Raw genomic sequence first — 72,089 nt, 5'->3', positions numbered from 1 at the left:
TAGTTTTTTAATTATTTTAATGGATTCAGATAAAACTCATAGATGTTAAACACCAATAAAGGGCCACCTGTGTTACCTACGCTTACAGGCTCTCACTTCTAGAGCAGGTTGTACACGTTGCTACCTGTTACTTCAGGCTAGGAGAACTTAGCAAATATTTGTCCTAAGCATTCAAAAACATTTTCCTAAAGCTGAGTGGTACAGCTCAAGATAAAAATAAATGGATCCTTAACTCAATTTGTCCAACTATTAACTTGAAAATGTTTCAGAACTTTTTCCAGATTTCTGAGGCTGCTTCATTCACATTCATGGCTGCAGTTTAGAATCAGCTGAGGTTATACACTCTCTTACCAAGGCATCTGTACACCTGAATGAAAATGAACATATACTTATGTATTTCTGTCTTTCTGTTTGGACTTTGTCAATGGTTTGAATGAGCACAAAAGTCTATCAGAGCTTACATGCACAAAACAGAAGTCATAAACATGCCATGGGTAAGATGCCCAACATGGTAGACAATCTTGAGCACACAGTTTTAGATCTTCATATTTAAGGTTTTTTTAAGTCTAAGAAGTCAAAAAGATTTGTACTTGCATACCACATTTTCCTTCTATTGTACAGCAATACAGACTTTGCAAAATGAAGTAAAATCTTAAAGCAGATACAAAAATCAGGAGAACAGTGAAGTTCTGAGTTAGAACAATGAATTCATTAAACCAAAACAAACAAACAAAAATCTAAAGTGTTAAAACAAGACATTTGAATAGTAACAACTGTTAAAATGAGCTCTGAAATCTCCATGCAACATGAGATTTTTATTGGCAAACAATTAAATCTCTCTTTAAGTGCACTTTCTCTGTAGAACCTAATTTATAATCTTATCAGGCATGTCTCTCAGAAGAATTTGCTACTAGTCTAAGTCTTTATCTGCACAATGCAGAATACTAACAATTGTCTTCTATGTTTGTTTCCAATGTCAAAGACTGAAATTCCAATTTAAGGTTCTGACTGCTTTCAGAATTTGATATTATTTTTAAAGTGCTGTCACTTTTGTTCACATTGTGTGTCAGAAAAAGAAAATGTAAGAATAAAAAAACCTGTGTTGATGGTAAGAAAGAAGGAGAAAGGTGATGTACTCTGGAATCAGTTTGCTATAGCTCATTTGCTGTTTTATCATTTTCCTGTTACCCTCCAGGGCCCTATTTTGTTTCAGCCCTACTCATTAGAATTTAAGTTTTACAATAAGCATTAAGGTAAAGGAAGTTAGAGGCAAAGTGGAATTAACAGTGTGCACTTTATGTATATTGCATCCAACGATGAATTTTTGAAACCTGTAGTAGGTATGCCAACACATACAACTCTGGCTGCTGTATATATTTTGCACTGCCTAGTTCTCATATCTCACTGCCTTTGGTTTTTCTAGAAATCTGTAGTCGCTTAGTCTTTCCTAGTCATAGACCTATACCACAGTGTACATTTCCAACTATAATAATAGATAATAATAATTTCAAGCAAATAATTCATTCTAAGAACTGCTAACCTACCTCTTTTTTCACTTCAGCAGAATTCACAAGAGAACAAAGAGATTTTTTTTTAGCAAGCAAATCATACAACTCTACATTATTATTTCCTTCCATTCCCCCAGTTCAAGCTCTGAAATTCTTTAAGAAGTGGAGCCACAGCAGTCATACATAGTACTAGCCTAGAGAGCATTTGTTTTATTTAACTTTTCTTTTTAATCCCACATAAAATCCTGCTAATTCTTTTAACATAAATAGGACACATTACTATTCCAAACTTCCCCTCCCCTTTTATTTGGCTCAGAACACCTGATGGTTAATTCCCAGTTGAGATAATTAGTCCTTGGTTATCACCAGTTACTGTCACCTGTTCAACTTGCAAATGTCTACAAATTTGAGTTTTCCAATTAGCATCATAATATCCCTATAGCATACAACTAGAGTGTATTTTTTTTCCACAAGGCAAATCACTGTTCACTTACACACTCTGTCTATAGAATCTCATTTGGTAATAGTGCTTTAAAAATTACAGTGTTTTTCACAGAATAGACTTGTCATTGCCCTACCTCCTATCAAGCCCAGATGGCTGCTTCTCTGAAAGAGAGAAAAACAGAAAAGGGAATTAAATGAAACCCTCTCCTTAATAAGTATCCAAGTCAATTTAAATAGTTCCATTTCATTTTTACATCAGAGTCATGCCCTAGTATTAAGGCATGAAGAACATTCTCAGTGTGCTAATAAGCCCCATGACACGTTGAACTGACATTTCAGTAAGTGAAATAGGCTGTATTTTATTTTAAACTTCTGTGGTACAAAGCTGTAGGTAAACTATGTTAGAGACAGTGGCCCAGTGTATTAGATCTGGGTTGACTTCCAGCTGAACATAATGAGGTGGCCTTCTGACTAAAACCAACACAAAATGATACTTGAAATTTGAAGGAGGCACTTCTGGAAGCACCATTTAAAATCCTCAAAGCACGTGATACAAGATCATCCAATATCTCAGTAATTACTTTGCTTCATTCTCTGAAATACCTGCAGTGGACTTATGGGCCTTCAAGGGAGAAGATTAGTATACCTCCTAAGTCCGAAGTTCTCCAATAAAAATGAGCTCTAGCACTTTTTTGTGAGAGTATATCATAGAAACTCTGATAATATCTTTCAATCTTTCCCTCACTGTTTCCTCTGAAAATATGAGAGGAGTTCCCAGATACAAAAAGTGGAAACTGCTGGCCTTGAAAGGTGGAAAAGGTTGAGCTGTTTGGGAGCTAAGCTCCTCCACTTCATAGAATAGTTTGGGTTGGAAGGGACCTTTAAGTGTCGTATCTAGTTCAACCCCACTGCAATAGGCAGCGACATGTTCAACTAGATCAAGTTGCTCAGAGCCCTGTCTAACCTGACCATGAAAGTTTCCAGGGATGTGGCATCTACGACCTCTCTGGGCAACCTGTTCCAGTGTTTCACCACCCTCATCATAAAAATTTTCTTCCTTATACCTTCCTCTGGATGGACTGAGAATGGGCCAATGCAATCACTGAATCCCGATCAGATATGTTAAGAAAGAATCTCGGAGGTCTGTGCAGTTTTTTATTAAGGATGAAACCTTTTCTGTAACTCACCAGTTCTGACTGACTCATTATTTTATGTTTGCACATTCCTCCCATGAGGATGTTAGTGAGGATTTTCTTGTACTGTAGCTGGAGTTTTAAGACAGGTTTAGTGACAAAGACAACCATCTCTAAAAACACTGGTGCCTCTAAACAGAATTATTTTCAAGACAGCCATATAGCTATATATAGCTGTGTAAGTTAGGTTTAGGATGAATCTAGTAGCGTTAACAATGCTATAGACAGACAGACATGTACTGAAAGGTAAAAATGCTATCTGCTGAGCCTAAATAATCCAGCAAAAGATTTTATGAAAAATACTAGAAAACAAATGGTTTCATTGCAGAATTCTAGGGAAAAAACTGTTTCTTCCTAGCCTATAATAATGACAAATCACAATACTCTGCTGGCTAGAACAGATGTTAACAAACTCACCTGCACTTCTGTCTTGCCCCCACTTATCTACCTTGGGGCAGGGAGTAGAGCTCAGACTCTCAGATCCATCTGGGCATCAAATTCCCTTTGAAATTGAGTTGTTAGATTCCTAACTGTTTTTGAGAATCTGGGTTTAAATGGGGATACAGTGTCTGCTTATTGCTTTGTGTCTGGAGCCTATGAATCAGATAGACTCACACACAGTGGAATAGGATTATTACTTCATGGCATTGGCAGGCAGTAGCAGTCACGATCTAGCCCTTTGAGATCAAGACAGCAAGAAATTCATGAAGATTTAAAGTAGTTAAAGGAGTTTATTTTCCAGGTGGGAAATCCAGGTGTCAGAAGGAAAGTAACTATAAATTTTCAACCCAGCTTTCCACATAAAATGTAAAGCCATTTGGAGCACATAGAAAGCTCAGTATGAACTATGGCCAATAGCTGGTGCAAGGTATGGTCAGTGGTTTTAAATGATTGATGGAGCTATCTCTGCACTAAAGTACTAAGGCTGGAATAGAAGAAAAAAATTGAGATCTGTTATAATGGTACTTTATACCTTTTTTTCTTCCTTTGATGGTCAAATAGAGTTCAGTTGAACAGAATGATTGTTACTTTGTACCAGTGATACATATGGTAGCTCTCCATATAGAGAACTACATTCCAATAAACAGGATAATACAGCATGTGGTGATGATTTTTAAAAAATCTCCTAATTTATTACTGTCTCTTGAGAAAGTAAAGCATATTCAAATGGCTTTAGTATTTTAGTTGAAGATGAAGAAAAGTATGTGTGAATAAATATTTAATGTGCTTTATTCCTATTTAAATACTCGAAAGGGCTTTAAGGTATGTCAATGAGGCATAGCTAAATAAATTTATTACCTTTCACTTGTAAAAATTTGGGGTTTTCCCCTACAACATCATGTAAAATAGTCTGGTACAGCTAGGAAACTCAAACCCAAGCTGAAATAACAGCATAGTGCAGATACTTGAGACAACACCAGACAGACACTCCTTTCTTTTTCTTTTCAAATACCAGAACCATGTCAGTTTTCAGTGACATATCAGATACTTTAATATAATTTTCCTAAAATCAGTGACACTGCTCAAGGACTATTCTACATGAAAGAGACAGATGAACAAGGGCTGAAGGAACAGACTACCAAATACCCTCTAAGAAAGAGTACGAGACACTGACTCTATTTATACTCAACTCTGAGATCAGTGTATTAGCTGACTGGCATTTCTCTTGCTGAGAAAAGATCAATGAAGAAAAGATCAGCTGAAAAAAGATCGATGGTGACCAGACAAACCATTAATTCATAAGAAAAGAGATTTTGCTTGGAGAAATAGGACATTACCCTGAGGCTCAAGCTCAGACTTGATCATTCCTCTGTCTTACATGTTGACCTGAATTTTCACTCCAATAAACAGCAAGTCCTGCAAGAACAGGGTGAAAATGAGCTCTACGCTGGACAGAGCTGCAGATAGACATAGCAACAGTGAAGCAAAACAAGAGAGAATAAGATCATAAATACTCATGCCACACGTGAAAAGGTAGCCCTCTATTTCCACAAGTGGAGATTTCTCACACGCTTTTGTAACAAAATGGGATTATTCCTGAGAACCTAGAATTTGGTATTCCTTCTATTCCAAGGTCTGCAGGTTCTCCTGTAGTTGTAATATCTTCAGTTGTAATATTCGAATAACATCTAGTTTCTCTTTAAATATTGACAGAACCACTCACAGTGTCACAAGCATCTTACTCCTTTCTGTAGGGAGAGAATTGTATTACATTATGCTCAACTGTTGTATTGTTAAGAGAAAGGGTGAGGTTTTCTTGTTATGTTATCTTCCACTTGGAGTACTGAAACGCTACATGGTCACTATTCTCAGATTGCCTGGGAAAAAAGATCTCTTTCAGTGATAAACTTTTGCAAAACCCAAAAGATAAGGAAAAACTCAGATAAATAAGAATATATGACAGAATGTGTATGTATATACTTACAAAAGCATTCTGCAGTAATAGAGAAATAAGGTGCTCAGAGAAAAGTGCTGGGTGCTGAGAAAAAGGCTTTGATGTTTTTGAGACATTAAAGGAGTTGTTAAAGAGCAGTTCACCTGTGGATACTGCCAAGGAGAAACAGCACTACTGTACTGATCATGTTTTAAAGTGCTGCTCTGTGTTAAGTATAAACAGCACAGCAGCTTTAACCAGTGTCCTACTGTTTCAACAGTAGAAAATAGCTGGAGATGACAGCATAAGCTTCATTTGGAGCAAAGTTCCAGCTTTTCCAGAATAAAGGAGGAGTAATTATTCTATTTGTTTGCGTCTAATGTTACTCCACCATCTCTTTGACGTTGCACAGGATCACACACCTGTCACCGGATGCTAACTTGCTGCACTGCTGACAGGGGGATGCTAACTGCATGAGGGGAGGGTAACAGTGGGTCATTTGGGGTAAAAGCCCCCCAAAGGCAGTTGAAGCTATGTTTTGATTAAAAAAAAATGAATTCTGAAAGAAAAACAAAAAACCCCAAGTGGTAGTAGAGATGTTAATTTAGCAATGAGTAGTAAGAATTTTCCAGAGCAAAAGGGTAATTCCAAAATAATGCCTGAGTGTTTCTAGGATTTCAAACACCAGATCAAGTTCTGGGAACACTGAGTTCTACCTGATGGATTTAATAAAAAAAAAAACCAAAACATACAATGCAAGTCATGGTGTACTCTCCCAGGTTAAGTCACTATCCCTTGCTGTTTGTGCTAGGAACCAGATATAAAATCTTAACCTGTCTAACATTTATTTAAGATAGCATGCTACTAATTATGGTAAAGTAATTTTTGGAAACATACTTAATATATACCTGGAGCCAATACACACTGTCATAATGGACTGCCACATGCACCTGATGAAACTATTAATTAAATCAAGCCTTACTCTCTTCTGTGGTTAAAAGGAAAGTAATCTGGTTTAAAAATCTAATAAAATCTACAAATCTATAATCTCATATCACTAGGTAATAGCTATTTCTTGCTTATTAAATTTTTGCTATGGTTATCAAAAGAAAAATGTCACATAAAATTTGAAGTATTGCTTTAACAATATGTTTTAAGGATGCTTTTAGAATATCTGTACCTTCCCTATTGTGTCTTTCCATTGTGAAGTTTCATGGGAAAAATGGAGAGAAATAATTCCATATTATAGGAAGACAACTCAGAAAGAATATAATATAAATAAAAGTATTTTCCCTGATTCTCTTCCTATTGCTACCCATTTCCTTGGAAAGGTGGGGTGAAAAATTTTGCTATAGCAAGAATTTCCTAAACAAAAAATATTTTAAGAGTACACATATTTTTATGTGATACATGTTTAAACATACAATATAAGTACCTTTATAAGGAGACAATGAAGAATTATGCAAAATTAATTTGAACCCATTTTTGGTAAAAAGCCAAGACCCACATTTTTCAGAAAACCCCACCCAAAACTCCATTCACACAGTGAAGCTCTGCTCGGTTCTGTTTGTCTGGCTGCACATGTAGCTAACCTCCACTGCACTTCCAGCAGGTAGTCACAGAGCCCGTGGCTGGGCTCCAGCTGGTCATTGAACTTCATGAGATTTTGTTATTTGATAAGTGTAGCAGTGTCCCAGATAGTCCAGACAGACACTAGGAATAATCTTGAAGAAGAAAAGAGCAACAGGATGGTAGCTATAAGACAGTCTGATTACTTCAGCTAACAATGTACACTACTAACAGTTTCTGATTTCTTTAATATATTATTTTTGCATTTTTTGGGCACTGTTCTTCAGTACCCATTATGGGAACAGGTCTTGCTGGTGAATTTGAAGGAGGAGAATACACAGCTTCACATCCCATGAACTGTGAGAGTCTTTTTTGCTTTTGTTCAGATTTCAGCACAACTTAGTGGGTGAAATCCAAACCTCTTTCAAGTCAGTGGGAGTTTTGTCATGGATTCAAAGAGGCAGAGCTTCTTTGTGAGGATAAGCTGGAGCTCCATTTTGCCAAACTCCACATGACCAAAATGCATTGTTCATTTATAGCTGCCTTGATCATAAATATGTCTCATTTTACTTTATTCTGAGTCACTCCCCTGAAGTTTTAACTTACATATTTATTGTTGATTCAGAAATATCTAGCTAACAATGAGAATCTGACTTAATGGCCAATACAACTGAGACATTTGTCACTGTTAAGCGGAACTTTAGGAAAAGAAGCATTTAATAAAGTTCACATTCTTTTGGGATAAAACTACACACTATCTAATCAACAGTCCTATGGCTTTACCTTTATTGCAGTAAATTATTTCCATACTTTCTTGTCAGTGGTTTATCAGTGAACTAATGCAAGAAAACACTCCTTGATTTGGCTCCTGTTAGAGTTCACAGGCAGGTAGCTAGCTCAAGAAAACTGCACCCCATTCAATTTTGGGGGGAGTTCTAGCTCTGCTGACGGTTAACCTCAAAAGCTAAATTTATAGAAGAAACTTCACAGTGCATTTTAATACACCATTCAGTTTAATTAGCACTTGGGCAATTCCTTTTGTTCTCGGTAAACAACAGTAAGATGTGACAAGGCAGAGAAGAGAGTGTATTTGTTGCTTTCATATGTCACTCAAACTAGCCCATCACCATTCCCAAACTAATACTTCTTTACATGAACTTCTGCTAAATAGTGTTAGATTTTTAAGTCTAAAACTGGCAGGTTTTCCCAGGGTTGCATCTGATATCAAAATCAAGGTTTATTAACATTACAAAGAGCACTGCTGTCCTGTAGTGCCCCTTTTATCATTCTAAGCAGCTGCCTTGAGGCAATGCGTTTAACCTTGGGAAATGGGAGAGGAATTCTGGGAAGCCAGAAATCTTTGACAGCTCAAGCCTTTTACCTCATCCAAAATCTGCTCTACGGCTTCAGCTCCCACACTGAAAATAAAGAGACCCTTATTTTCATTTGATGTTTGTCTGTTCTATTCATTGCACTTAAAATCGAAAGATAGGACAGCATTTACTTACAGTGATCTTCCATTTGTGCTTCAAGCACACCAGTGAAAGAAATTTTCCTTTTCTCTACTGAGACTCCTATTAAAAAGATAGTACTGGGAGGTGTGTGTGCGTGTGTGTCTGCGTGTGTCGGGAGGACACCGAAAAAAAACACAAACCATTTTTAAAAACAGTTGTATACGTTATCTTATTCCTACCTGGTTTATGTTTTATGATAAATTTCACATTACATTTGGCTATTTCATCAGCTGTTGCAACAGTGAAAGAACTGTCACTGGTTCAGTTATAAGATCTTATTTGTCAGGGTTTAGGGCTTAGCTGTAAAAATAGAATTCATTTTGATGTTGTGCGTATCAATTCTCACTTTATATATACAGTTTTTTCTTTCAGAAGGTCCCAAAGTATTTCCTAGTTATATATGACTGAAATGCAGCTAATTTTACAGTTTCTAGCTGGCCCATGGCATATCACAAAGCACCAAAGCAGTGTGGATACAAATTAACCATCAAATTAAACAAACATCTACAGATTTGAATTTTTGTATAGCATCTCTCAAGCAAATAAAAAACAAACGTGTGTTGTTTTTTTTTTTTTTCCCCTGAAGTTCCTGATGAAAATGAATACAATGAGCTATGCCATTCAGGGCCAAATTCAGAGGAGATAATCTGCAGATCATCTATGGGAGAGAGAGAATTAGGCTTTATCTTAGAGGAAAATTAAGACTTCTCTGCTTTCCTAGGGTATATTTACATGGCATGGTATAATGCTTTTCCCCCTTCTCAGCAGGAAACATTAGCCTAGGCAGAAGTCAGCGTTAGCATACCTATGTTACTTTTGCAGCCATTTGTAGCCTGCTACTCTGTCTGAAGTCAGGTATCTTAGTGCAAAGCAAGAGTGAGCCCACAGATCAAAACTGGCATTTCAGCCCTCTAAGCCCAAGGGACATGGTCTGTGCTCCCTCTATCTCTATCTAATGAGATTTTGCTCTTATTCAGGTGAATTGCTCAGCTGCTCTGACCATAAGCAGCTTATTGTTTTACTTCAGCAGTATGAAAATGTTTCATCCAGCCAATTCCATTTTGACACATGTTATTTGCTGTGCAGTGTGTCTGGATTCTGACAAGTCACAGTGTAATTCCAACTGTATAAGGATCCTTTTCACTGAAGTATTTTACAGGGCAGCAAGTCCATTTCAAAATCACATGTGAAAGATTGTCTTCACAATGCAGAAAGTGTGAAACCTATTTATATGCCTGCATCTAAAACTGGAGTTCTTAGTCAATGCTCAGACAATAAATCAATCTTTAGGTCTCTTCTAGCAGAGTACTTGTGCTCGCAGGCTGTTATTCTGACTACCCTATCCACAGTCTATGCCTTCTCTGATGATGAGGAAGCAAACTACTACAAACCAGGAAAACTGCCCTATGTAAGCAGTGTGAGAGCTCACCTTCTCTTACCACAGTATGGTCCAGTCACATTTAACCATCATATTTATATCCCCATTTCCTTTTGTTTCAGCCATTTCGCTTGAAATCAACTTGAATGGATGATTAGTGCCACCTCTTCAATTTCCTTCTCCATCTATGACGTGCAAGACTTCTACTTAAGAAGTGAGACCACTGTTCAAGATGGAGAAATTTCTCTCTGACCAGCTTAGCATTTCTATGGACTATCAACAAGCACTGACCCACTGGCAAGGTAATGTTTCTGGTAAAACTGAAGTCCCAACAGCTCCAATGTATTAAATATAAGTTGAGTATTTTTGCAAGCAGCAGGTTACTTTCCAGTAGCCTGGTAAATCATTCCACACTCCTCTCTGTAGTCTCAACTAGCTAAGTTATGGTTTTTTCATTACCTCTCTTAAAATCAGGTCTGCCTCATGTTTGCACATCAAAAGTGATGTATGTATGCATAAACACTCCACATCCATAAGAATTACTTCTTATCACTGTTGTAAAATTGTATCACTGATTTATATAGCCTCAGTGCATTATAATAAATATTTTACTATTTTATATACATACTCATATAGCATATAAACAAAATATATTTAAGGAAAGCTGAGGCCATGAAATCAAACATCTGAAAGTTGTTACTCTTTCTTTCAATTGTCCTTTCAACCTTACTTCAGCCCTTTTCATGGTATAATACAGCTTTTACTTACATAACTGTAAAGTACTTATTCCTGATTCACACAAAGAGTCTCTGGGAGTCCTTAAGAATACATGTTTCTTCTATAGTAGACATGTAAGGTACAGTTATCACTGCACAGGGGACAGTTGCAGCTTGAGGACAGAGGCGAGTTTTACATCAATTATCCTGATAAACAAAAGTATTACATCGTTTCTTGCCATATGTACTGCAGTGGCCTCAACACTCTGCTTTGGGACCTATATGAGTATCTGCTGCTTTGTCATAGTTCGAAGCATTTTGCTCGGAACAGTCATTGCTAGGAGAAAGATAAGTAATATAGTTGCCCATGCCAGCAGCTTTCATGTTAGCATTTTCTAAGAAAGTAAATGACTGTAGGGGCTTCAATTAGGGATGTCCTTTAACTCTCATAGATTTAATTTTGATGAGTCTGATGTCCTTCTGCTTAGCTCTCACCACCTGCTCAGAAATGCTTCTCACATTGCCATCTCAATTGGTGGCACTTATCTGCTTGGTCAAACACCTAGATGTACTGCTCAATGAGGAACGGAGCTTTGAGGCTGACATTTGACACATTATCGAGCTATCTTATTACCACTTTAGGGATGTGACCAGATTAAAATGTGTGCTCTCACACGCATATGCCAAGATTCTTGTTCATGCTGTCATTATGTCCAGACTTGAGTAGTGCAATTCACTTTTCTCTTTCCTAAGGAACAAAGCTTTCTATGTCATATCCTTCTAAACTTGTATTTTACAGAGATTTATGGCTATATCCTATTTGATAGCCCATACGTTCCAGAAATATCAGTTACATGGGTCTGGAATATTGTGAAATAATTGAATATGTAACACTGTAGTACAGACCAATTTTTCTTCTTTTTTCTTTTCTTTTCTTTTCTTTTCTTTTCTTTTCTTTTCTTTTCTTTTCTTTTCTTTTCTTTTCTTTTCTTTTCTTTTCTTTTCTTTTCTTTTCTTTTCTTTTCTTTTCTTTTCTTTTCTTTTCCTTTTTCTCCCTTCCCTTCCCTTCCCTTCCCTTCCCTTCCCTTCCCTTCCCTTCCCTTCCCTTCCCTTCCCTTCCCTTCCCTTCCCTTCCCTTCCCTTCCCTTCCCTTCCCTTCCTTTCCCTTCCCTCCCCTTCCCCTTCCACTTTCCCACCATAGGCCAAATACAACCTTATTTTAAATCAATTGTCTTAATGGCATTTTACTAAGACTAGGGTTGAAACAAATGCATTTATCATATATGCATTTCATATATACTTCATGTGCTTTCATGATAGAAACTGTCTCTTAGGATTAAGCCTTCATTTTCATAGCGTCTTATCAACAAAAGAACTTGAAAATTTTAAAAATAAAAATAAAATAAAATTTTCACATTCCTCAATAAATTCTAAACCAGATTGGATGCATGGTTCTTGAATTTAGAGAAAAGTTTCAGTTTTGGGAAAAGTAATTAATTTTGTTGCCTCTAACCTTGTCCTCTCCTGATGCGAGATGTAAGATTCCACTGTTTTAATTCCTTGGCAAACTTTTCCTTTGACTAATCTCTTATTTGGAAGATACAGAGCTTACATTTTCCTTTGTTAAATCTCACCTCATTAATCCTAGTTATATACCTTCAGACAGTGGTAAACAATTGCTTTCCTTTCTGAAGTTTACAGCTATGTAATACTAGAAGATAATCAGTATATCCCCCTTAGTCATTCTTTGACCAAGCAATGTATATTTAGTACTCATAATCTTTCTTTGTTAATCCCCTTACAGCTTCTGTTACTCATCCTCAAAACCTCTCAAGTTTGTTAGCAGCCTCCTAGCACTAGGCAATAGAAATCAAAGCCATTTTTCTAATGGCAATATTTACTAGTGCTGTGGACAAAGGGTCTGTTACCACAAACTGTTCTGCTTCAGCTGGACACACACTGCATCTCATAAAACTGGATTTGGGTGTCTCCACTCCCAGAACTAGATCCCAACATTATGGAAGTTGATGAAATGCTCTTGAAAGAGAGCTCTGGTCCAATTTAAACTTCCTCTTTGCTGTGTTTAATATAGAGTCTGTCAATCCAGACAAAAGTTATTCCCCCAAGGAAATCCTTTTCTTCGTGAAGTTCTACATTTTCAGCCAGATCACTGTGACAAAGTGAAAAAACACTTTTCTGAGTAAGGGCAGATTCTCACAAAAAGGAGAAACTCCGAACAGAAAAACAAAGTTAGAATTTAAACTTTTAGGAGCGATGGGAAAGAGGGGAAATGAAAGTCATTCATCATTACCGTTTAAGCATAAGTAACATTAGCAATAGGAGAAGTCATATACATACTGATTATTAAACATTAGCTTAGATGGAAGGAAGGTAAACTTAAAAGCTGGCATTCACTGAAAATAGAGTATTGTACAGTGCTGCCATGTTCCATTATTCTAAAGAATTTATTTAGTAATTTTTGTCTTGTCATGTATTTTGGTATGAACTGGACTAACTGACTTTAGATTGATTGAAAACTGGCTGGACTGCTGGGCTCAAAGGATAATAATCAGTTGTAGATGATGCTAAATTGGAGGAGTTGGGTAGCATGTGAAACATCAGACTTTCAATTTAGAGTGACCTTAAGAAAACCGAGGATGAAGCCAACGGAAACCTCATGAAGTTCAAGAAGTGCAAAATTCTGCACCTGGGAAATCATCTAATTTTGCATCTGCTTCATTAGAGGCTGGGAACCAACTGGCTGAGGATCAGCCCTGCTAAAAGGACCAGGGTCCCAGTGCCAGACTGAATGCAAACCAGCAGTGTGCTCTCATTGCAGATAAGACAAACTGCATACAAGGCTGTATGAACAGGAGCATGGCCAGCAGAACGAGGGAAGTTGTTATTCCCTTCTGCTTGGCACTGGTATGACCACACCTGGAACAGTGTCCAGTTGTGGCAGGATGGATTTTGGAAGGCTGCCCAGTTCAAGAAGGATGTTGAGAAACAGGAGAAACACACAGAAAATCACCAAAATTATCTCTATGACCTAGAATGAGAGACTCAGGCAGGTAAACTTGTTTAGTCCAGTGAAGAGGAGGCTAGAGGGCAATCTAACAGCAGCCTACAACTACGTTGAAGGAAATTACCAAGACAATGGATTCACAGATGATAAAACAAGGGGCAACAGCCACAAACTGCAGACTAGGAGGCTCCAGCTGGAGACTAGGAGAAATTTCTTCACTTTGAGGGTATTGCAGCACTGGAACAAGTTATCCAGAGATAAAGGAGAATCATCATCCGTGGAGGCTTTCAAGGCTTGGCCAGAAAAATCTGCAGCTGTCCTGACCCGTATTAGCAGTAGCCCTGTGCCAGGCAGGAGGTTGGAACAGATAACCTCCAGAGATCTCTTCCAATGCACATTTTTCTGATTCTGTGAGTCTATGTTTTGTTCAGAGTCTTACTGGTAAGCTCCTTTAATGTTCCCTTTTATGGCTTTATACAAAAGAAAGATTAAAATCACAACAAAAGGATTCTGCCACAGAAAACTGAACTGCTGTGGCAGTTCAGGCAGTGGCCAGATGTGTCTGTTTCAGATAGAGCATACCCCAGTCATCATCTCCTGCTGCTAATCATCCTCATCTACCACCTATACTCTTCACTCTCTCTTGGAAAATGGCACCCTTCATATTGGATGATTTTAATACATAAACAGTTTCCCTAACCCACTTGTGTGGAAATTAAACAGGTTTAAAAACTTGCTGTTAGGTGTGGTTAATTAGCCCAGATTATTTTAATGAAACTGGGCAAGTGAGCAACCACACATGCAATTATGCCATCAGTGCCAAAGGGAATATAACCTCTGGAAGGAAAGGGAGAGCAGTAGTGAGCAGCTGCATGCAGTAACTGCTTAACCACACTAAGCTGCAGTGAGAGCACCACCTCCAACTGCACGCATAGATCCCTATCAAGGAATCCATTGGCAGGACATAAGGCTTATTGTAGAAAACATGATTGTGAAGCCACTGTACCATGCGAAGCAGCACAAACAGCTTTTTGTACCTTCCATAACCTCTCTTACACGTAAAGAATTTCAAATGCATAACGTACAAAAGGAATAAAAGAGGTAATATGTATAATTCATAAGACATGTAAGTTATTTCTACTCATTTACTGATTAAAAAGTGTGTGGGTGTTTGTGTGAGGAGGGAAACCCACGACCATCCTGAAGAAAGGTAAGTAGTGAATCTAAAGCAAAGAAGAGGTTATAAAGAAGGGATGGGGATCACTGTTCCAACAAACTGGACTAACTGGTCCTATTCAGACATCTTTTTTCTATGCAGAGCAGGAGCCACGAGCCTTATAGTAGTTCTTTGTTAGAATCTTAAATCTTATGCCTGTCATCAGCTCTGAATCACCCCCTCAATTGCAACCTACTGAAGCAAAGCACAAGTCCAAATAGAAGATCTGCCTAGAAGATTTTACTGCCCGTGTGCAGTAGGGGCCATCTCAGGGTCCCAGTTTTCATATATTTTATTTTATTTTATTTATACAGAAAAGGCTGTATCATGAGCATAGTATGAATGTAATATACCCATTTATGTAGATTTCTCCATTTGTTGATGATGACATGTTTTCATAGTTTTTCAAGAAACAGGATGACAAAATAATGTGGATCCTATTTGTGATGAAAATTAAATTATGCAGAAAAGGGAGAGGCATTTGCTTACATGCATTATAGGTATGGCACCTTTTCAGCAGCTGAGTCAAAGCTTACCAAAGATACCTAGCTCAAGATGGGGGACTAGGAACATGGCACTTGTGATGGGAATGCTTATTCATAAGTAAAAGGTATAATCTGAACTGAACTATGGTCAACAAAGCAGCACGATAAAGAAAGGAGCCCATGGTATCTGTGGATCACTAGACAGAAAGATGTCTGTTTTGGCAATAAACTACTTTGAAGTAAAACTCTAGATCTGCTCATGGCTGGGTTCTCTACAGAGCAGAAAATCTAGCATGCTTTCTGGACCTGTTTCCTCCTACCAGATGTAATATAGATTTTCTAAAGCATGGAGATCATAAAAACAAGGATTACAGAAGAAACTAGACTGTATTATTTGGGGATTTTCTGGCATATGTGCAAGGTGGCTAAGAGAAGTATATTCTGACTGACTACTGAAAGAAAAAAGAAGTCCATGGCATTTACAAGCCTATTACCAGTTCAAACAAACTCAGTGATAATGGATGAGTGCTCCCTTCATGAGAATTTCCCATTGGAATGAGAAGTATTGCCAAGGCTTCTGGTCCACTGCCAGTGAGGATATAGCCAGGGTTTCTTTTTTTTTCCTCTGGTAGAAGGAGCTGTAGTACAGCCAATTCAGTCTCTTATACCATGGGGGTTACAACACTGGTAGTACACGTACAGTTCTTGTAGATCTCTCCGGAGATGGTAAAGTTTCAGAGATAAATTTCTGGAACTAAGCAGAAATTCAGACTTTAAGGAGACAGTAAGGAATTAAAACACTCCAGGGAAGCATATTGCTGGAGAGTCATAAGAGTAAAGACCCAAAGAGCAAAGGTATTAAATTAAGCATGTTGTCTCAGACTCCTGACGTACTAACATATGCCATCAAAGGCTTTTCAGGATAAGACAGAGAGGCTCTGACTCTTTATAAGGCAAGGGTAGCAGCAGCTAAAAAGACCCTTGTTTACTTTTGGCCACAGGACAGAATTCCAAGTTAGGCTAATTGCAAATGCTGTTGACTGAATATAGATTGAATATAAACAGAGAAAATTGAGGGTTTTTTTTTAAAAAAAAGAACATCACACTTTCAATGTATTTTCACTTCCCCAGCACTTTTTCAGATTCCTCTTCTGACCATGTGTCAGGAGTTCCACACATTCTTTAACTTACATAAAGAATAACATCTTCCAGGACATGTTAGCATTTGCAAGATTTTAATTCTTCCTAATTGGCCCAACTAATTCAGTTCCATTTTTTCTTGTGGCACTGGTTGTTTAAGGCTGGATTTATTGTGGTACAGCAATTTCTGTTTCCCTCTTCTTTCCTTTAACCTCTGAGACTGTGCTTCTGCTGCTTTCTACCTTTCTTGGTACCTTGCTCTGTACCTTTCACTGGGTTTTCTCCACCTTTTCCCTACCATATCTGGTGTCACTGCAGCATAATCACTCTGGTGTAACTCATTGTTTCTTTCATTTTACCTGGGGTATTACATTTCTTTTTTTTTTTTCATTTTCAGGTTCAGAAACACAGTTATAATAAAGATCTAGCATTCTAGTACTACACTATACTGTGTTTAGGAACATAAGGCCATCCCTATGCTCTGCCAGTTCTCTTTAGAATCTATGATACATGCTATTTCTTTTAGTATCTCATTATATGTGTCATCGATATCTTGTTTGGCCTAAAGCCACATGGCAGCCTGACAAGATTGTGCTGCAGTTTGGCAGTTTCTGTACAGGGCACAGCTGTCAGCATCTCTTATCCTCCATTTCAGAAAATCAGCTGGTACTGGCAAGAGATCATAAGCTAAGACTAAGCAGTAACTGTGCATCCTTTTTAGCAAAGCAGAAATGGAAAAATCATTCCAGAGATCGTTTTCTGTCCCAGTCTTTTTGGCAGTGCTTTCTTACTGATGGCAAATCTGATAGTTACTTCTTTTGTGTTTCAGCACTTCAAATCATATAGAATGGGTTTTCCCATCCTCCTTCTACTACTTGTTGCAAATGCAAAGCACAATGCTAGAGGAAATATAAAAGGAAGGCTGCTCATTACATATAGGAGCATATGCTCTGCCTGTTAAGAACATATACTCCAGCTGCTTCTGCAGGCCACTGTCAGGAACACAGGGAATTAGCTTACTGAAAGAGAAATCGAAGGCTGTCTGCCATGCTGACTAATGTCCCACTTTATTATTTTATGTCAGAAACTGTGATGTGAAATATAATATCAAAGCACAGGACACGAAGCAAAAAGGGGAGAAAGGAGCAGCAGAGAAGAGAAAAAAAAGCAAACAGTAGCAAAGCAAAAAAGAAAAGCAAATCAAGAAGAAATGATTTACGGAGAATACCAAACAATACCACATCTAGCTCTTTCCAGAACACCATGTTGATTTTAGGGATGATTTTTTTACCTCCATTATTTGATACACTGATACATTGAGAAATAAACTTGCTCCATAGGCAAAGAGGAAATATGATAATTATGCAAGAGAAGGAGATACATAGGATAAATTCTAGACAACGAAAATGAAGAAAAGTGGAAGTTGCAAGGCTGGTGTGCCTGTAGTTGAGACTACTATTCCACTTTCCTTAGAGAAGCAGAGACACTGAAAAGAGTCCTTGATGATAAGTCAGCTGAGAACCATCTATGTCAAAGTGATGTTAATAAATTTAAGTAGGGCTACTGAGGAAATCTGGGGCAGGGTGAGAATGCAGAAAGGACATGGATCTGTGAAGCCACCAAGGAAGCCCACAGGTGGTGGTTGCCAGACTTAGAGATGTTATGTTGGTACAGTTAGGACCTCTAGACAACAGAATTACTCACACAAATAATTGCTCATCAGTACCAGTGAGGGAATTGCAATGTGGCCCATTACTGTGAGGCACAGGTGGCACATCTGAGTGCCTCTTACCCTACTAGTGAGCACATGATCTCCTTCAACTGAAACCCTATACACTGAAGTAGTCCTGGAACATTCATCATTGTATTTAAAGTAGATTCTGAGACATATATCCAAAGCTAGGTGTATATGAGTATATACCTGATAAATAGCATACATAATCAAAGTGTGAATACAGCCCTTAAAAGAGAAAGTAAGTGCTCATCCACTAAGACAAAGAGAAGCTGTATAATCAGGCCTATACTGTCCAGCTTCTAAGCTGTCACAGCTCTTCTTGCAGCCAACTAAATGAACAGAGTATCTATCCCTATATGGGGAGGAGCTGGGGGGGGGGGGGGCCTGCAGAGTACATAGATAAAAAGTCACCTCTGCTGGGGTTGCAAAGTAAATCACCTGCTTTGCGAGAAGCATGTTAAATATTTATCAATCAAAGTAAAATTGTGATGTTGGGTATATTTCTCACCTTGATTATTTCATACTTGAATTGAACCCACATTGCACAGTGTCATGCTAGCACAATGGAATTAAATTCCCCATGTCACCCTGTAGGCAAAATTGACACTAGTAGTCAGAAAAAACCCTTTTAATAGATATTTTCTTTATTTTATCAAATAAGGTTTTAGACACATGAACTAATATGCCTTATTTTCTCCAGTATAGCTTTGTCTCATGTCCTTGCCTGTGCTCTGCTGCCTTTTCTTCCGTTAGTTTTCAACCTGTGTTTTGTTCAGAAGTCTTGTCTGCAAACTGCAGGGTCATCTGCGAAAGAAAAAAAAAAGAAAGGACTGGATCAAGGACAGAGTAACAAATCCACATGGTAAATGATCTACCCTAATGCCTGGCAGGAGCACTGCAGATCATAGATGTGAGGACTTAGCTGGAAGAGCTAATGCTGTCTGGAGTTATCTTCTCTAGCTGAAGCCATGAAAAAGGCTGTTCCAGAGTGGATACATGACCAGTGTATATATACACACAGCCAAGACACATGTGAATTGATTGCTTGGCAATGCTGTGCTTCACAGAACTCAAGATGTTACTTCTTGAAAGCTGCTGACTCTGTTAGAACCTCCTAGTTTTTCCCGTGACACAAATTAAAGCAGGAGAAAGCATATACGGGTGACTTTCAGGAGTTCTGTTGTTTCTTTAAGACATTATGACAAAGAATCACAAGAAACAGGAGTCAAGATCACAGATATTAAGTGTTTGATTTAGCTGGCAAGGTTTTCTCTCTGACCCCTCAAATCCATGTACATCTTTATACTAACTTTTGAACTTATTATTTACTGACATGTGTAGATTCACTCACACACACGCAAATGCAGTAAATACATGCTGACTGCAGATGTGCAAATGTCCAGGGCCTTTCAGCCTTCATTTTGTGAAAATCAGTGCCAAAAGGTCAGAACTACAAAGATGTTGAAACAAAACAGCCACTGTAGGCATAACATTCATTCGATCTCAAAAGGGAAAAGGACAGAGACCTGAAATCTTTCTGTGCCTCAGTGAAAAAAACAAGTGACACAGGGAAACCCCAAAAGCAGATTCTTTAGAATTGGTATGAGCCAGCAAGATCTTGTGGGAGCCACAGGTAGCAAGTGGAGGAAGCAAGATCATACATTCAGTCTGCATCTCAAAAAGCCTGTGTACTCCTAGATCTCTTTCAAAAGATCTATTTTTATCGCTTTGATATTTCACTTGCAATGAAGGGAAAAAACTTCAAAATGATTATAAATCTAGTTGGATTTGGGAAAGAACATTAAAGTCTGAGATCATAATCGAGCTATTTTAACTCAACAGAACTCCCTTGAAACCTTATTTCTGCAAGATACTTAAGCATGTGCTTAATGGTAATCACCGGTTGAAATCGGTGGGACTACTAGAATGCTTACAATTAGAATGAGTGCTTAAGCACCTTGCATAAATCGAGACCTATTAATCTCAGTACATATTGGGAGCCCATCAGGAGATGAGTTTCTTGTGGTACTCAGCTTTTCCTACTTTCCAGCTGTTATAATATATACTTGTAAGTTCACAGATTCAAAAAAACTATTAGTATTATATTTGTAGCTGCAGCAAAAAACGAGCTGGAGATTTAGAGTCTGTTACTTGTCAATATGATTATTGTCTGCCTTAGCAGACAATTGTCTCCCAATTTTTAAAATTATTTCCACCTCTTACAATGAAAGTTAGGCTTATAACTTATTGTCCCACAAAAATAAAATATTTCCTTGTGTTTTGGGTGGTAGATGTATTCATGAATATAGGAGGCTCTTTCTTCAATTAATAGCAAAACCTAGGGATTGTTCACTGCCTCCGTTATGATATCCAGTAGTGTGATAAGCAGATTGTCTATCATTTCTATCACTCCTAAGCACACTTTCTGCCCTGACAAGCAGAACTGCCATGGCTCAATCCTGCCACTACTCTTACTTGACATCTCCGTAGAACCATCAAGGGATACTCTGAAAGGAACTGCCAACATGTTTTTGACAGGCCACTCATGTTATTTTTGGTTTTTTTCTTATCCAGCTCTGACTGTGCCATCTCAATGAAGACTAGACATCAGTCTGAGTAATAAATAAGTAAAATGAAAAACATCAGGAAAAACCAAATGAATCAAAGCCTGACAGAAATAATGTATTTTAAAGAACCTGTGCATAATATCACCATTCATCCAGTCTGCATATTGCAAGCAAAGCAGCAATTGGTACTGGTTACTGGGCATCATACTGACTTTTGTAGTGTCAAAATCATCAGAAGAAAATTCTTCATCTTCAGCCAACAGAAAGGCGCTTCTTCATCTTCTCAGATGATGGCCTGGCTTGTCTTTGTTCCAGGCTGATATACTCTAATTCAGTCTGTTTGGGTCTAATCCAAAGTTCTTAGGAAAACTGCAGATAAATCAGAGTTCAGTGGGCTATTTCTGATGCAGCAAGAGTGAAAGACAGTATAACGTTCCAGATCTTCCCATCTGCCAATGTCTCCCCATTCACTAGGCTCACTTAAAAGTTCTGTCCCTTTACTGAGGTAGGCAGTATCTGAAGAGATTGGTACCTTTTAGAAGTTTGTTATGTTGTCAGGAACTGCGTGATTGAAGGAGCATGGCCACAAACATGCAGAGCTAAAGGAACAGCCCTCTGAGTACTAAGTGTCCAAAGCTAAAAGAAAACAGACAATGTATAACTAAAGACAGACCTATAGCAGAAAGCATTTTTTTTTCTGCACCTCACAGCTACTAATTCCAGGAAGTGTAGAGATGACTGCAGATGAAATGAACTATTTTTTAATGTCCATTCTGGATAACACATAGTGTTGAATTCTGGAGTGAAAGCACACATTCACACTGCATAAACTAGATCAGCACACTTGGAGATCTTATTACACTCCAGCCAGCTTCCTGGTACCTATATTCCTTTGTAGCCCCTGATCCTTGGAGTAGGTAGGGTTGCTTTGGGTTTTGCAAGAGAAGGCAGTTTGAAGGCTGCTTTAATTTATTCAGGCAATAAGTCATCAGTGAAGTGATTCCATAATCAGTGCAAGCCGAGGTACAACATGTGTTGCACTTGTTAGCTAACATGTGTCTTGTATCTCTCCTAAACTGGGAGAAGATATGATCAGCAACAGAAAAAATGTACATAGGCAACTCTAATGCCTTTGTATGCAGCCTTGGCTATGCAAGGGGAATTCTTACCTGGCTACCTAACAGCAGCCAAGGGAACACACCAGGACTGAAAGTCTGTCCCCCGTTTTAAAGTTAGCAAAGCCTATGCAAGGAAAAGAGCTGTGTTTCATACTGTGACATGTTACAGCAGAGTATTCAAATCCACTGTGAATTTAAATGATTAGTATATGCTACATCTCCAGGTATCTCCAGCAAATCCTAGAACACAAAAGTATATCCAACTGTTTCTGCTCTGCCAAAGTTAACTATTATTACAGCACAGAGATATAATATTAATTTTGTTCCAATGAAATTGGCTGGCATATGTGTTTCTGTGAGCCAGGCAACAGGTCATTACTGAAATAGCAAAACAAACCTGTTCACCATTCTTGTTCCAGCACACTGCATTTAGATTTTAAGATCATAACTGTTGGATACCTCTCCTGCAATGATGTACAAGACCCACTCTGCCAGAAGCTATATTCTTTCATAAAATGACTTTGCTGTATCTTCCTTTTCCAGACCCATCTCAATATAACAAAATTTAACAGTCCTGCAGACAATGCCAAATATCCTTCATTCATAATTAAGGTGAAGGCAAGTGGTACAAATCTCTAATTATCTTTTATGTCATATTTATTTTCTAGTGAATTATTAAGTAATGATTTATAGCCCAAATTCCATATGTGTACCTGCTAATTCAGGGGGAAAAATATCAGCCCTTCATATTCATTCAGCTAATGGGCATCGCTAATTGAAAAAATGTTCTTTGCACATATCACTAACTTTCCAATCATTTACTTGCAGAGAAGTTTGAAAACTAAAAAAAAGAAAAAAAAAAAAAAAGAGATTCAGTGGAACTTTGTAAGCTGGGTATGATGCTATGCTGAGTTCTCCCTCCTCTGTGCAGGCAGCAGGCAGAAATCAGTGACAGAAATATCCTGTTGCCTCATAGTAGTTTCTGCCAAAGTGGGAGGTTGTCAAGAACAACAACTGAAGTTTGAAACCAGAGTTTATATCCCATGCATTCTTTTTAATGCTCACTGTGCTTCCTGCAGGCAGGTTGATTTCTGCAGTGGCACATCTTGATGATCTTACACTGAAATGCACTAATCTCTTAGGACCAGAATTTCAATAAACTTCTTAATCAAGCCTATAAAAATGTGTCTGAACCTGAAAATGTCTGGATTCTTTCACTGAATTGGATTTTTCCTGCAAAAGAGGTTTCCCTCACAGAACTAAGACTGCCTCCTGTGCTGGATAAAAGTCCTTGCAAGAATCCTCGTTCCATCCTGAGCTACTGCTTTTGTGTAAGGACTGGTCCTTTGATAGCAGCAAAGAAAATCCCCAAGCACCACGAAGGCAGAAAAAGCAGAATCAGAGACTACCTACTGCAAGAGCTGAAGTACCAAACCCTATAACCTTTCTTCCCTACTTTTCTTTTCTTTTTTTTTTTTTCATTTCTATTGTTTTCTTTCTAGGTCCAAGTAACTTCTCTTCCCAGTGCAGGTTTTGCTGTGTGGACTGTGAAGTCAGAAAGCTTGGCTCTCTCTGAAATGCATTTTTGTATGTACTTCTGTATGCCCTTAAAATCAATTGTTTGGGTTGAAATTACCACATATTTTGATATGCTGACAAAGTAGAGAGGAGTCTGAAAATCTGAAAACATTCTGTCTTTCTTTTTTCTAATTCTCACAATCTATTTGGAGCTGATGTATAATTTTCGACCTGTTGTAGCTGGCAATACTGCTAAGCAGTCCTAAGCAGCCTACCTACTCTCTTCTCCACTCCCTAGAGCATCTGTGTAGACATGAGGAAGAATGGCTGCTTTGCACACATGCGCCCTTCTGTACCTATCCTTGAATATTAACTAGCATCTGACAACACGTGCTCTTTATAAAGCAGCTGTAAGGAGTGCTACAAAGATTGCTGCTCTCTGGTTCCCCTGAGGTATTTTGGCCTCTTCTCAGGAAACCTCCTGCAGTGGTATAACGCCAATCCATCCACCACTAGAATAGAGAAGCAAAACAGGAATTTGTCCCACAGTGTACATATGTATACCGTGACTTTGACTTCAAAGCTGTTAACCAGATGCTTTCCTCCATTACATGTATTTTCACAATGCATTTGGCTGCCATATCCACATGCCTAACCTTGGCATCACAGCCACCACAGATCTGTGATTGTGACCTAAATGAAGCCTACAAACACATTCTAGACTTGGAGGAAAAAGTAGAGCATCAAGTATTCATTTACCAACGCCTTCATTGATATTAAAAACCAAGACTATTTAGTACATAATATTCTTCTGAGCCTAAACTTTATAATAATCTAAACTCCACTGTTAACACTTTACAAGTGACTCAGAATAATTTTCAGAAAGGAAGATTAAAGAACAAAAGTTTTTAATGGAATTTAAAGAAGAGAATTAATCAGTTCATAAAGTACCATATATTAACCTCATTGTCTGCTTCAGGAGTCTAACCTCTAAAGTTGATACAAAGGTAACCCAAATCCCCCCTGCGAGGACTATTCATATCCATTAATTGTTGCAATACAAGATACTGTAGGTTTGAGCTGGTTGCCAGTTCTTCAGTATCATGAAATGTACTCTCAGCAGAGTGGAGGACACCACTGGGACTCATTTAACTCTGACTTTCACATTAATTTTGCTGTGCTGTGAAGAGCAAAGACAAAATCAATGTCCATCAGTGATTATTCAAGGTAAAATATCTAGTGATATTGAATACCAATGGTAGTAGTGAGCATTAAACTTACTTAAGGATTGTGGAGTTGACAAAGCCATTTATTCCAGTTTCACTTCATTTTCAATGAGGCATATGACTTTAGAAAAAGATAACAATTACAATGAAAATACTGGATTGCAGTTTCTGGCAAGCTAGATTTTCAATCAACAAAATGTATTGTACATATAAACTTTTTGTGGTGCACCGTTCAGAGAAGGTTTGAATCACACAAGGACATGCTAAATCTCTGCAAAGAAAATTTCATGACCAAGGGAGCTAGCCTTTGTAAGAGCTGTACTAATTTCAGCATTGAATCACTTCTTTGTGGCTTTAGTGCTCAGAGTATAGGAAAAAAAATGCAATTTATGTTACAGCTCCCCCACACCAGTCCTGTTCACTCTCTTCTCTTATTTTCCTCAATAAACCAGCTGTGAAATCCTCACTGAGTTAATGGGAGTTTATCAGCTTTAATCATATAACTTGTAACTTTGTAAATATAGTAACAAGAAACTGAACGAGCGTAAGTATTTCTATTGACAGTTGTTATGAACAATTCTCAAATTTTCCCCTGAAATTCTCATAAAACCATTTTTATTTCTTCCCTCAAATTTCCCTACTATTATTCCAACGTTATTGGTTATGTCCCACATTCATCAGAGCTCTGAAAGCACAGTATTTATCTTGGCAAAACGATAACTGATAGACTGGATGACTATTTAGTCTTGTTTATCCATAGAAAATAATTTATCTTACATGGAAGGTGAGAAGCTTTCAGACATAAATTCATATCATAAAATCAAACTTGTTACAAATAGTTTTGACAAAAATGTTTAACCAGCCCTCATTAGTAAAGACCATGTTTTGGAATAACATCAAGACAGGAGAATTAAATCAGTCAGTTTTGATTGTCTCTAGGCAAACACTAGCAGAGATGCTGAGAACCATCTTGCAAAACTGCTTTTTACTGGATTCTTCTAGCAGTATCCAGAAGGTGACTGATACTCAAGTGGTGAAACATTGTCAGTTAAGCCAAATATTGTCATTTCAGATTTGGAATAGCTTTGCAAAGATGGTATTTTGAGATGCTCTTGGTTTACAGCAAAGTAAGGGATAAAGTGAACATACTCAGTACCTGTTAAAATGGAGTTTCTTTAAAAGACAGTGTACATAGTGTGGTCAACTGAATTTTTTTTTTCACTGTAAAGAAATCCAGTGTATTAAAAGGGCACAAAGAAACCCTGAGGAAGGAAATAACTCCTTCCCAAAACAAAGACTAAGCTCACAACAATAGTGAATGCAAACAGAGCAAACAGCCAAATGAGAAATGTCAGTAAAAGGGTCTAATAAATGATTATGTCTTTGATTTTCTTGTTTCTCGAGCTGTAAGCACTATTCACTGGCTTTCACCTATAGCAAAATCTTGTTCATAAGACACAGAGGAAAATGAAATAGGATTTAAACAAACAAAATCTTCTTAAAAACAGAAGCCACAGGGGGGATGGAATTTTTCTCCTATCTTCAGTTTACACTTTGTCCTTTATTCTGGCATCAAAATTGTTAACTAATGAAATTCTTTCTTCTAAGTAAAATTCCCACTGAATATTTATTTCTATTGTACTGATGCTTTTTTTTTTTTTTTTTGCATCTAGCCATAAAAAGACTAGCAGTATTTGAACACATTAATCTCTTCAGTTAAGCAGACAATAAAACCCCTACAGAACCTCTTTCGTACCACAACTGTTTCATTGTTTGAGGTAACATCATTTTTCAATGCACTGCGTGTGCAGTACAAAGTATGGCCCTAATCCTATACTGTGATCTGCCCTAGCAGAAAATGTATCTGCCTGGTTGTCCCAATCACAGCCAAGACCAGAATGTCTTCAAAGTCTTACAAGGTTTAGTGTACAGATCTACTCGAAAAATTTTAATAGAAGCTGAGTCAGAACCTCCAAGTACAGCTAGAAAATGACAAAGCCAATGAAAGTAAAAAGGAGAAGAGGCAGAGTCTGACACTGGGATAATAATTAGCTATATTCAGGGAATGATACATCTACATTGAAATTACTGGCCACAGTTATTTGATGTTAATACTTTTTAATTGCTCATTTATAGGTAAAGCACATTGATATTACTGTCTCTAGTTCAGACACTCAACCACAAAGTGCCTTTCCCGAAGTGACAGTTAGTCTCAGAATCAGAACTAAGACCAGCTCTCCTGCCTCCAAATGCCATGCCCAATTAACTAAACCATAGTTCCCCACAGGAACAGAATCTGTGCTCATACAGGAAAATCTGTGTGCACGCTACTCAAGGAAATTAAAGTGCAGCTATAAATCTCAGCTACTAGCTGCTGTCTGGCCAGCTGCCCAAATTAAGGCCAGAGGTGTCCTCACTATGAAGGAAAATATTTGCTGCTTGTAAATTGATTTTTGTTTCTTCTTCCAAAGGAAAAAAAAATAAATCAGCTATGCATATCCAGCCTGCTCAATTTAAAATGTCACACAATACAGCCTAGCAATCATTCAGGTGACACTCTAAGTTTATCTCATGCAATGCATTGCAAGTTCAAGGGACACATCAAGGACAGTTCAGTGACATGTTAATTATATCTCCAGCAAAAACATCCACTTTAAAAAAAAATGTATGTAGGTATATGTATCCCTTCAGAAGGACAAGAGACTAAGGTGACTGTTCTTTTGTTCTTAGTTGAGAAGAACCTTTACACACCTCTCAGTAACCAAAAAAAGGCAACAACCTTGACAATATAAACTTAGATTATATCCATTTGCTGAAAAAAGCCTGTAGAGTGTCAATAGAAAAATATATACAATAATTATATTGATGGTCCTATCCTGTTTGGCTAGGAACTATTGAAATGGAGATTAGTGGCTGAAGGTGATAATGTTCAGGTTCAGGATGTGGCTTTTCAAAAAGTAGTTTTGAAAATGAATGCAATGTAAAGCTGGTCCATTGGTTCAGATAATTTTGAATTATGTATCTTCTGCGGAGGGAGCAATTGGACTCAACTTCTGTTATTATTAGTCAGAGTATTTATGCCTCTGCTGCTGACGAAAAGTTCATAAACTTAGGTTTACCCAAGATGGATGAGCTATAATATGCTTATCAGAAGTTACCTAGTGTTTTATCTTTCATTACACATTTTCAGTGTTTCATTTTTCCATTGCCATACCAGGTTGTTAATGAAGATGGCCAAATGGATCATGTCAAATTGTATCTCCATATATATAAAAATGCAATATGTCACCATATAAGAAAAACAATTTTCATGCCAGTTTATCATCACTGTTACTATCATCTGCATGGGTTTCTTCAAGTGTCCTTATCAAAAAGGTTTAAAATGGTTCTTCTGGCATCATCTGGAGCACTATATTCTCTCAGAAGCATATTTCTGTCCCTTCCAAAATGATGACAGATTTTAAACTACTGGCAACAATAAAACAAATTTCTTTCCAGCACAAGATCTCCACTGAAAAAACCTTCCCAAGCATAGAGTTTCTCTAATGTTTGACAGTCATTCCTGCATCATAATGTAGAGTGAAATGTACTGTATCATAATATATACATACCTGAGATGATAGTTTTAAACTCAAATGTCTGGGGGTCAATCACAGTTTAGTAATGGCGGCAGAGAATTTGGTGTGCACTGTGAAACCTGCATGAGTATTTTGGTACATACTTGAACAGTTTTCCTGTCCTGAGCTCTGTGTTGCTCCTCAGGCCAGCTAAAGGGATCCTAGCTCCAAGATAAACAAGCTATATACCTACAGCAACATCTGCAGTACAGATACACTAAAGCCATGACAGATACACTAAACTCATGGTGAACAGAGAATGTGGCCTTGAGCCCCATTACTAAATCTTGTATCACATTAGGGAGTTATTCAAGAGAGAGCAGCTGATGCAATTAGTTGGTATTATTAATTTAACAAACTGTCCCTCAACTGTTAATCTTTGGCAGGACTGTGATTTGCCAACCAATAAACCATTTATTTTTAGGCTGTCCCACCAATACTACTGTAGTCTTTGTAATGCACATCTTTAAAAATCCATTTGTTTCATTATGGTGTCCCCCTAGCGAAAAGAGCAATAATGCTAAAAGGGTTTTTGTATTGGTACTTATCTTAAACTACTATATATTTTGCTGAATGAATGGGAAGTGATTTGGCTGTGACTTTGGAAATTAGTTTTAATAAATTGCCAGTCCCTCATTTCAGTGAAATGTTTGCCAGAGATGAATATTTGCTATCATCAGTGCTTGCACCACATCTCAAGGGCAGAATTAAAACATACTTCTAACTTAAGCTGACATAAATTGCAGGAAGAATCCTTTCAAAAATAAAGGGCTGAAGGCCATGTCATAAAATGCCTCCCCTACTTCCTCTTCTCTGTTTTTTATCTTCCTGGCAAGGTGAGCTTTCTGTCAAAAAAAGTCTTTTGAGCGCAGCCAGGAATGCAAAAGTGAGAAGTAAAAGGGAGAGTCATCATGACACTGATACTGCTACCAGCTGATGCAGTTAAAGTGGGTAGATGCCCAGCCACACACTATGTTTAAGAATAATGCAGCCCCCAGAATACTTTATCCTTTTCTTAGTACAAGAATTGAATACCTGATGTTCTGAAACATGAGCCCAGAGAAAATTACCAAATTATGCCATATGCCTGGCTATTTCTCTGGTACTTTAAATACCAGGTTAAGTCAGGTGTCAGTGAATCACAATGTTAACAGTATATATATACATGTCTCCTTCTTTGTCAGAAAAAAATGGATGCTCATTATTTCTGAGGGTCCACAAAGTACAGCTTCTAGACAGCTAACATATATTTTATTTTATTCACTAATTATTTGCATATAGATGTTCCAACACAGATAATTTGCTTTTAACCATTAGAAGGTAGCAGAGCTGGCCCCTGAAGGGTATTGGTTTGAGACCCTTAAATACCCCCAAGATACATTATCGGATACTATACTTTCTCTTCACTTCCTGTTTATTATTCCACTAATTTTAACCCTGGCAGACAGTGTTCCAGAACAGCTGATCCCAGTTTAACATTCCGCTCAACCAGTTTTATTTCTGCTATTCATACAACTGGACCAGACAGTTACAAGCTGCATATATGAGATTTTTCCATATGCTACAACACCTAGAAAACTCTTTTGTTTAGTGAAGATCTTGCATATGCCCTTTACCTCTGACTTTAGTATTGGATTTTTTGAAAATTACCATTTTGTTAGTATTGTAATGAATGGAAAAATTTCAGGATTTAAACAGAAAGGAGTATGGATTCTTTATTGGAACCCTAGAAAACAGCTGTGCAGACACACTTGGTTTTTAACTTTGTAATTTTAATGGTGGCTGTATTAATATGCATAAGCAGAGATCCAACCAGTTATTTACAGAAAGTAATTTTATTTTAAAATTAAATGTTGAGGACAAGTTTTCTGTTAATCTGTTATGCTATGACCTTAGCATCAGGGAGCAGCTCTGGAAAGGAAGAAGTGGAAGCATGTCTTTCAAGGCAGGACTGCTACCCAGAGAGAACCCTTTCATTACAGCCACTGCCTTGCCGTTTGCCATTCAGCTTCAGAAAGCAGGGCTCGAAGGCCACAAGTACTATTTGAGTACCACAGATGTGATTCTTTTCTGGAGGGTCTTTGTTTCCACAGCTACAAGTGGATGTTGGCTCTGGTAGTACCTAGAAGAATTATCTTGAACCTCTGAAAAGTAATACTGCTACAGGTTCAATCAGTCCTGGCATACAACACTAAGACCATATCGCCAGCTTTATTTACAGTGAGTTATATCTGCACAGGAAGGCTCTGACATCAGCACCTCACAGCTCCTGTTCTTCTATCCCTGAAGAGAAATTTGCTCTTCTACCTCAGTAGCAAAGTACATAGGTGAGCTGAACAATGCCTGTTCTTCACAGGAATATTACAAAAATATTCAAATACTCAAACATTTATATAGTATTTGAGTAATACTTTCACTCCTTTATATCAAGAATGAAATCCTGGCCTACAGGAAGATGCCAGCAGGTCTATAGTTGTGTGTGTAGCAATAACATTCCAGCACTAAGACTAGCGATATAATCAATGGCTTTGCCAAGGAAACGTCAGTGGTGATGTCCAAGAAGCACCAATACTTTCTATGGGAATGGCTTCTACCTTCAGGCACAGGCAGTTGCCATGACGGACTTCAGGCCAGGGCTCAGCCTCATTGCCAGATGAACATCTGAGAAGCTCTTGGGTTTTTCAGACTTGTATTTTGCACTCACTCTGCAATCTAATTTCATGCTGTGTTATGCCATTCTACAAACTTCTAATTCATATAATGAATTACAGTGTTTGTAAGCACTTCTTTTCCTGCAGACAAGTATCAGTGTTTGGTTTTATTTTTATAATTGCCACAAACACCAGGTTGAATGAGCATCTGCAGGGGTATTTTCAATCCAGGGACTCTCCTCTTTCCATTTTGAAGAGGTTTTCTGTATGTCATCCATTGTGGAGAGGCAGCACAAACTCTGGGTACTTTTTAAGCATACTTAATATCTCACATGGTGTACTAACCTTGAACTAGGTTTTTACACAAATACAAACCCAGCAAAGATGTAATTCACACAGTTATAATGGGCCAGAAGTGGTATAAGAACAAGTAATTTCTCTTATTTTACATAAAAATAAGATACACACAAATATATTATGCATTTCTTAAATCACCTTTAAAATGTATGGTTCTTGTTTGTGCTTAGCATTATCTACCAACAATTTCCTTTCATCATTGGCAGAGTATTTATTCGATACAAAAAGAAATAACAAAATGGCTTCTGAGACTGTATTGTTTGTGAAGCTCCAGAACACAAAGTAACAACAAGGAACTGTTTTAATTTGCAAAGAATTCCTTGAGTGATTACTTTGTTTTCCTGCAATTTAGATCTGCCAGCTTGGAAATGGCTATTTAAAGGTTTGTGAGGGTTGTCAGCATCATTTTAGAATGGCATAGTTTTATATTAGTGGTAGGTGCTTTCACAGTCAGCTTGTATCTTGACTGTTTAAATCTCCTAGTTTTACTAGGCAACACAGATACCTTGGGATATATTTTCCACTTGGCTGAGGCTTGAAATTCTTTTCTGGTGGTGTAAGTTGCCCGGTAAAATGTGTGTCTATTAAATAAATTGCACCCACAGTTCAATGAATGGTGCAAAAATGTATATCCCTCAAGGTTTTAATAATTAAAACCCCCCTTAAATACCAAGCTAGCTTATTGCTTTTGAAATTCATTCAGGTTCCCTCATGGATCACATTTTGACAAAATGGACTTTTTCATGCATATTTTTAAATTTTATTTTGCCAAAGTCACATTTTCTGCTGAAAACATATAAAGGGAAAATGTTCAAACTAGCTCTAGCTAGAATGTTGCGATCTAAATGATAAGGCCAGCAGTCTGTCAGTATCACCTTCAAGGACTAAATTTATTTGTGATGTTAAGGCAGGCTGAATTTAACACTCAAAAAATGTAAGTCAGCATGACTAACATCTATGGAGAAAGGACGTTTCTCATAAAGGCAAAAGGCCATGCCTGTGTTAGGTGGATCCCATAGAGTACTGATGAGCTGGACGTCTTTACAAAATAGTCTTTATGAATATTCCTGCTTCATTTGTTTTTAATGTATGATGAGACACCTCAGAAATATTCCCATGCAATTTCACCTTATAAATGGAGTGACAACTTTTATATACCATAGATCATCTGAGGATATCTGAATATGTCCAAAATGCAGATTTTGCAAGAAGCACTTGCAGGGTTCCTTAAAACTGTAAATTCTTGGACAGTGTCGTCATAGACTATGATACTGCCTATCATTAATACTTCTCCTGCCTTCTTCAAACACTTAAACACTCACTTTTTTTTTACATACTACTTCTACATATTTCCCAACAGGAAGTAGCTCATATGAATTTGTTAAGTTTTCATTTAAAAAAGAAAAAAAAAACAAAACTTTTTCTGCATTGCTGGGGAACATTTTCATAAACTTCAGCAGAATGAACAGATTCCAAAACACTTATGGTATTTGGTAGGCAGCTGAGCTTCCTTGGGTATTCTGAGAAACTGACTGTTTCCCCAATGGACATCACAAATTATTTTTGATCTTCCGAATTTTTTGGTTTAATTACTGTGTCAGCCATCCCCCAACCAATTTATAAAGAAGGGTGGCTGTTATTCATCTGTTTGTTTTTTAATGAAGTCACAGCTCTCTCTTTTGTATAAACAATGCTATGGAACCATTTAACTGGTTAGAGAGAATGTATAAATTATATCATAGTTATCTATAATATAAGAAATGGACTATCTTTATAAAGAAAAAAATTGTAGCCGCGGTGTTCTATCAAAGAAGAGGATTAACATCAATAGGAATTATAATTTACATATGCCATAGTCTTTTGGGTCAGAAGACTTTGGTCTTTCCGCATATAACAGCATCTGAGCTGACTATTGCCCATTTTTCTTGGGAGTACATTTTTTGTCATTAATGCTTCCATTGGATGTCATAAAATACTGCCATGATGCATTTATATCCTTATAGGTTTGCTACTGCCAAAAATAACAAACTTGTAAGATACTAAAACATTGACTTTATCTTCAGCTCTGAATTAAGCTTCAGTCTAGAGGATTTGTCAAGCCTGGCCTCGCTTTGGCCGTATTGAATTATAGGTGGTAATACTATGTGATGTGACTACGTATCTCTGTGGGTGCTACTCTGAGATTTTACAGTACAGATGGCACAGAAACACACATGGAAAACTTGATGTGTTTTAAACCCAAACCTTCAGAGATGAACCCCTGGCTCAGGATGCAATTGAGAATAGATTTATGACACATTGTATTAGATATAAACAGCAGAAAGTTTAACAAAACTGAATAGTGATTGGTTTATGAGGTTGCACAAAACTATGTCAGCTCAGAATCAACATCATGAAAGTCGTTAAGACACAGAGGCACTTTTTTTTCAAGATTCCCATTTACCGAAAGGAAGATGTAGAAGATCCTGCACTAGTTCTTTACAAGGTACAGCAGACATCTGTTTAGGTTTAACTTCTGTTTGACAGAGTGGACCTTGTGGCCAGAATTGTTTCTAAACATTTTGTCTGTTTGACCTTTTTCTGAGCATTTTTATGCACTCCCTAATGTTCTACAACACAGAAGCAAAGGGAGAGTGGAAGTGGGGTCTCATTTCCTGGTTGTGCTACAACAATGAATTTGTTGTTTATGCTAGATAAATTCCTATCATAAAATGTGAATTTAACGATACAAAGGTTTCTAGGGAGAATTATTCCTACAAGATTGCTACAGTGTTTTACTGTAGCTGCTCTACAGATAATTCCTTGTCCAAAGGGAAGGTCAAAATATTTTACTCCACTGTGTTGGTATAAGTGAAATGTTCTAAATAAAAAGAGACAGAAAACCAAAAAACTAATAAAATCCAATCAATGAACAGTAGTAGTCTAAATGGCTTGACACTAGTCACTATTGATGTTTGAGATACATAAAGGCAAGAATATCAATTGTCACGTTGCCCAGCAATGACCAGCACTAGTCTGGTCATAATAACAAAATATCAGAGGTGGCAAAATAAATCCAGGCCAGCTGGGGTTTGAAACAAAAGAAACTAGGCATTTGTTTTGCTTGCTTGGCAGTAGATTACTGAAATGCCTTACACTGTCATTGTCAGACACAGGACTTATACCTGTAGTGGATGCAGCAGTAGAACAAGGAACAGAGAGTATGGCAGGGACTTGCATACCCTTGTAGAGAGATCAGTTTTGGACTTGCTGCAACACCAGCCTCAAAGAAAGGGTGATCACCTACAGTTCCTGGGAGCACACTGGGGGAGTACAAAGAAAAGGGACAGACCATGTCCAATTAATGTAATAAACCTCCCCTGAATTCTGTTCGATTTTAAGTCTGGGTGTGTATTATTTTCCCTTATCAGTCTTTCCTTCAAGCCATTAGAAGGAGTCTGTGTCTTTCTCTCCCCACAAACGGAGATTCTACACAAATGTGGTCCCACAGCAGGAAACTATACAGTACAGTTTGAAAGAACCTTTTATCAAACTTAAAAGGATTAATGTATTTCTTTCAGCAAAAGCTCTGCATGTCTCCCAACTCAAGCAGTTTATAAAAGGACGAAGATTTTTGTTTAAAATGCAAGTAAAGCCCAATTATCCAACATGAAGTCTCAAGGTGTTTGTTTGGGATTGAAACCAAAGGTGGGAGAAGCAGCCATATAGTAACATGTGCTGGAACGTTGGTGCGTGTATTTTGTGGACAAGAAGCCACCAGGAAAGAGAAGGATTTTAGCATTTAACATCTCAACATCTTAACGTTTAACATCTTAAACATCTGTTTTCAGATTTTGGGCGAGGTTAGCTTAACTGCAACAAAGGACCATGTCCAACAGAACCTGTTAGGATTTCAATTTTCATAATGAAAGATGTGAAGAGTTCTTTTTTGAAAATCTTTTACCAGCCATTTTCGCTGTGCTTTTCAGAGCAGTAAAATGAAAATTAGTATTGATTTCTTGTCATTGTTATAGAACTGCAACCCACAAAAGTGTTAGGTGCTACAATGGTGGACATCATGTGGCTGAATGGCTGGATATTCAAGATCTAACAAATCCTGTTATGATGGTTTTAGAAGTTACTTCTGCAGCTGCCCTCTCTACTCCTCTGCCAGTTTACCCCTCCCACAGCAGAAGGAAATGTATGCCCAGCCTTCAGCCATTACAATGCAGAGCCTGACACTTTAGCATAAATCCACCTTTAAGGCTGTACAAATGAATTGTTCTGACTCGGGAGCTTTGGTGATGGTTCTACACTAGTGGTTACTTCATCTTTTGATGCTGAAGGTACCCCCTACAGCAGAAGCAAATATATACTTTCTCCTCAGAAAAGAAGTTCCCAGGCCATTATACTAGCTTAAACTGCCAGTGAAGGTAATATTCTGATTAACACATTGATGTTTTTTAACTTGGCTCTTAATAAAATTGAGGATTATATCATGATTACCATAGAGAATTATATGGATAAAGAACTGTAACCAGAGAGTTAAAATCTTGCATTGACATTGAATCTAAAATTAAAAACAAACAAGACAAAACGTAGCCTGAACAGACTTCTACATAATTTGGAATTTTGATGCATTACTTTGCTGTTAATCAAAGTCCCCTTTCTTTTAACCTTAACTGTTTGAATATCTCTCCTGCCTGAATGTCAATATGAGGCAACAGTGAAGGTCAATGAGAGTGCCTTGCTGTTCACACCGTGTCCTTTATCAACATGTTCTTGTTGGGAGTCAGGCAAGTGAAACACTAAGCGACATCAGCAGAACTTACATTCTTGAAATCACAAGATTTTTTAAAAATATATTTCAATCAAATGTGGAGCTTGTTGACAGACTCCATGAACTAGAGACACCTTGGTAAGTGCAGTGGAAAGGTGGGGAGCTGTGAAATGCCATCACATGCAACTGAGCTGGATAACTGTGACATAGGTAAAAGCAGACCTATTGTCTTTGGGATGAAATAAAGGACATTTGTCCTCAAGAGGCATTTTATTGATAAAGGGACAATACTGTTAATATTTGGAAATTAAATGTCAAATAAACAGAGGCACAGAAGCATTTGTTGCCAGTATTACCAGGGCCAAGTACTGCATTTCCACTGATGTCTGTAAGAACTGGTGATGCTCAGCAGTTGTGCATATCAGCCTCCATTCTGAATCCCAGCCATGATGCTGGCTACAAGGAAGAGACCAAGAGATGGCTCAGTTGCTCCTTCTTTGTTTTTGCCATGGCGTGTGAGGATAATGGATGTGCTGACAACACTAGGCGTTAAAGTGCTGGAGTATCCCAAACCAGTAGGTTTTTCTGGTTTTTAGACTACGAAAGTAATCCTCACCCCAGGAAATTTGAAAGGATACAGAAAAGCCTGCATGAAGGCACAGGCTTTATAACACCATGGGGGGAAAACCAGGGTTAGTATATAAGGATGAAAAATGAACATAGTTTGTGCATATCCTGATACAAATATATTTCAAAATTCTCTCTTCTGTCACCACCAAAGTATCTTGTTAATCAATCACTAATCCTCTTGTTCTGTTACCTGTGTACACATTATTTGAATATCCCCTCAGTTACCATCTTTATTCATTAGCCCCAAATGCTCTACAACCTGACATGCCGAATCATGCACTTTTCTTCTCAGTGTTTAGTCAAGCAACCTCATCACTCAGCACTGAAATGTTTTGTGAGCTAGCAGATTCCCGATTACAGAGATGAGGACTGGAGGGGGTGTGTGTGTGTGTGTGTGTTTGTGTGTGTGCTTAACCAGGGAAAGGATCTCACACAGATTCTATATTACATGACTTGGCCTCTTTAGTGTGACGTGACTAAGAGACTCAGAAGCAACCATCCTTTTTTTTTTTTTTTTTTTTTTACATTTACAATACTGGAGAACTGTAGCATAATATTTGTGCAACAAGCGAATTTACCTACTGTCAAGTATGGTTTAATGATGTCCCTCAGACATCACTGTTTAAAATGCACTTATAACTACATTAAACATACCAAGAAAATACAGGGAGGTCAGATGCTTAGGAGCTCCCATAGAATGATGACTATACTACATCAAAGCAAGTTGACATTCCGTATTGTTCTGAAAGGCATTCAGTGGCTAGCATTACCGTGCCTGAAGCCAATTTTGGATGTTCTTTTGCTAGGATTTCAGAAGTGGTTACAGGGAGTCACTCTCCACCTCCCTGTGCCTTTTAAAAACGCTGGGATTTAATAAGTAACAGCACCATAAAACCAATTAAAAAAACCCTGCCAGACAGTCCAGCAGAATGAGACAGAATTGGGAGGTACTTGTTCACCAGTGTTTTATACATTTATCTTAAAAATCTTTCCAGATCTATAATGAACATGTTGACTGATCTTTCAATGTTTAGATATGCTTTCATTATAATTTTGCCATCTGCCATGAACATAAAAGAAAAGGTAGACACTAAAAACTGTGAAAAGATTTAATTATGGTACTTGTATTTGCTTCATGTGTAAACTATAAAAAATAGGAACAAGCACACCAAGTTTGAAAACCTTATCTGCAGAGAAGGCTTTTATGCAGTGAGATCCCATTATAATTAAACCAACCTCCTTTCGTTCTGCACAGTCTGCATTCATGGCCTCTTGGAAGAAGCATTTAGTCAATTAACTATTTTATTAACCAATTGATTTTTCCTGTTAGTCCTTAACCTCTTTGTACCTGTTAGGAATGGTTATGAAAGCTGAATAAATTGGTTTCTTTCATCTCTAAAAGGCAACAATAAATAATAAAACAGGTTGAACAAGGTTTCAGTGGGGAACCCAAATACGAATAAAAATACCTGCCGTGTATCATATAATATAAAATACTAACTGCTAGGAGCAGCACAGTATTTCAATAAATCACATTGTCACACTGACCTTTATTGATATACTGTTTCTCAACTTAAAGGATTGGCCCTGCTGCTTTAGGAGATCTTTTGTTGTGAACGACCTGCAGATTCATCACGTAACAAAAAGATTATTTGCCCATCATAGGGCTATCTAAGCCTGTATGCTAAGCAGAAGCAAGAAACTCAAAATATTTTAGGGATAGTTTAAATTTAGAGATTTATTTAGCATCACAGGAGAACAAACACGCATTCCTGAAATAAGTACAAAATGTGATTTATATTATCACTTAGTACAAAGTGGGAAAAAAAAAAAGGACAATGACAAAAAGAAAAGCTCTTTCATTTCTAGTAGATAATAGACTGCTTGATTTTATGGAATGTTACACTGTGTTGCAACTATGCAATGACAGTCCAGTATTATAAAATTAAATTCACCACACTGGCTGAAGCTCAGCAATTACTGGTTCCTTTGTACTGATGGTTGAAACAAAAAACTAAGGAGGTGTGCAAAGGACACATTTTTTGCAGTGACAAAAAAAAATCTCACAGTAAAAAAAAAAGTGACCCTCTAAAGTACTATTCCCTGCTTCAATAAAAATGGCAGAAACAATCTGATCCAGATCCAGAACATAACTAAATTTGTACTGCCTAACGAAAAATCCAAATTGCAGTCTAGACATTCTTCCAACATATAGTCAAGAGCTATAGAACACTTTCAGTCATATATACAAGACTTTTGTACAAATCAGTGAAAAGCTTATGAAATCTAATGCTCTTCATGTGGTTCCTTCTGCCCTAAATAACTGGGAACTTTTGTTCCTGTTAATTTTAAGGTTGACTCATGCTGGTTTGAATAAAATTCTGATTCCAGATGCAGCTGCTCAATGAGGAGGGAAGTTGCAGTATTTTGTAAAACAAATAACAACAAAAAAAATGATTTGGTAGTCTCTTCCTCTTACTGACGCCGTAGCTATTAATCTCCTGTTTTTATGTGGCTCTGTAATGAAAAAGGAGTTGAAGACTGAAGGTGAATATATTTAATGAATAGCTCATTTAATCACTGAGCAAAGGTCCATGAAGATAAGTGAGGAACCTGTACCTTGCATGATCCCTTGTTCTGTGACTCCTTTTCTGCCCATGTTTCTGGTGGTCTTACACAGAACAGTTATATGGTAGGGACTGGTTGCTGCTTCTGTATCAGATGCTAGCGTAATATTCCCAGTCTTGCTATAAAATCTCCCTTTACAAATAAAACCCTGTATCTTCATATCTTCAAATATTAGTTATTCGACTTTGAAGCGCCACTATAATGATACTTTTTGACCCCCTTCTTTCTCTAAATCAAAAGTTTTGCTAAATTCCACACAAAAGTATCCATGGCTGGTCTAACCTTCAGGTGATGCTTGGCTGCATTATCTGTTCTTTCTTTTTCCTTGAACAGTGTATATTCTGCACTGCCTCTGCATTGCTAACTATTGGCACAAATGTGTCCTCCCACTTCCCTTTCTTCACTCTCTTTTGATGTTGCACTAACCCAGACTTCTACTTCATCTTTCCCTCTGCTTATCTCCACCTGTTTCTTTAGCAAAAATTCTACCCCATTCTGCTTTCCTTGCATCTCTCCACCTGAGCCTCCCCATTCCAGTTCATCCCATATAACTGCCAAGGCACTTCATCCACCGCCAACTGAGACCGCTGCAAATCAACCCCACCTTCTTTCCTATTTCCAGTCTCCTCTTCACCAACCATACATTCCACAAAGGAGTCTGGATGATGGGGGTGGAGATAAGTGTTGCATTTAAATACAAAATTAAAATGCCACCATATGGCACAATCAGATCAAAATTAAACCCGATGTGCCAGGGTAATGCCTTTGCTTTCCCAGAATATGCCACCAATGATGCAGACATGCCATTCCTTTGTTGGCAATGTCTGTGTTGGGTGGTAACACACAGAAGAGCTGAAGGCAGTTGATTTGCTGACATTTTTGGATATACCTGTCATGCACCCTGCCTTTCTGGCCCCAGAACTCTACAGGAGAAACAGGGCATAATAAAATTGATTGATTTGTGTTTGTCACTCATCCAAGTGGCTTTCATTTTGGTGTCCCTCAATCTTGCTTTTTCATTTTCATTTGGAGCCACTGAAATCTCACCTTCCAGAGAATCCAAACTGTTGGACTTGTCATCTGGTTCAAAATGTCTGCACAGCATGAAGAAAATTTACTGTCCTCTGTGCAAACTGTTTTGGTGGCTCTAATAGAAAACACAGCAATCCCTCTTTTATGCTCTGCTAGGAAACAATCTGCTTTTTTTTTTTTCATGAGGAGGAAAGTTTTTGATAGAATCTTTGCTAGCTTTATATAAACCAGAAAATCCTCAAAAACCAGCATGCAGCCAACAGTACTTACAGTGAATTTGAATCATTGAATGTCCTTACTATAGTTTCCCCTTAGATTTAGTCTTGGTTAAAGCAAAATTTTAGTTTTGCAAGAGCTAAAAAGTGGCAAAACAATTATATGACTCATGAAGCACTGCGCTCTGTTTAAGTGTTAATGTCACCAGCACTAACTTGCTTTTGTCTTTTCTCATCCTAAAGTTCGTTGTCCATTGAAATGTATCACAAGTGTATCATCTTGTGTCTCTTAACCTGCAAAACAATTGCATTTCTTACCAAAGCTTTTCAGCTATGACATGTTTTTCAGAAATTTTAAGGTCCCTGAGTTTTAAACAAGGAAACAGATATTTTCTCCCTCCCCTCTTTTTTTTTTTTTTTTTTTTTTTTGTTGTTACAATTTTTTATATAAACTATGTGGCTTGCTGTTGTCAGCTAGAAAGGCCCCAATGGGAGACCCAGGGTCACTAGCAGCTGAAGAGAGACACTGCACAAGTAGTTAGGATGAAAGAATATCCCACCGGGGTTTTGGACTTACAGTTTCTTGGCTATTGCGACTTGAAATAAATGTATCATCACTGTCTGGAGCCACCAGCCATATTCTCTCACTCATGAAGCTAACATTACAGTCAGATTTAAGCAGGTGAAGAGGATAAAAACCTTCATCATTTATTTTATATATAATGATGCTTTGACTTCTCTCTACTAGGGACAGCATGAAAAATTTTACTGACTTCTACAGAGCCTAGAATTTCACACATATATTTTAGGAAAGGTCTCTGCTCAACAATTTGTTGTAGAGATTTAGGGATATACAAAGTGATATGTAAAGGAATGATGACTCAGCAAAACCCCCAAATTCTCATATATGCTTAACTACTCTTACTCAGAATGTGGTTTACCTTTTATAATCCTTCAAGAAGAATCTGATGTTCTTCTGGGACTCTTCCCCCCCAAATACAGAAGAGAGACTGAAGTGAAGATATCTTGTGCTCAGAGTCTTTATATTAAAGTCTGGGTTACCTTGCAGGTTTTGGTACTGATTTCCCTTGTGATCTTCTGCATGTTGATTAAACCTTTCAGTCCCTATCCTTACAAATGGAATTAAAAAACGCCTGTGCCTTATTTAGATATTACAGTAAAACATCATTGATGAGTGGCTACTGTGCTAGCTTATAAAAAAAGTCACAAGAAGAATATAAACATATCAGCAAAAAGAAACATCCCGAATTCTTGTCACATGGGACACTTGCAGCCGTCTGGGAACTGACCACAAAACTTCACTCTTTCAGAGTAATATAATGAACTGTCTAGTCAGCTCAGTCTCCTATGGTTGAAAGAAATAAACAAAAGCTCTTTACAAAATTTCCAAATAGAATAAACCATGCAGAAAACTAAAATCCGTCTCTGACCTCCTGCACTGCCCATCTGTAAACCAAGCTTGGCTCAAGCACTTTAAAATCTAAAGATATGGAGAAAGAAAAGAAGAGGGACTGTAGATAACCTGCTTAATTCTCTCACTTACAAAACAAAAATGTCCTCTATACCTTGCTTTGACCTTTTATCTTTAACAGATATTCAGCAGGGAATACACTCAATTAAGTTTGACTTAAGCTATTATTAATGGTATCTTGGATAAAATGATTTACCAAGCAACCAAAGAATAACTGAATTTTAGCTCTCTGAATTTTAGTAATAAAAGTAGAAAACCATCATTGAGTTATACTAGTGATACAGGACTGGACAGAACATCTGATGTTCTATTGAGCTGACGGGTCCTGAGCAGCGATACAGTGCTGTATGATGGATCCAACTGAACATGAGATATCACAAGCCACAGTCATCTATTGCAGTACGAGTATAAAGCTTTTCCACTGCACAAATGGGGGTCCTCAGAAGGTAGTCTCAAAGTAAGAAACTGCAAAAGGTTTCTCAACACCAAGACATAATAGTTAGGAGTCAACAGTCTCACAAGGAATTAATTTCTGTTCACTCACTGGATCTGGAAGGAAGAGAAAGTCAAGAAATTCTACCTGTCCTTTGGGTCCTGATGAAAAGTGTGCTTTCTTAACAAAAACCTCAGAACTCTATCTGCTTCAGACAGAAATCTCAGACTGTCTGAAACATCAAGGCAGCAGTCAAAATGAGATCCCTGGGAGAGACAATGCATGAGGTCAGAATGCTGCGGCCTCAGAATTTCCACAGTGGAAATAAACAACATCAAGCTATGTACTACACCAAAAATGGCAGAATTAAAGGCTACATTATGCCCTTTGCCTTCAGAATCATTCACAATTCATCTTAACTAAAGTTGCTTGCATATAGATGGAGAAGAAGATAGAGATAAGTGCCTTGAGGGCTCAATGAAATGACAAAAGGCATGAATTAGTCTTTTACTAGATCACTAAGTGCATCTGCTTCTAAATTGCACAGGGACATCTCTGCCCCCTAAAATAATACTGCATTTTTTCCCACTGGTTTCCTAAAGATCTCAAAGGAGTCTTGACTTTTGCAATTTCTGTTTTTCCTTTAAATGACAAAGAACTGAAACAGTAAAATGTGGCTTTTGTGATTTTTTTACTGCTTTTGTTTTAGCTACAGCGCTTCTCTTTTTGACTGTTGCTGTCCTTACCTTGTTACTCATATACCTCACTAACTAGACAAAAAATACCCAGAGCTTTGACCCTCCCTTTATTCCAAGCATCAACAACACACCCCTGATTGTTTAGATCATTACAGAAAGATCACTGGGAGTAACAAAATATTAAAATGAAGTATTCAGGGTAAACATGTTCCTTACTGTTATAAACTCCACTGTGCTTGTAAGCTGGGAATGCTCCAGGAAAGATGCAGCCTCAGGAGAGCAGCAGCAAAAGGGACACTGCCCACTCTCTGAAGAGTAACTCTTTCTGTCAAGTTCTCTCTTGACTAAAGAGCATGGCTGTCATGACAAATCACCTCACAGAGAAAGACAGTTTATAGTCTGAGATACACTGACCTCACACCACAGACTGTTAGATCAGACATAGGCTGGAGGTCCTGTCATGATTGTGCATCATAGAGAAGAATATGAGCATTCATTTGGAGAGTGGCACAGCTGGTGTGTACTGGATATGGGCCTCTGCCACCTCCATGCTAGCAAATATTACTCAGAGGGATGTGGGACAAGAAGTCAGACTGCACATACCTTTTAACATGTGTTATCTGAATATATTCACAAATAAATACAACCAAGTGAATTTTATCTGTTGCTGCAAGAGTTCCAGCTTGTCTACAGGGCAGCCCCTCACAGGACACAAAATTTCTCATGTCTAGCATACAACATTGAGAGGTGCTGATATCTGCCTCTGAGTACATGACTTGTTAAGATTTATCCTCACAGTGAAAAACCTACGCTTTAGGAAAGATTTTTGTATTGAACCATGGATACCTACTGAGCATAGTTAAGTTTAACGCGGGACCTTCTAAGGCTGAGTGACAAAAATTGTAACTGATCTCTCTATCTAAAGTGCCAAGAAAGTTAATGTTCGATACCTGCAAAGTTTAGTTCAAACACTGTTATTGCAATCCATAAAATCATAGAAAAGTAGAGGTTAAGAAGGGCCATCTAGCAATTGCTCAGTCCAACCACCCCTGCTCAGAGCTGCATCAACTAAACCAAGTTGCTCAGGACTGTATCCACTCACATTTTGAATATCTCCAAGGATGGAGATTCCACAACCTCTTGGGGAAACCTGTTCCAGTGCTCAATAACAATTTAATCATAGTCTACAAAGTTCAGGGCAACTACCCTCTTCACTTCATTTTCTGTCCCTATGCTTGATTTCATGTTCTGCCAGATCAATATAAACCTCATTTGGGTCCTGCACATTCAGCTTCTGTTCCTAGAAGTCAAGGAACTCTTTTCCTGTGATTTCCAGTTGTTTATAAGAGAACACGTCTTTGGCAAACACTGGGCGGACCAATACATAGAGGCAACATACTGTATACTTCAATTCACATCCAGGACTTAAAATACAGATATCTGAAGAATATACTCTGAAATAAAGTACTGGAAGACCATGATGAATATATTTCAGTTAATACATACATACATACACATACAGGTGAAACACAAATAAGAAAAATAGTCAATACATACATTAATCATTCATGTATTGAACCTCATTTGCACAAGTAATCCCTAGAAACTCTGTGGATTATTCAGATTTGTGAAGTTATATATTGAAAAAGTATTTCCAAGACTGAAGACATAACTCTGGAATTATAAAGTCTGACCATCACTCCAAGGTATTTCATCCTTTATTATGGGGAAAGTTTTTCTTTGTTTTTGTTACTCACAATAGCCAAAAGGGTAAAGAGTTGCCAATGGCAATTTTTTTATTATCCAGTTTGTTCTGTCCCTCTAAGCCAGCCCTCATTCTCACCTAGCTTTTATTGTTACTTTCTGAGTTACCTAAACTACTATCTTTTGAAAAATGCATACAAATTCACTACAGACAATTACATCTGACAAATCAGCAAAACATTTCTGCATCTCCGGACTCCTGAACAGCTCCACTGTATCACCCTGTGAGCATCTGTCCAAATTCTTTTAATGAGTTTTTAGGGCTGTGGGAATTCTAGGACCAGCAATTCATTTCACATAGCTTCAATAGCCATCAGATGGTTGTGATTATCCTCTATTCTGTGCTGAGCTTGGTTAAAATTTGAAATGATGAATAAGAGCTATAAATCCCTGCACTTTCCTTGACCATTATATTCATTTTAAAAAAAGTCAAAAAATCAGTTGAGCAATGATGTATGTTGCCAGTGTACCCAATCTATCAGACATTTGACTCTGCTCTCAACTGTAAAGATAGACTGATATCAATTTTCTTCCTGTCAGCAGCACAAGTAGATGATTCTCATGCATTCAGTTCCATTCACAGAAGTCAGCACTAAATCTGATAAAATCTGCTCTAATTTTGTGAATTCTGATATGCTTAATCTACGCAAAATATCCCTGAAGGATTCCAGAGAATCACAATTTGACTGAGATCAAAGCTCTGGCAGACATTCAAATTAAGTTTGATTTGAAATGACACACTGTAGACCACAAGACTTCACTGTGACTACAGCCCTTTGGGATGTTGGGTGGGTTTCAGATACAAATCCTGTTCATGCTTTGATCACCCAGTAAACTGCTGCATACGAGTAAATAAACTGCATCAGAGAAAAATCATATAAAACTTCCACTTTACAAAATAATAGACAATATTTTAACACCAGAGATCCTCCAGGAAGTAACCTTCTACTTCCAGCTCTATAAGCACTGATCATGGGTGTAAATATCACTTGCGAACTGTACTATAGCCTTTTGCATAAAACATTGGAGTACTACAAAACAGAGCAACAAGGAAAACCACATCCAATTAACATGTTTGCTTTCTCTTGAGGATTAATAGAGCCCAAGCTACTGGAACCTTGACAACTATCTCTAATTTAACTGAGCAATACTAGTTTACACCTGCTAAGGATCTGACCTTATGTAAACTGTTATAGTGCACAAATAAAATCCCTAAACGCATAGATATGTTCTTCTAGTCAATCCAGATCATTTTAGGCTGCACAATTAAATAGGTCAACCTCAGCAGTTTGATAAAAGCCTTCAAAAAGATAGTGTCATTATGGCTTTGATGTTTTGAAGACCTGAACTGCATTTGTAAGTGAATGCATTGAAAGCATTAGCTTAAGGAAAGAGTGCCTACCATAACAAGTAGGAAAAACAGTAAGAGAGTCCATAATAATACGCCCTTGCCTTCAAATGGAAATGCTTTCTCATTTAGATAGGAAATGGGACTCATAAACCTTAGCTAAGTATGACCTTATTCTTCTGAGTGTCTATCATCGTGAATAACTATTGTATGGAAAAGAATTTCAGATCTGCAGTTCTTATAGTCAGAAGTGCTTCTTATTAGTGTATCCACTGCTCATAAACTAGCATATAGATTTTGTGCTACTATATATAACAGTAGAAAAAAGCTAATTCAGTGCTCTATGGGGGGCAAAAATCTGTATTATAAGAAAAATAATCTTTTGCATGCTGACATCTAACGTAGTAATTCTATCATAATCTGACAAAACATGCAGACAGGTCATAGAACTAGTTTAAGTTAGTCTGTATCTCCTAAAAGAGAAGATTTAAATATTTCTGTAAGGGGTCCTTGGTTTCTGCAATTTACCATTTCAGTAGACTATGCAAATAATTTACTGTCTCTCATTTCACTGTGATTGGCAATTACAGTGATATAGGACATTTTCACTGAGAAAATTATGTTATGGAAAGATGTATTACTCATACAGTCATGAGCAGTCACAAATCAGCCTTTGGTATTCCCTTTGTAAGTTAAAAAGAAAATCACCAACCATCTTCCTCTTCCTAGAAGTACATGTGAGGCTTGAATTTTGGCTGAAGCAGGAAACTTACACTACTTTAGCCAAAGCTCACAGAATCTTTGCAGCCAACCAACATTCACCGGTTTCCAGAGCAAGGGTACACTACTAAACACTGGGACACCATTTGGAGCTGGATTATGTATTTCTTCCCCACTCCATCTCGTAGCAGATTTTCTGCAGATATCTGCATGAAGGAACAAGGACTTGTATTAAATTTAGGAGTTTAACAAAAGCAGATATGAAAGCTTGGAACAGTCACCAAAAGTATGAAGACTTACTCTATTTCACCTATCTTATTTCTATAGCCTGTCAAGGTAAAATGGTTGCTTGAAACTGCCTTGAAATCTTTTACCCTTTCATACTTGTATATGGCAGGGCAAAGGCAGATTAAGTTCAATGACTAGTAAATTCATGCTGGTAATTCATCCTGGACCCTTCCATTTGGGAGTACTTCCTTTCCTGGAATCCAGCTCATCACACAGTAAAAAACAAACAGCTTTTGTGCTTAGCCATAAACCCACTTCCCAGTTCTCCAATGCAATGCACCCTATAGGGATGTTTCCACCCATAACAATATAAGCAACTGCAGAATTCTAAATTAGAAATTATTAGCTACTAGGAAAGATTTAGAATCATACTTCAGTGACACAAGCTTACTTTGTAAGACTCATATGCTTATTTATATAATTATAGATAACACCTTCTGGTAGGAACAGGCATTGTTCAATGCAAGTATGATACTTCTTTCGCAAGTTCACAGTGTATCATGTCCATACTTCTCCTAAGATGCTGTCCCCTTATTAATAACAATTTTTGAAAATATAAAGCAAAATAACTGAATTTTCACCCTGTACATAACCCACAAAGAAATTTGGATCAATAGGGAAATATTTAAAGCACTTAAATATTCAGATTACGAATTGCATGTATTGGAAATGTGGTTAGCCAACTGCAAGGCTCCGGAGTTATCAATTTCAATATGAAACAGTTTACGCCCTTTTCTAAGCAATTTTAGATGAATAATAACCCTGGCAGTAATCAGTCTTAAGCAGCATAAAGCTTATCTTAAAGGCACACCCATCAGCATGGCGTCTCCAAAAGTCATCCATAATCTTCCTGAAACTTGGTTGTAGTTACAATGATTCCTCCCACTGCAAATTAATACCCTGATTTTTCTCTGTCCATTGTGGGCTTGTTTACATCAGGAATATTTGCAGAATTTATAATGGTGCTGACTTACTCCCACCATACTGATGGCATCAATTTTTGCAAAATCAATAGCAAGTTATTTAAAATGAGTAGTTCTCATCCACTACTAGCTAGTTCTTTACATTATTTTAATGGTGACTTAGAGTTTCCTTAATCGAAAGCTTTATCTTCCAGACCAACAGATAGCCATAAATCATAGGAATCACTATACCAGACTAGTCCAGAACCACTTATAATAGGTCTGTGGGTAGCTGCCACATGTTCCATCACTGCTCAATTTCCAGAGGCCTGACCCTTCACAGAATCCATTACTCTGCTGAGTGACCATGTTTACTGATCAGTTTAGTCACGGATGTGCTTCAGTTCTCAACTGGAGACACTGCACTTCACCAGACTCCAGTGTGGTAGTGCACTGTGAAAAAAAATGTCAAGCACAGATAGATCTATGAGTCACATCACAGTTTCAACAAAAATCCTTTTATAAAACAAATAATCATTCTGGACTTTTTATTCATCTGAAGTGTTTCATTAAGTTCATAGAAGCAAAAAGCTCCTGTCTTGGGACTCAAAATGGCCCAAACTTGGAAAAAGATCTGCCTAGGACTTCTCCTGTACTGAGCTTTCCAAAGAGCAGAAGTCAAAACATTTGTAAATAACTCTTCCTTAGTTATACTCTGTCTCTACAGATGCATCCTTGCCTCCTGACTTTTAAATGAATCAATGACTTGCAAATTGTGCATTGTGGCAACTCCAACCCATCCCCTTTAACCCCCTTGAAGTTTTTCTTTCTGTCTTTTCCGTGACCTGGATGCCTGCTGTCTGCTCCTCAGTATCTCTGCTTGATCTACAAGCTCACAAATCCTTGTTGTGACCCTCTGCTTACATCCTCCTGCCTGCTTCACATAACAGTCTCTGGAATCCTCCCTGCCTTGAATATTCTCAGTTGCCAACAGCATATAAAACCTCTCCTTGTCCTTCCAGAGGGCCCACTTGACTCAGTCACAGTCACTGAGGAACATAACACAAATAAAGAACAAATGAATAAAATACAGTCTATCTAGCATATCCACTAAATGCATAATCAGTTCAAGTATGAACACTTGCTCAGACCAACAACACCAAAATCCTCCTTTATTTGAAGTGAAGGTGAAATAGCTGCAATAATGCCTCTTATAAATCCTTTTCCTCTGTAGATCTCAGAGCACTTCACAGCAGAAGACATTTATTATCTCCATTTTATTCAGATGTAGACTAACAAATAAAGTTTGCTAAGATACTAGTGAAATAAGAAAACCTTGGTTTATAGGTTTCTTCTCAAAACATTAAGATGGTCTATCATTATTTACTTTAAAGCTGGGGAAGCTGGCATAGGGGTGACGTGATATGCTCAAGCTTCCTTTCATAGTGAGAATCATACCCATACAGGCCTAGTGCTCAGAAGAGAAAGTAGAAGGGACCCTGACAAAAAAGACAGAATGTCTCAACAGCAGAGTCCTTATCCTAATGTGGTGCCAACACCAAAATGTATCAAACAATTTAAATTCATGTGGCCACAGTACCCCATACATACACATTTTCAGTGATAACCATAGTATGTTCAATCCCTATTATGACATTGCAGTGTTTCTGGTTTTCAGTGCTCACGATGAACTTAGTTAATTATCTGTTACGAATAACATTGAGAAGTATTTAGAAGAGTGTGTAAAAAATACAGTAATTTGGGATTCCAGTCATTAAGTAATCTCTACTCTTGGTGATTACCATCATCACGGATGGTCTGGCAGCCATTTGAGCTTTGTATTTGCTGAGGATAATCATAATTCTTCAGGGAAAATTTATATACTGTTTAGCAACCCTGGACCTTCTGACTATGCCCAGAGGCAATTAGGCTCTTTATAATAGCATCAGGAGAATCCCAGTGAGACTTTTTCCCTGTGTCTCTCTCTTCCATCTCTCCTTGCATCTCCTTTATCTCTTAAATGTATGCTAAAGAGAGATGATATAATCACATTATGTCTGTGAAAATACAAATGAAAGAGTCTCCTAAATGGCAGACCACCCATCTCCTCCAATAATGTTTGGCAGGATGTGAAAGGAGGAAAGGGGGACAGAGTATCCTGCAGCTATCCAGGAAGCCAGTATTAAGCTTCATTTGCTCTTTAGACATATGCCATACAAACTACTGATATTCTGACAACATAGGAGTTCCTGAATGCATGCACACACACTGAGCAGCGTACAATTGCATTTGCTTCTCTTTCCTAACGTTACACCATTATCATAAAAAAATCCTATATAAAATCAGAAACATTATTAATTTATGTACTAATCCTTTTGAAGACAATTGGCAAGCTTCCAGCTTTACAATCAGCCCCAGTGTCATTAAGATCACTAAAGTAAATGAGATTTCCATATACAGACTAAGAGTCTCTATCATGTGCCACTTTGTGATTATATCTGCCCCAAATCAAGGGCCCAATTCATGCAGCATTAGCCCAGGATGAAATCATGCTGGAGTTCAAACTCATTTTGCTGGTGTACAGACTGCAAGAATGTCAGTCAGGGTAACTAAATATACAATGACAAGTTAAATGAAAGACTTCTGAATCTGTTACAAATGGATTTTCCCAGCACCGTCAGAAGGAAAAATCAGAAGCATTTTATCAGATGCCATACACTTAAGCAATTCAGTTTTGGTTTCCATATTCTCTACATTTGCTGCATTCAGGTGTGCAATAACGTTACCCTAGAACACCATACTGACACTGGTTCCCTCCTATTTCTGCTGTAATTTCTCTCTTCTCACAGGCACAGGTGAGAATTAAATATTTTTTGTCAAGATATAACTTTATAATATTTCTTGTTTCATATTACAGAACAAGATCAGCTGAAGCTCTGGAGGTATTCTAACAGCATAATAATGCTCACTTTATTAACTGAAACATCCGTGCTTTGTACATATTTAAAGGAAGTTGATTTTTAATAGTTTAAGAATTATTTACCTCTTTTGGTCATTTTTCATTTTCAAACAACTTTTTTTCAAATATTACCACATTTCTTCTTTATATTAATGATATGTAAAGTACAAAGGAACATTAACAACATGAACTAGCATTATTTTTAAATCAGTGCTGAAAAATACACTACCAAGAAGACACTTTTATTCTCTGATATAACTAGCACTGCACTGCTTTTACTTGCACTGGGCAAGTAAAATTAGAAATATGTTAAAAGACACAGGCAGAGTGAGATTTTTTTTAAAAGTGTGCACTGAAATGTATCGATTAATACCAGATTAGTCTTGCATAGCACTATTCCTGCAACTGTGAGGAGAAATACAACAACAGACAGAAAACTCTTTGGAAATAATTAAAATACAATATAGATCAGGTATTAAAGGACAAGACACACACATTTTTACCGAAGTCCTGCAGGATTATCATGATGTATTGGAGACCTGAATAGCAACTACTTCAACCATTATATCAGTGTCATGCCTCACTTACACCATGGTTTCAGAGACCACATGGGACAAATCACGAGTTGCAAGTCTCTTAAGCCTTGGATGTTTCATTTCCAGTATTAGGCACTCCTGGAAAGAGCAGCAAGACTGGGGTAGATATAGCTATATTCTATCCCTGCCAGGAGGACTTTTTGAATTATTATTTGCTAGAAGCTTTTAAAACTACTTTTGCTACACTGAAATTGGCACTAAAACTCACTAGGACAAAGAGTTCACCCGAGACATTGCTTAGTTTAACTGAGCCATATTTACATTTAGAGGAATAAACTGGTTACATAGTTGATGCATAAATTTAAAACATGATAATCTGGTCTATTTAGTTTAAATATGTCCTCTATCATGATGTTAAGAATATGCATTTCTTTTTTTTTGCCCATGGTTTGACCTACAGACTCATAATTTGTTTTGTTTTGAGAGCTGTGTAGAGAGATGTCTTTTTAAGGTGAACAGGGTTTAATGTGATGAAATTACAAAGTTATCTAAATATAAAGTCCTTCTGGTAGCTTGGCAATGACCCCAGTGAAACTTTTCTGATAAAGCATGGTAGAAGTGACAAGTACATGAGTAGGACTTTTGGTTTACCTCCAAGACAGCACAGTCATTCATAGCCTGAAGAAGCTCCTCTGATGATAATATAACTTGGTGTCGTATTTAATCCATGCATTAAAAAGGCCCTGCATAAAATGCTGAACAAAGACCTTCCTGGGGAACACAACAAATAACATATCATTCAAAGGGTACCCAAGAAGGAAAGTGGGCAGTGATGGTGAAGAGACAGAAATTGGTTTCTTCTGTACCTGTCAGAAAGCTGCTTGGTTGCCATATATTTAAAACTTTGTTCAAGTATAAACTAGATCATAGGGGACATCTATACCTAGATGTTATCAACAACTTTGTATAGAACAGATAATACAAGTATTAAGTTTACAGAGCTGACAGGGAATGGAATTACCGAGAAAGTCCTATCCAATCTAGATTATTAAATTAGCATATCTAGAAACTTCAGGAAGCAAAAATGTATTTTATAAACGATACAGAGGCTGAGGAGGTGAATCTCTCTGTCCTTAACTATATCTCTTCCATTTGCAGTGCCATTTAAAGGGAAGTTTTACCATGCTTTAATACTTAATATTTAGGGCCAGTATTGCAACATTATTGCAATATGTCAACGTTAGTGCAGAACCGCAAATTTACTTTGCAAAGAGCTATTACAGGCACCAGTAATCTCACCTATGTATGTGAAAATTCCTAATTTGAGCTAATGCAAACTGGACCAAATATTGTAATTTATTTCTGGTTTCTCACTCAACAACAAACCGATAAAAAACAAAACTAGTCATGAAGCCTAAGGAATTATATTTCCTGTACTGTTTATTTTTTGGCATAATAATTTTACATTTATCTTTTCATCTGGATCCCTGCGGAAATTAAATTAACATTTTTAACTGCCTGTTTTAACTTTGCCGTAATAAAAGAGAAGAGTTATGGCTAAGCTTAGGAGCATCAAAATCAAATGTAATATTGGTAAAGCAATTTCTCTGAAATTTGTAAACAATATATTGCCTGGGAGAGCCTGCTGTTGTTAGTAATTTTGGACCGAGTCCTTTATAGCTGCTTATTCTAACATGGCGTTTCCATCCTGTTAAAATGTCATATGGATAAAGGAGTAAATTTTGACAGCTGTGACAGGATTATCATTGCCAAGGAAATCACATTCCTGGTACTCATATGTTTCAGTACATCTATTTTGCTTTGTCTTTGGCCTTGCCTGAACTAAAAATTACCTTCTGAGTCAAGAAGAGAAACATGACAAAAGAAACAAAAAATATTGTTGTTCTCTTAAATAACTTGATGCTTGAAATTATAGCAATAAGAAACAATCTTTTAGTGTTGTTATTAAATTCATTGTTCAGATTTTGTGGGAACACAAAGCTTCTTTCTTCAAGGACATAGCCAATATGCATTTTATCTGGGCATATTGAATTACAGGAGGGCTTTGCTCATATGTATGTTAGACGAGAAATACTATGGAAGATTCCCCTAGCATTAGCCACTCAATCTGTTCAGCCATGTGCAAAATGGATATGAAAAACCCCAAATGATATTTGCAGTATCCTAGACTTTTGGATCAGGGGAATTGCCATGCTGGATCCATCCAATTTCAATATTCTATCTTTGATGAATGCCAGTATGCAAAACTACAGAATCTGCAAGGATCCTGCAGTGGACACTGGTTCTCCTTCTCTTCAAACTATACAAAACTGAAATAGCAGGAAAGATAAAGAGTGGCAATAACTGTTATTAGTGTTGGCATTCACATACTGCCTCCCAGGGTTCACTCCTGAAAATTACTTGATATAAAGGGCATGTAAGTTCCACTGATTGAAACACTGATTTATGGGCACTGAAATACTATCCCCAGAAACACAATCTCTCAGTAAGTATCAGTCATAGTAGCAGTGGCAGTATTAAAGCGACTGAGCAGCTGAGAAAGGGGATACAGAGGGAGTAAAGTGGTGCTAAGTATTTGAATCAAAGCTACCAAATACTTTGCATTAGTCTTAATTCATGATAAGGCTGTGTTTAGAAATATGTAACATCTTAGGAATGTTCTTTCCTACCCAGCTATTTCATTGAATGTAACCATTTATTTTTGGAGCTAGCAAGATATCTATGTGCGGGAGAGCTGAGCACGCACACGACCAATGTGATCAAGCAATGCCCGTTTATTATAACTAAGAAAGCCCTTTTATAATTTCTCCCACACACGTGAGTAACATGCAGTACAAATCCTCAAGATTGGACAGTTATCTTAGCCTGTGCTTTAAACCTTCTTATGACTGGATAAAAAGTGCCACATCAGCCTTGCCAGGCTTCCTGCCTTGTGGAACTTCCTCTTCCGTCCCAACCCGTTCCAGGGGTTGTTTGTCTCATCGAGTTTCTCCCCCCTCATTCAGGGTCACATCCTTATCGCATTCTTGCTCGGCTGAGGCTCTTAACAGTCTTGTTCTCATGCAGGATTGCTCACATGTCCATTCTCTCACAGAAAGTTCTCTTGAATCCCAACATCTATGGATTTGTCATGGCAACTTTCTGTGCTGTATTTATACTGATGTGACTAAATGGACATAGATTTTGACTCCCTGTCTTCCAAAAATGCCACATACAGGTATTTGCAAGGCCTGCAAATCTTGATTGTTGTCCTCAGACTTTGTCTTCACATAGAATTGTATTAATTCACCTGGTTTTAAGCCATTATAATTTATACAGTAACAGTATCAGATTTCATCCATGTATCTTTATACTCAATGGCAAAAAGAACTTCCTTTCCCATACCAATCAATGTCTGCCCATACATTGCTGGTATCTGTTTATAATACAAAAAGATATTTACATCACTGAAAGTTTTGTAACAGTACAAACATTGGTTTTGTACTGATCACAGACTGCTGTGTTCTCTTTGGCCGATCACATAAAACACCAAAATTATACTGTGAGGATGTTCAGCTGCCTTATGGTTCTTTGACAATCTCTTAAATATGAGCCCTCTATTTCAAAGTATAATTTATAATAGCTGAAATACTAACGTTAACATCATTTTTCATACTCGTTACACTCTTCCTGAAGGGCAGCACATTCCCTTGAGAAATGTGTTGTTCCATCAGAGATGGCTTTCCTGTTGGTTTATTGAGGTATTTCATAGTCTGTTTTTGCCTTAACCCTTTACCCCTTCCCCTCCTCTTTCATAGAGAAGATCAAAATAAACACAATGCTAACACTCTAGCATTTCACAAGCATGCCCTAAAGAACAATCAAAAGCAACAAAAAGGCCACAAACACGTGGTCACCTGTGAAATACATGCCCTTCTCAAGTAGAAGCAACATTTGCCCATGCTTTTGTTATAAGAATAGCTCCTTTGTCCACTAGCTAATGAAAATGTTACACCTGACAGTTGGAACTTAAAAAAAAAATATATATATTACAAAGGCCTTAAGGTAATGTTTGCTACAAAAGTTTCTTTATATATGAACTGATCCAGGGTCAAAGCTGCCAAGGTATTTAGGCACCTAAAGCTAGATGGTGTGTTATGTATTAAAAATACTTGTGTGCTTCTGTAAAACTCACTAGGCATTCATATTGTGTTAAATTCCAAAATACATGAAAAACCCAGTCCCTGATAGGCAAACAGCATCATGTGTGAACCTAACATAAAAAGTAAATGTAATAAATGTTGCTGTATTGTGGCATACATTAGCAGTCTCCCTTTAATTGCACACACGAAGCCCTGCAACTGCTTCAAGCGACTTTTTCACACTTGCAAGCTTCACTTCACACTTCCACTGCTTGTGCGAATGTCACGCTCAGTCAATTTGCATTTGTGAATGTAGGGTTTTGCATAGGCGAACAGGTGCACTCAACACCAATTATGTTTTGCAAGGATGATGCCAAATGCTAATGTTTGAAAAAAAACCCCACCACCTCATACTCTTTTTTCCCCTTTGCACCATCCCATACAGAAGATGAGGCAAACATGAATAACATCTGACCTGTCTTAAAATATTTCTCAAGAACGAACCAACTCCCACAAGTATCAGTGGGCTTGTATCAAGTCCATAGAATGGCAGTTCTGTTCAAGACGGTTGTTCCTTTCTATTCAGTATTTGTTCCCTTTGATTTTTGACATTGTTTGCATCATGTAAAAGTGATACTCACTGAATAGCAAAACTAGTATGTACTACACAAAAAGCCTCAGGCTGTTGTTTGAAACATTTTGTAGCTTTAAGCATTGATAATATCCTGCCAATGGTCCTTCAGCTGCTTGAGTAAAATATAAACAAGAAATATGCACACAGTTTAAAATCCTTGAGAAAGCCATAATTATACATTCATAGACAACTTGTTTCTTTGGAGATTTTACTACCCACACACCTCTACTTAATTCTGGTGTTTTTACAACAGTAAAGTTCACAATACTGCAGCTAAGGTTTTGTCAGCACTTTCATTATTAACTTATTTTTACCATGTTTACAAAGCATCTTGCTTGTCTGAAACCTGACACAGAGGCCTCACTCTGTTTCAATGGTTCCCCAGGTAAACCCTGTGTGTGTATCTTGTGAACTCCCAGCTCTGCGAGAAGCAGGCTTAAGACCTCAAAACCATTTTGAAACCCTTCCAAACCTGATGTTCAAGACAATGATCATCCTTTTTAACTTGTCAAGAATCAACAGCAAAATCTTTCAGAATATTCATTACAGTGAAAATAAACAGATATTGGTCTAATTTCTGTAGAGATTTAAGAAAAATTCTTGCTTTGGTACTATAGACAACATTTTCATTGGTAACATCTGAACAAATTTTGCCCCTAATTTTTGAACATTTTGTCGACTTTTAATCATACTTTTCTGTTGTGTGTTTACAAAATATGTCTTTAAGACTATATAATTATTAGTTCTCCTTGCTGATCAGATTAGTTACTGTATAGTTTTAAGTGTAATTAATTAATAGTCTTATTGATCAAATTTTAAGTTTCAAGGGTCAAGCTACTCCCACTCTAAGTTAAAAACGCTCCCTACACTGCAGGTGTAGGTTTAAATAGGTTTCCAAAATCTCAGAAAGGATCTTTGACGTCTTACATGCAGCAAGTACCACAACAACCCAGGTGCTCTACAGAGTAAGAGGAAAGGTGGGGAAAGAAAGCACTCCCCAAGACTCCTCCATGAAGTAACACTGCAGTGGCCTACTACAGTCATGCTGAGATGGGTTCTAGATAAACAAGTTATTTCCTATTTGCCTCAAAGTTCCTGAACTAATGGGAACTAATTCCAGTTAATATTTTTCATCATTTCTGCTAAAAATATTAGTCATACATAGAATTAGAGAATGAATTTTACATCTCAGAATTTTGTTGTTTTGTGTGGTTGTCTCTTGCAATGTGACACACCTTTTACATTACTAGTAGGACATTTAATTGGGGGTCAGGTTTTCAAATGTGTATCAGCCCCTAAAGACAGAGAAAGACATCTCAGAATTGAAAAGTGTCTGACTGAACTTGTTGCTCTTCAGACAGCTGATGGAACCAAGGAGCTTTTCTACTTCTGTTTGTACCTCAGTACTTAATTACGTTAAAAAACTTGGCAAGTCAGTATCATACAACCCTCCTTTCCATGTGATAATAGTTTTGTTAGAAAAAGGGATAATATACTGCTGTGGCATTTTAACTTCTTTTTTTTTGTCCTCTCATGTTGGCTAATCATTTCTTTGAGGTTAAATGAGCTAATTATGCCTATATCAGAGCTCTTTGAGAAGCAGGAATCACTTTCTGTTGTTGATAATTAAATGAATTGAGCTTGATTTTTGGTTTGGGATAGAGTTCTAGGCATTTTTGTTTAATGTACGTAGTATAAAGTCATAAAAATAATTACAAGTGATGTTTTGTTGATGACAGAATGGAAGCAGCTTTTCAGCTGTGGTGTAAAAGGTTTTGTAAATTGATTTCAACTACTAAGGGTGAGAGTAAAGAAAAGGGAAGGGGAATTGTACCCATTCTACTCATCCCTGAGCAGCTTTAACAATCTTGTAAGAGTTAGAGAATCCATCAAAAATTCACATGATATTTAGGGAGGAGAATGCTATGTGAATTACTTTCACTACTATATATGACTGAACTGTAGATTATCTTTTTCTTCAATTTCACTCATCAAGTCATGTACATATTTTTCCCCGTGACACTTGACAGAGTGGAAATACAAAAACCTGAAGGCTTTTATACAAAGGTCTGATACTGTAGACAGCACCTATTCTTCTCCTTACTCTAGAAATGATGCCCTCTTTGATCTGAGAGATATTGTCTGCTAGAATAAAAAAGTGTTTCAGTCTTCATGCTAGTTCTGTTCCAACTGTCTCCTGACCAGAGAATATCACATGTATCCAGTTGCATAAATTATACACAGCACAGAAAGGTAGAGGGCTCTCTATCAGCGATTAAGCTATAACCCCTGAATACAGTAAGAGCTGGGAGCTGCAACAAGACATGCAGCTTTCAAACACAGTTATCCTCTGAGCTGGGACCCAACAGCAAAATTATGAAAGTTCAATAAAATGGATACATCTCATTCATTCTCTCAGGCCACTTCAGCAAAACACACTTTTACTTCAACCATCCTTGTTGGCATTATTAATGTTGTGGACAGAGGGAGATTAATTTTAATGTAGACATTATCTCACTGCATACTAATCACATCTGTATAATTTCCCATCTGTCTATAAGGCTTGAATAAAAGTCTATTGATAGTGATGGAAAAATGCATATCGGTATCAGTGGGATGTTGAACAACATAGACATAAATTGCCAAAGCAATTTCTGAGCACAGGCTTAACTTGCTCATGACAACCTACATTACAGTATGAAGACAAACCCTAACTACAACAGAAAAAGGCCTCCACTGTATGAAAAGAGGTTTGAGGAAATAAGAGCACTGAAGGTAGAAGCAGAATCACAGGATAACCTTTCTGAATAGTAACTGAGTAAGAAGTAAATAGCCACTGAAACTGAAGGCTCTGGACCAGCTCTGCGGGTAACCCATGTACTGCACTGTTCAGTTTGCTACAGTTGAACATTCCCAAATCTGAATCAAGCCAATGCAGAGACCTTGATTCATTGTGTTTGTCTTTAAATATTTATGTCCTTTTGTAAGAGTTATTTAACTATTTTGAAGCCTATTTTAAATTATTAAACCTCTCATCTCCTCATTTCAAAACCAAATCTGAATACAGATAATCACGTATCTGATATATATGATGGGTATTACCTGACTAGAATAGCATATGCTGTGAGGCTCAAAAGTGGAAGTCTCAAGCAACTAACCTCTGGCACCCTGGGAACCCAACTTTTGTACAGAATTAACTTTCATCCTCAAACTCTCTAAGATTCCCTCAAAAAAACTGAGAGCAAAGTAAGTTTCTATTCTTATGCTGCTAAGGAATCATTTAATACCCAACTTCAATCTTCCAGAGTCTAGAACGGTGTAATATGTCTATGAATGGGCAATCATCACTTAAATCCAGGCTGGTTTTTGGTATTAGTATTTGACTATGTCTAGTTCTTGTGCAATTAGTTTCATACTCTATATTTTTAGCATGTGTGAGATTACATTCCTTTTTTGACTTCTAAAATCACTAAGATTCTCTTTAACATCTGACACCAACTTTAAGGCAATTAATGCTTCATTTGCAGTTCCTTTTCCTGCATTTATATTTATCAGCTGTAGAACTACTGAGAAATATGCTTCTCTAGGTTACAGCTGTGTCAGCTAGGACAGTTTCAAACAACAAAAGAAGACTATGACCCTTTCACTGGTGTATGCTGTCATATTGGTGTTTGTTTCTCTTCAGGAAACAACATGTGTTGAATATATAAATATTTATATTGTCAAAGTGTATTATTAAAATAATTCTTTAAAAAGCATGAATCTGTGAAATAATGATTTTTATGGAAGAGTTCTTCAAAACACTAAACGTAAAGGCTTATGGAATATAATAGAAAATAAATATTTCTTTTGTATGCTCATATCTAGGTTTGCAGATAGTCTCTTTATATAGTTATATTGCCACCTTTATTAAAAAAAAATCAAACTTATTTGCATGACTGAAAGATATTTTTCTTCTACTAAATTATTCTAATGGGACTTGGTAGAGATAAAAGTAAACTGTTAAAATATTCTGCATGACTAAGTCTGCTATCTGCAGGTAATATTCATTCACTAAGATAACATTTTTAGGGTTTGGAACCTAGCTTCTTGAGGGTAAAAATAAGCCTTTATCTGTTCTTCAGGATTATTAACAGTAAGTGATTTCCACATTAACATCAATAGCAATAATGAAGATGTCCTTTTCAATTCATCCTGGGGAACTCTGAGTGAGAACTGTTATTTGGCGGGGCTTCATTCTTTAATAGAGTCCAAAGATAATTGGGTATTGAAAATTCCATCTAAATCAACCAAATAAATCTTTCGGTTACCAAATTAATAATTTCATTGATGCCATCAGCCTTCAATTTTCACTCCATTAAATTCCTAAATTCATGTGAGAACGGCACAGCAAACAAATTAAAATGAGTTTCTTATAAAAATGAGAATGATAAGATTATGCCTTCTAAAAAAGCAATTTAACTCCAATAAATTATTTTTAAATTATTAAATGAGGCATTGCATTAACTATAAAAGAGGAGCATAAAAGGGCACTGGCCTATGGAAAATAAGACATCTATAGACCTCTATAACCTTGGACAATTATATCTGTAATAATTGGCTCATAAAACTTTATGGCAACTTGTACAATACTCCTTTTTTCTTAAGATATCATTCTGATCAGCAGAATGATTAGAAAGAGAGGAAAAGAGACTTTTTTTTTTTCCTCAGGAGCACATGGCTAAATGTTTTCAAATAGCTGCTTGTTGCTTTGCTCCACATAAAGCATTAGAGCAAAGTGTTACCGGCTCTGTGTAGAATATTAAATCACATTTAAAATACATCATGCTGCAGTAAGGCAGCTTTGTGTCAAGGAGGTCTGTAGGAAGAATTCAGGATACAAGACAAGAAAATTCCTTAACTCTTTTCTTTAGACTATATGCTCAGTACACTGAAGGTCTGAACCTTTAAATGTCAGATTTGACATGTTGTCTCCTTTTCAGTTCTTGTTCCGTCAACTTCATAGAAGGCCAAAATTCTGAAGAATGAGCCAAAACAAAATAGCAAGAGACTGCAGTTACATCTTGATAGTGAAGTATTGTGAATAACAGAGGTTTTTATAAACTTATATACTTCCTGAAAAAGAAATAAACACAATCTCCTGCTTGTGGTGGAATCCTATCGATAATGTACAAAATACATGCAGCTGAAGAAGTGTTTCACACATTTACTAGACCTGGAAGTCTATACAGGGTAAACTAAGGTCTGTTATTCATTCTTTCTATCACGTGGTTGGTTTTGCACAGATAACTCCTCCTCCTCAATCACACACACATACATATCTTTACCAGTGCCTTGTTTTCCCTTCCTTCTGTTCACCTGAAAAAACAGAAATAGAAATATGAACTATGTACTAGAGTTAGATAAACACTTCCGATGCAGTAAAACGTATGCAAGCTTTTCCACTGACTTCAATGAAGTACCATGTTTTAGACAACTGCACTGAAGTCAGATCTGCTCCTTGTTTTCAGGAGGTAACAGGCATATATAACCACTACTATACCAAAACTTCCTAGTGAAAGTCTTGTGGGCACACATTAAGTCCTTCTCAAAGATACTCTCAAAGTCTACTCTCAACACAGAAACCAGAACCCCTGCTGATTTCAGTAATTCTTGCTTCTATAAGCTAAATCCTTTTGTGGTTTCCCTTCACTCTCCATTCTACACATTCCAGCTAATTTTAAAATGAAACAAGTACCAAACCAGGCAACATTAAAGAACCAGAGGCATGAACTCTATCCAACAATGTGAGTGCTGTTTGAATTAATGCACTACAGGGTTTAGATATCCCTGATTTCTTCACCTTTGATTTCCCAGTGATGTCCAGAATAAATAATTGCCTTATTAAAGGACTTCTGAAGCCAATAGAGCAAGGTAGAAAACACTGAAGTCACCAATTCAGCCTTTGATTCTGTCTGACAGAAAATTAAAAATGAATGAGAAGAAAATTAATAATAAATGTATTCATGGCCTTATTGGGATTCATGACTCTCTTGCCAACATTAAACAAGTTCAACCAATTGTTCTCTTAAAGTGAAATAGCATCAGAGTTGCCAACTGTTCAAGTAGTATCAGTATATTTTTTTCTTAGGTACAGTAAATTTTTTAAAAATCCAACAAAATACCACTTAACTTGCAAAATCTTTAAAACTAAGACTTTGTAGCAAAGTCTTTCAAGAAAATTATACTTTCACATCTTGCTATGCGTGAAAATAAAATGACATACTAATGGTCTTTAAGCCAAGCAAGAATTTGAAGACAGACTTTACTCCCTTCATCTAACAGTAACCTGACATCAGCAGGGCTCTCAGAGTTACTGTCGCCCCCATACCCAAAGGACATGGGGCATTTTACTACAAGTATGAAAATAGCCTTGTTTTAGACGGCTGAAGCTGTACCTGTAATTAATAAATCCTTCTCAAATATCAGCTCAAACACATGGGGTTTGATGAAGTTATAAAACTGTAGCAGCCAAAACCAAAGTCTTGTCATGGAAAATGGCAGAAAATAACTAAAGCAAAGTTGTACTGCAATTCTGTTTACATACATAGTTACAACAATACAGATTTATATTGTAATACAGAGAATCTTAGGAATCATAGCAAAATTCAGGTTTGAAGGAACTGAAGAAGGTCTGTAGTCCAGCCTCCTGCTTAAAGCAGGGTCAGCTGCGATCTGATCGGTTTGCTCACAGTTTTTTCTCATTCAGGTCCTGAAAATCCCCAAGGATGAAGACTGGGCAGCTTGTTCTGATGTTTAACTGTCATCCTGGTGAAAAGATACCTCTTTATATCAATTCTGAATTCTTCTTTCAATTTATGGCCATTGTCTCCTGCCCTTTCAACGTGCACCACTGTGAACAGTTTAGTTTCATCTTCTGGACAATCTTCTATAGGTATTAGGAGGCTGTTATTTGCTAGAAACCCTTTTTTCTCCAGGCCCAGTGCCTTCAGCCTTTACTCACAGGGCAAGTGCTCCAGCACCAAACATCTTGGTAGCGCTCTGCTGAACTCGCTACAGTTTAGTGATGTTTTTCTTTATAGGGGGACCCAAAACTAGACAGTCTCACAAGTGCTGAACAGAGGAAGATCATTGCTCTACTCAGCCTGATGGCTATGCTCCTGTTAATACAGCCCAGCGTGCTGTCGGCCACCTTTGTTGCTAGGACTCTACTAATTCTTGCTCAGTTTGTTGTCTGCCAGACTCTGGGTCTTTTCCAGCAGACCTGCTTCCCAAGCACTCAGTCCCTAGCCTTTATTGTTACAAGGGTTACCATTGCATTTGCACTTTTTGAATTTCGTGAGGTCCCTGTCAGTCCATTCTTCCAGCCTAAAAAGGTCCCTCTGAACAGCAGAGGGACTTCTACACTCTAACGTACCAAATACCGCCCCTTCCAATATGGTGTCATCTGCAAATCTTATAAGACTATGTTCTGTCATTAAGGCCCTTGCTATATTCCACTCGTCATGAGCATGAAGGTTAATGTATGACCCATTAACCACTGAGCTCTGAGCATGATCATCCAACCAGTTTTCCACCCACCAGTTGTCCACCCAGACTACATAGTCCTAATGTAGATATAAGAATACTGTGGGCTAAAAAGGACACCAACATCATGAGGCAATTGCTTCTGATTATAAAATTCAGCTCCCTTTCCTAGGGAAGCAAGAGTTAATTCACAGGGGCAATGTCACACTTATTATGAAAAGAATCCTTTTATTGAAATGGTGAACCCTCATACAAGTTCAAGAGTTAAAAATTACAGAGGTACTTTTCTCTCCTGTGTACTCATCTGCATATTAAAACTCTCTGACCCACGGCAGGATTTAATCAGCACAAGGCGGCCAGTTCAGTCTGTACTATGAAGCTGGGGAATGATATGAAACCAGAGTCATAACTGAGCATCATAAGAGCAGCCAAGGATCTGGAATTCCTGTGAGCCCAGCATCCTCTCAGTGACTGTGACCACCATCAGATACTTAAGAAGAGTAAGTACAGCTATTGCAGATACCCCTTCTGCTTTTCTCACCCTGCAGACCGATGAAGCTGTTCAGTTCTAGTGCCAAGGGTTTTTTTCATCTCTTTCATGATCAGCTTCACCACAATTAAACACATGATCTCCAAACAGTGGAAGTCTTGAGAATGAAAGAAGATGTCCTTTAGATTGCCAAAATCTGAGAGAAGAAAGTTTTAACATTTTCAATGTGTATTTGGGAAAATGAAACAAAATGAGATTGAGGATCTTGGCCTGTAAAAGATAATAGACAATGAAAAATAAATGACCATGGGTAGAGTTGTGAATGATGTCAGCATGACTTTGGTCAGGAAAGCACAGATTCCATTTAGCTCAGGGACAAAAATGAGAGCTTGTTCACTTCAAGTCAACCTACTGTGGGTCAGTACAATGTGAGAGACAGCACAAGAGTAGTCCTTACTCTGCATGGATGCACAAACCGTTCTCACAAGAGTGGTGTCGAGCTTCATGCTACTACTTCATGTTGCACAGCTCTGCACAGAGGCGATAGGATCCCATGCACCAATCACCTCTACTGCAACTGAGTTCTTCCAGAGGCATTCCAAGCTTTAATCTGTCTCTGCACAGGGCTGTGGAATGGAAGCGATTATCCAGCAGTTCTCCCTGCAGTTCTCAAGAGCAAAGCATTTTTGCTGTCTTAAGAATGGGTTGACATTCTGCATACCAGAATAATACTGATTTATGTGGCTGAAATCAATAAACTTAAATCAAGATCAGTAAGTGATAGGAAGGAATGTCTAATACAGCAAGTCTTTTAATGTCATGCATGTTCCCGTGTTTTAATTCGTAAGTGACATTATCTACTATTATCCTTTCAGTGCACTTGTTTGGTTAGGGTTGACATTTTATATCACTGTATTTACTGATTAGATCTAGAGTCAAAGGAAAATGAATACAAATTAGTTTTTCTAATTACTGCAAGGCTACTGTACGCTGCCAGTCTATTTCAAAAGTAATTTCTGTGGCTGATTGCCCAGAAACCAACTTGCAAAACACAAGACTAAAACAACTCTAAATCTTTGATTGGGAAAAAAAAAAAAAAAAAAAAAAAAAAGGAAAAAAAAAATCCTGGCAAAGTCTGTATCTGCACAGCTGGTGAGAAAACTGATTGTCCAGACTCCAGCACCAAAGCTTCAACACCACATCACAGGATATCCAGATCAAGTGTCCTATTAAGTTACAAGAGCCTGTTATAACCCCGCTCATTCAGGAAAATCAAGGAGTATCTGCCCTGGTGTCAAAGTAAATTATGGTGCCATAAATAAATGTAATGCTAAATTAGCAGCAAAGAAATAAAGTAAAAAATGTGTCTGTTTTTTAAAAAGAAAATGCTTTCTGCAGCTCAACATAACAATAAACACATATTTGTATATAAAAATAAAGGAAATAATCTTTGCTGAGAGAAGTAGATTTCCTATCTTTATGCAAGTGGGTTTTCTATCTTTTTATTTTGAAAACTGATTTAGCATTTGGCCATTGGATCAAAATCATTAAGAAGATAATTCCAATAACTACAGTGTTTTTTTCACAGGGATAAATTTAAACCTAGTGTAAATATATCTGTTGATTTCAATCAGTTTTGGATCAGAACTTATATGCAAATTTGCAAAGTGATACAGAATGTGTCTCATTGGGGCACATTAGCTTAAATATTCTTGTCAAAACCATACACCATTTCCAATCCATAAAATTAAATAGGCGCTCATAAACTTATAAATATGTTTATTAGTCTTTCAGAGACAGGCACAGACTAGTAAACATTTCAAAGTCTGCATCCCTCTAGCCCCAAGGGTGTCTTCTTTAAAGTAGTCATTGATTTTTGTCATCAAAAAACAAGTATTCAAGCAACAGTCTCAAACACAAGCTGATGGTAAAGTACCCAGGATTCCCAAAGGTGCCATCTGTAAAAGGATCATTGATTTTGACCTTTTGGGTGGATTTGTCTTTTTTCCTAGTGTTTTATTATGTGCATCAATAACAGGGAAGGCAAAGAAGACAAAATGAGAGAGAGAAAATATAACTTTCTAGAGATGTATCTTTGGACTTCTGCCAAGAAAATATTTTTGCATTCAAGTATTCCACTGTTACCAGCTCCTAATCGAGAACAAAACCAACCCAAAACAAAACCTAAAAAACCCTGAAAAATGTGATTTTTAGACCAATAGTTGGCTAAAAATTTATTCTAATTATCTGTTTTTCTCAAATTACTAAGGACTTTGCTTCCCTCAAGCATGGCTTTAGTAAACATATCCATATCCATTACTCTCTCCCCATATGAAAGTATAGATCTTGATTTAGGAGAAGGAAGATGGAATCAGATTCAATTGCCATGTACTGTAAAAAAGAACCTAGAGAAGCACCAGTAAAATCAGCCCATAATGCCACAGGAAGAGGACACTGAACTTTTCCTACACTATCCTGTATAAATACTTTTTTTCTGTTAATCCCAATTAGTGTGTGAAGTTAAAATACAGACTTGTCTGACTCCCCTACATCTCAAACAGGGTTAGGAAAAGGCTGATATTCTAATTTTCCACCAGTAGAAATACTATGTGATGTCTAGACGGCAGGAAGAAGGGCAGCAATGTTAAAAAAATAAATCTGCTTATTCTCCAGCACTCCAGATAAACAAAACAAAGAAGGGGCCATCACTTCAGTGAAAGTGGGCACATGCCAGGATATTTGGAGAGTATTTCACATGTAGGATGCTGAAAATAGCAGAAGTCATGTCCAGTACAGCTGCTTATTCCATCTCCAGACTGGTAAAATTCTGCACATAGTGTGACAGGATTGCCTTTATCTTCCCCCAGCAATGCAGCCAAAGCCAGTGGAGGAAGGAGCATGGATAAGTACTTTTACTGGTGCCAGATAGGGCTTGGCAAGGGACCAGGCCAGCAGGTAAGCCATGGCCTCCAGCTCTGGTCGATAATAACAGGGAGCACCTTCAGATGCCAAGCCCTCCCTCTGCATCAGCAGTCCGAGCCCAGTCAAAACACTTAAGGCTGCATTTTTGCTGCCACCTGTACATCACATATTGCCTGTTTTAATGAACTTCAAGCTGGAAGGCCATATAACCTTTATTTTCTAGCTTAAATCAAGCCATGTCAATATTCTGCCACAGCTATTCACATGTATCTGGAGTCATATTAAGCACAGGTAAAGAGGGAGTGCACTCTCCAAACATGGAGTCATGAAGATAAAATGCATGTGATTTGCCCCATTAAACAAGTCGCATCTGGTCGTCACTCTCCAAACATATGCTGCATGTGAAAAATGAGAAGTGTAAGCTACATCCACAGTAGCCATCCGTACCCCAGCTGTGAAGGTTTACTCTTATGTTCCTTTTCAGCTCCTACAATGGATTTAACTAAGGGCAATTTTGCACATTAGTAAGAATTCTTCTAAATTAAACAATCCTTTCAGTGAAAATGAAGAGGCTTTGAAAATGATTGCAAAGTGGATTAGGATCACTTATGGTAGATAGCTGTTGACAAGATCTGACTTGTGATTACCAGGAACATACATTGATAGGTGCCAGAAAGAAAGCTCATGACTGAAATGATATAGACATTTCAACATATGCTCTAACAGAACATGTTATGTCAAAGAATTCCTGTCATTTCAACAAGAAAATTTCCTTTGGCTATCTACCAGAGGACATTCAAAACAACCCAGTAGCGAGCTGAGAGTCAGTTACCCATATGATTCTAATCCACCTCAGAAAGAAACAATTGTACCCTCACGCTAAGTGTTTGCATGCAGTCACCTTACTTGTGCAACAGATGTTCAGTGATAGAACAGTTTTGGTGAATATGTTGAATGTTAAATGTCTCTTGCTTTTACTCTGTTTCATTCTTCTTTATAAATGGGTATTATATTACAGGATTATCACTTTACCCTGTGGTAATCAGGCTAATATTTAGCTAATGCTCATGGGATATGCAACAAAGGCTGAAAAAGGTTTAATAAAACATTTGGTCCCACACCTTTTAAAAATTTTGAGAATTGTTCCTCCAGAAAGACAGCTGCTCTACTGCACTTCCTCATAGCTGTCTGCTATCAAGTTTAAATGGACAAAAAAAAAATCCATTGTTTTGAAAGTCTCTTGGTTCCTATACATATGCAGTTAATTATGTATTTTATACACTCAAGTGAGTAGAGTGGAATCTACTTGGACTTACCAGTTTCGACCTTTGCAGTAAAGTGTCACTGACACCACTGTATAGACCAGACTACAATAAAGCATTTTATTTGGGAATGGTTTTGGTTTCACACGGGCATTTTCGACTCCTTTATCTCACTTATTTTTAGCTTCAGACGATCTGACTTTGTCAGATAATTCCCTCAGCTGCCTTTCAGTGCAGAAGGCAACAGTAGGAAATCAGGATGTGGAAAAGGATGAAAACAGTCTCAGGAGAATTCTTTATGCAATCCATACTTTCCCCTGGCACCCTTTTGCAGTCCCACTCCAACTGCACTGCTAGGCTCTGTCTATCTTCAAACCTAACTCTTTACCATCAGTATGGGCTAGGCCCTAGACCAAAAACCCCAGACAGCACCCAGATTAAAAACTTCACAGGGGAGAATTATTCTTGCAGCCTAATCCATCCTTTGTGCTAGCTTAAGGTCTATAGTTAAGATATCCAGTTATTCTTTGCTCTCTTTTATCTTCCTGCCCTTCTCCAAGTTCCCTCGCATTCAGGCTCTTTTAATCTTACACAACTGTGTTTTCTTGATTGGGGTTGCCATTCCCCCATCCTCACTCTCTCATATAAGTATTCTTACGCTCATTTCTGCCTCTATCTAGTTGACCCTCACTCTTTTTCTTTTTTCTTTTGTTTGTTTGTTTGTTTGTTTGTTTGTTCCCCCACAGATACGTATCGGTTTAACTGATGACAAGGTCAGTACAGTGTATTTTGTTGTCAGTCAGCTGTAGTGCACAGCAACTGAACTTCAATCAGTGCTGCTGAAGAAGCTGAGGAGACAAGCCAGGCTTTGGACGATAAAAGAATTCTGGTTCTTTGTGGCAAGAAACATCCTATACATTCGCCTAACACACTTCTATCATATGGTACCGTGGTCTGCCAGGCACTGATAACTATCTCTCCCTAGATCATGCCAGATTCTGAAACACAAGGGTGCTTTCAGAAAGGAAGCAACATGGAAGCACTAACTTATGTCTGATCAATGGCAGAACATGGATTCAAGACAGAATTAGCAGGAACAGGGAGTGCTTAAATAGCTCTTTATAGGCTCAGGCCCACAAACCATTATTATTTTGCACAAACATGAAAGACAATGCCAGAAAATCACTGGGGTAAGCCATCAGAGTTTGTTTCATCCTGGCACAACCACTCCTCCTTTTGGGATGTTGTTATTGTGTCTGTCAACGGGTGGTCAGAAACTGGGGGAGACTGACCAATTAGCGGAGTCCTCATCTGGCGGGGTGTCATGCTGTGTGTTTGTCCTACGCACTACTGCATCTGACACTCAAAATGGGATTCATGTGGTGCCCTGGCAGCAGCTCTGCCTGAGGAGCCAAAAGGGAGCCTCCCTCTGGGTAAGCCAGCAGGTGTTAAGTGTATGCTAAACTGGTCTCAGCTGGAAGCCACTCTTTCAATGTTAGAGGATTGTCTTGCATATCCAGAATAGTTTGCTGAGCATTTAACTAGAAATACAGAAAGAATACTACTTCTTTTATCTATTTCAGCATATCATTAATAATAAAATTAGTTTGTCTCCCTTTCAAGGCAGGTTCAATAATATTGCAAATTTAGAGTAAGCTCTAACTGGAGCAATTAAATCAATTCAACTTCCTGATTATAATAATAATAGTACAGAAATGACATGAAGAAAGTAAATTCAACACGCAATTTGGTATGATGAAAGACTCTGGTAACACAGTGGTAATGTTAACATGCTTATTTGTGAAGGGTCTGTGTTTTGAGATCCAGGGGGTCAGCCTGTTATTTCCTTTATTGGTACATCAGCGATTAAATAACAGATTTACTATGTATACATATTTATAGTGATCTGCATTTTGGAAATAAAGACTAAGGTATTCCTCAACAGACAAAAATATCACACATAGCACCACACTTGTTTGTGACTTATCTTTACTTAACAATGAAGTTAGCAAGTAATGGGCTTGTTAAATATCTATGTGTATCTCCATATAATTTTTTTTTTACATATATATATATATGTGTAGTGTTACATTTCATTGACTCTCATGGACAGACAATTTAATGTTGCTTTTTTCACATGTAAGGGAAAGCAAGACAGAGATGGAAATAATATTTAAATAAACTTTTGGACAGTGAATACATTGTTTAATAATAGGGAATAGTGACTTCAATAATACCTCTTACAGATTTTTTTTCTGTTTCATTAGTAACCAGGGAGGTTACAAAAAGCTGAGGCATATGTACAAGTGCTCTATGTTCCTGATAGCTGGCAGGTATGGATTTAAAGTTGTGATGGAGAGTCCAAAGGTGGATTATCTTACCCATTTATAGTAGCAGCCTGAAAGCGATTCCAGATCTTTCTGATGCAAGAAATGTGGTAGGGGAGAAGAAGAAGACTCACAAGAATGCCTAGAAATATCCCACAAGATACATTTTATACAACAAATCTGAAATTCCCAAAAGAGGAAACTCCCTCACAATGTGTGGATAAAACTTTGTTGTCTTTCCAGGGTCCAAAAGCAAATGGAGTATTAGGCACATAACTCTAATAGAAGAGTCAGCTCCAGCATCAACACTCCTGTTGGCATGGTGCTGGGAAACACAATAGGATGCCCAATACCTATGTCCGTTTAGGAAGTCAAGGGGTAACATAACTACCTATTCATAATTGTTAAAGTTGCTCCATTTGGAAGGCAAAACCCACTTTAATTTTATCTTAATCTTCTTTCCCTGAAGATTAAATATTGTATTTTGACTGGGAGAAGATAAAAGCAAGCATGTGCACATCCATCAGATGCTGTTGGGGGTCACATTATTGATGTCATAGATTAAAAATTAATTCTCCTAAAATATTTCCAGTTGGTACACTTTTAATGGCCATAAAACAATAATATCTTGTTGAATATGCACCTGTAGTGAGTTTAAAATTAAATAGTCAAGCCTTTGTTCCTTCTTCCAAGCATAGCCTGAACTGTACTGTCTCCTCTCAGCTCTTTTCCTAATGAAAAAGCTCTGTCTCCTGTCATTTTAAAAGATGACAATAGAAATGGGAGGCTAGAAAACAAAGGCAGACAAAATGCATTAGCAAGAATGTCTACAAAACAGTTGTTAAAATGAAAAGCTTTTCCCATAATTGAAGAGTCCTGGCTGGTATCTCTGTGCAACGAAATAAAAGAGAGGGCAAGCGCAGAGACAAAGGAAGAAGATCTTCATTAGTCTACCACATGGTTCCTCTAAACAAGAACTTTCTAAAGGACAGACATTTCCATTAAAAGGGCAGGCAGTTTGCTTGGAAAT

At 37.5% G+C, this 72,089-nt stretch overlaps 1 long non-coding RNA gene across 1 annotated transcript; it reads right to left on the bottom strand.

The window, feature by feature from the left end:
* Positions 1-18,935: 18,935 nt before the first annotated feature.
* On the bottom strand, positions 18,936-51,816 carry LOC141963968 (uncharacterized). Its single transcript, XR_012634242.1, has 3 exons — positions 51,715-51,816; positions 48,513-48,713; positions 18,936-19,101 (listed from the first exon to the last, which is right to left on the bottom strand). It is a non-coding gene; the product is annotated as an uncharacterized LOC141963968 (long non-coding RNA).
* Between the last annotated feature and the right edge of the window lie 20,273 nt (positions 51,817-72,089).

Source organism: Athene noctua, chromosome 9 (genome assembly GCF_965140245.1).
Source record: "Athene noctua chromosome 9, bAthNoc1.hap1.1, whole genome shotgun sequence".
NCBI classification, from domain to species: domain Eukaryota; kingdom Metazoa; phylum Chordata; class Aves; order Strigiformes; family Strigidae; genus Athene; species Athene noctua.
Note: the sequence above shows the minus strand (reverse complement) of the source record. Positions and strands in the feature narration are given on the sequence as shown.